This window comes from Durio zibethinus, chromosome 8, assembly GCF_047325235.1.
Source record: "Durio zibethinus cultivar Kanyao isolate XHJ-2024 chromosome 8, ASM4732523v1, whole genome shotgun sequence".
NCBI lineage: Eukaryota > Viridiplantae > Streptophyta > Magnoliopsida > Malvales > Malvaceae > Durio > Durio zibethinus.
This window is the reverse complement of record NC_143169.1, coordinates 2,447,156-2,519,244: the sequence shown is the minus strand read 5'-3', so window position 1 is coordinate 2,519,244 and position 72,089 is coordinate 2,447,156. Positions and strand designations below refer to the sequence as shown.

Sequence of the window (72,089 nt, the reverse complement as noted above, 5' to 3'; positions counted from 1 at the left end):
TATAGGTTTATTATATAAACCGTTGATTCATAATAATTTAATTATAAAATTGATTTAATTATAAAATTAGACTAATATTAATATTAATTCATCGATTTAATCAATCAAACTTAATTCATTTCTGATAACTATAATTCACAAACCCTTTGCGGCTCATGAATCGCACAAGCGGCCCCTTTCAATGGTTGAAATTCGGACCAAATCAAAGGTGGGGCCAGAATTTGGCAAACTAGGAGGTAACCAATGCTTTTTAATAGTTTTTTTATTGTTATTATTTCACCTATAATTTTTATTATAATTTTATAATTATTTAATTATAATAAAAAAATTACATAAAAATTCATCACTTATAAATATAAATTTCATACAAAATTTTGATGGACGCTATATAAATTTGAATTGTGATTGATTAATTAGAATATAATGATTAAAAATATATGCTTTTAGTATTTTTTTTATTTTTTTAATTTGTGGTTAATTACTTTTATATGAATTTGATTAAAATAATATTCAAAGTGAAATATATAATGTGATGATTGAATTTTAATAATTTTTAATATGATATTTGAATTATAATTTTATTAATCAATATAATATTTAAAAAATTATTTATACGCTACGTATTATTATTATTTGAAATTAATTATATTATAAACAAATATTATATTAATTAATAAATTTATAATTTAAATATTATATTAAATTTTTTTAAAATTTAATTACTATATTAAATATTTTATTATAATTCAAATGTATTTATGTCATATTTTATTTTACTTTAACTATATTTTAACAATAACTCAACCTGATGCTAAAAAATAATTACAGGCCGAATATTCAGACAGCTCCTAAATAAATCAAATGTTAAAAATAATTACCGCATGGCTTTTCGTTTCTTTTTTCACCATACATCAACCAACATTTCTTTTTTTTGAGTCATTAGCAACCTCAAAAGTATTTAGAGAAAAATAAATTTGATCCACATTTTATGAATTTGATATAAAATAATTGATGCTTGCCGGAATTTAGTTTTTACACTCTTAAAGTTATATGACTTGGTCGTATATATTAATTTTATCTTTCATTCGATGTTCAATTTCATCATAAAATTTGAAACTTCAAACTAAAATCTTAAATTATTCTTGATCTGATGTTGAATTGAATGATTTTGTATGGCATAAAAATAAAGGTATTTTAGAATACCTCATTTGAGTGAGATAATTTCCATTTCTTTCATTTCCTTACCAGCCCTCGAACCTTGTTCTTGAAGATTAAAGTCGAGCACTCGACCTCTGAAGACAAGAAGAGGACCGGTAATGGGAGGCGCCAACTTTATTAATTTAGTCATTAATAAAATGTCTATGTGAGTTTAAATTTCTTTTGTTGCTAATAAAGTAGTTTTTATATGTTAACTTGTATCTTATAATCTTATACCAATGCCATATTTGGAGTATCCAATAAAATATTGTGTCTTTTAAAAGCAAGAATACAATCTTGTAGCCATTACAACATCTCTTGAAAACTTTTAGACTTCTATCAATAAATCTACTATCAAAAGAATCTCACAAGAGTTCCTCGAATACCATATAGTAAGTTATTTATTCTTCATATGGTATATTTTAATTTATAATAAATATAAATAATAAAAATATAATACTCGATACCTATATCTAATATATATGTATATAAGAGATTCATTTATATTAATGTAACTTTTATATTTTTTATATATTTAGATTAAAATTAAATTTATGACTCATTTGAATGAAAATAATATTTTTAAATGTAGTAATTTTGATCCAAATTTAATAATAAATGTCGTAACATATTGGTTTGGAGACACGATTGTCAGATGTAAAAATTTAAATAAATCGTGAAAAACATGAAGAGTCATCACCAATTTTTTTAGGAGTGTGATTGGCCACTCAAAAATTTATTTTTTTAATAAAACTATAAAACGGGTTTAAAGATTTATTAAAAAGACGATTTTGGTTTACGAAAATAATATCAGGTTTGGGAGTTGGTTATATGTGGAAAATGATTAACACTCCCACAATGCCCATAAATTTAGTACTAATTAATTATGCTTTATTTTTTATGTTGGATAAAATGATTTCGATTTGAAATTTAATAATAATTCTCTTTATTTTTTTTATGAAACAAAGAAAGCAATTTTAGTAAAGTTCTTTTTTCAAGAATATCAAAGAAATCTTTAAATTAAAGAATTACTTTCAAATTCTTCAATATCTAAGCAGAATTTGAAATAACTATTTTCACTTAAGATTTATTACAATATTGCTTTTAAATTAATAAAATAATACTTTTTTGTAAATGTTAATCGTTGACGACTCTCCAACATCTGGTAGAGTATCAACAATCATATTTCTCCAAATGTTATTTTAATTTTATTTATTCAAAACTAAAAAAAAAATTTAAGAAACTTTTTATGCAGTAAAAAATGAAAAATAATATAATTAACATTAAACATCAACAAACATATATATATATATGCATTATAAATAAGTACATTAATTTCAAAAAAATGAAACATATGTAAATGATGATCAAATGTGAATTCAAAAATCAGGTCTTCAAATATAAAGACCACCTAAACTCTCCAACTTCTAGGCAGAGTTTTGAGTGTGATATCTTATATTTAAAATCTCGTCCTATTATATTTTATTGTTTTATTATTTTTATATTTGTTATTTTAACAAAATGAATTTATTTTGAGTTGTGGATATATATGAAAATTCTTAATGAAATAAAATTTTCTAAATACCCCAACATCTAGGTAGTATTCGGGAACATATTATTTTATGAAAGGTTTCATGCAAATTCTTAAAAATTAAAAACAAGCTTAGGGTTTTGGGTAAGTTTAAAAATTTATGAATTTCTCTAAAATTCTCTAATATCTAGGCAATCTTTCGAAGCAAATTCATTTTTATAGTTCTTTTAAAAAATGAATTTTTTTATATTCTTATATATTTCGTATATATTTTTTCTTTTTTTTTAAATCATCATCATCATCATCATGATTATTATTATTATTATTATTATTATTATTATTATTATTATTATTATTATTGTGCATGAAAATAAAATATATCAAATATAGATTGAAGTACGTAAGCTTAAGTTAAAAAGAGCATGAAAATCCAAACAATAAAGAAATTAAACTCGCAATTAAACTAAAACATCATGAATATATATATATATAATATATATATATATATATAGGCATCATTAAACTTATATATGCATAAAAGTCAAATTATACTTAAACAACATAAGAAAAATGTGCATGATCATAAATGGTATAACAAATGTATGAAAATGAATCTTAAAAATTGAATAAACTTTCAAAAACACATTTTAAGTCTTTGTTTATAGAAAATTTTTATTCCTTAAAAGCCTAAATAGCACATCAAAATATAGATTTTTAAAATTTAATCCTTAAGTTACCTTTGGTAAACTTTTTACCAAGATGAACCAATCAAGACTGGGTTTCTCCAAAGAAGAAAGGAACAAAGCTTGATCTTGAAAGTTCTTCCCTATCATTTTCATACAAGTATGTAGCAAAGAAAGAAAAGAAAAATAGCATAACCAGCAAAATAAACAAGATATGAAGATGACAAATAAGAATACAAGTAGAAAAGGATGGGAAAAAATGCAGAGTAATAAACCTTAAGCTTTCAAGGGGAAAAAGACAACCATTTTACCTTTCTTGTTGCTTTTATGTTTCCCTTTTTGCTACCTTCGTTTTCTATTATCTTTTTTTTTTTTTTTGCATTTTTTGGTCCCTATTTCTTTTCCTTTTTTTAGTGTTTTTTTTTTTTACTTTCTATGTTTATTTTTTTTCTCTTTTTGTTTTCTTTCTTTTCCACGTTTTGCTTTTTTTTTGTTATATTGTTTTACCTTTTCTTTCACATTTTTTGCTTTATTTTTCTTAGTGACCACTCAGTTTTGCATGCCTCTTTTTCCACTACATGACCAGTTTTTTTTGTTCCACTTGCTTTCTTTTTCTTTTCCTCTTTTCTTGTTCTATTCAGCATCTTTTGTTCTAGTTTTCTTTCACTTTCAGTTGCTGCCATCTCATTCCTTGGCTATTTTGCTTTTTTTGTTGTTGCCTTCTTCTTTCCTTACTTACAATTTCCTCTCTTTTTTTGCTTTTTTTTATTCTTTTTCTTTCACCTTCTGCCTTTTTTCTTTGATTTTTAGTTTTTCCTCCCACCAATACCCATGTCCCATGCATGTTCACCCTAATCATCTTTCTCCTTTTTTCTTTTTCTATTTGGTATTTCTCTTTCCCTTTTTTTTTCTATTACAAGCTTTCTCTCTCTCTTTTTTTTCTAGCCTCTCATTCTTTTCCTCTTTTTTTCAACAGCCTCTCTTGAACTCTAGAAAAAACTCCCTTCTTTTTTTCAAGAGCACTTTTTTTATCCTCTTAAAATCCTTCCTTCCCAAGTTTCTTGTTGTCTTTATTCTCCTACCCATTGCCAGGCACTATTTTGTCCTCTTTTTTGCAGGTTGGTGGTACCTAAAAAATTTAGCTTGTCTCAAGCTGAAATTGTTTCCTTTGTTTTTCATGCCATTCTCAAGTGGGATTTTTGGAATTTTTTTTATTATTACTTTTTGGTTTTGCCATTTAAGCTTCCCTTTTTGTTCGACAAACTTTTTTTTTTGTTTTTAAAAAATAAACTTTGTTTCTTGGTGAATATAGGCCCTTGGATTAAATAACATCCAAAGGCTAAAGTTTTTTCTATTCTTTTTTTTTTTTTTCAAGAAACAAGCTTTAACCATTAGATCAAATTCAAAGGAGATCTAATAATCCATATTATTCACTGAAAAGTTTAGATTTTTATTGCCTCTAAACCCATGAAAAGAGTATTTTACCCCAAATACAAAATTTTTAGTATTTAGGCTATTTTCTTAAAAATCAATGTTTTCATGACCATTTTTGGGATTTTAAAGCACAAAAAATATGAAATATTATAAAATTGAGATCTAAAAAGTTTCATAAAAATTCAAGCTCGAAAAGATCAAATTATAAAAATACCCTTATAAAGGTATTTTGGTATTTTCACACTTCTCGGGGTGCTGCTGTGATTTCAAATGCACAAAAAATCATGAAATATTATGAAATTAAGATATGAAAAATTTTGGGAAAATCCAAGTTTAGGATGCTAAATTACGAAAATACCATTTCACATTTCTCAAGGTACTACTGCGATTTTAAATGCACAAAAATCATGAAATATTATGAAATTAAAATATGAAAAGTTTCATGAAAGTTTGAGCTCAAAAAGGTCAAATTACGAAAATACCTGGTAATTTTGCACTTCCCGATGTGTAATAAAAATTTTTAGTGTTTTAGAAAAAAATCTTGAAATTTAATTTTAAATCACATTAATTCTAATTAAGTTGTGAATTTTGAAAATTGACCCAGATTCTATCCATTTTGATCAAACTTTATGTGATTTTGACCTAGTTTGATCGGATTTGATTAGAGTTGACTTTGAATTTCTAAATGAACTAATTTGTAGGCTTTTTATGGGTTATAAATGGTTCTCTTGAATGGTGTTGGCCCATATTTTCAAATGAGCCATGGATTAATCATGATGAAAAATATTTCGGACAAAATTTGACGTTTATAGTAAATAGTTTTAAAATTTAAATAATAAATAATGATATTAAAAGTATTATTATTTTAATAGAAATAATATTACTTGCTCGAATTTATCAATTTTATCTTTCATTCGATGTTTAATTTCATCATAAAATTTGAAACTTCAAACTAAAATCTTAAATTGTTCTTGATCTGATATTGAATTGAATGATTTTGAATGGCACAAAAATAAAGGTATTTTAGAATACCTCATTTGAGTGAAATAGTTTTTTGTTGCTTTCTTTTCCTTACCAGTCCCCGAACCTTGTCCTTGAAGATCAAAGTCAAGCACTTTACCTTCGAAGATAAGTCGAGGGCGACAACTTGGGTCACCAACTTTATTATTTTAGTCATTAATAAAATTGTATATGTGAGTTTAAATTTCTTTTGTTGTTGATAAAGTAGTTCTTATATTTTAACTTGTATCTTATAATCTTATACCAATGTCATTTGTGAAGTATCCAATAAAATATTGTGTCATTTAAAAACAAGAGTACAATCTTGTAGCCAATACAGCATATCTTGAAAATTTTTAGACTTCTATCAATATATCCACCATAAAAAGAATCTCCACGAGGGTTCCTCGAATACCATATAGTAAGTTATTTATTCTTCATATGGTATATTTTAATTTATAATAAATATAAATAATAAAAATATAATACTCGATACCTATATCTAATATATATATATATATATAAAAGAGATTCATTTATATTAATGTAACTTTCATATTTTTTTAGATATTTAGATTAAAATTAAATTAATGACTCATTTGAATGAAAATAATATTTTTAAATTTAGTAATTTTGATCCAAATTTAATAGTAAATAGTTTTAAATTTTAAATAATAAATAATGATATTAAAAGTATTATTATATAAATAGAAATAATATTTCAAGCAAAGGAACTCTATTTTAAATATTTTAAATATTAATGTAAATAATATTAAACATTATTATAAATACATAATAATTTTAATAATAAATAAATTTAATATTTTAATAATAAATAGCTTTGAATATTTTAATAGTTATGGTTATTGTAATATTAAAATATTTGAATGGAACCACTTTTTGCGTAGGCTAATAATAGTTGTTGTAAGTTTATTATGTCTAAGAACAATATTAACTATTTTGTATACATAAAAACTATTTTTTTAGATAAAATCCTACAATTTATATTTTCATGCATATAGTTCTTAACTTTTGTAAGATTATTTTTTGTGTAAAAATAATATATAAATTATTTTATTATATTCTAAGTTTATAGAATTTTATTATAATGATTTTATTGTGTTGTATTTTTAATTTTAAATTGTTATTTTTATATTTATAATATTTATTATTACTATTATAGATAAATGTAAAAATATTATTTAAATGGTTAAGTTAAAAGCATTATTTTGATCGAAATATTGATTTTAAAAAAAATCTAAACAACACAAAATATTTTTCAACAATATTATCCAAACAACAAAAAACTTCAAATTTTTCAAAAAATTAAATTTAATTTTCAGAAAGCTATTTTTATTGAAACAAAGAGCGCATTAAATTCAAATCTCAACACTTATAATTTCTTCTTCTATTTTAGGCTATGATTTTTTTTGTAAAAAAAAATCCAACAAAATAGATTAATTATATAAAAAGAGAAATCAACTTACACAAATGTAAAATTAAAAAAATTTATACTTTTTTAATTATTAATTTCAATAAATTCAAAAGATAAGAGATGTAAATGAAAAAAAAAAATCTCATCCTTTAAATCTATTAAAATTAAAAGTTAAAAAAATAATTTCTTTTGTATAAATTAATCCATCTCAATTATTATATATTATATACTATATATTTTGTTGTGAAAGTAGATATGCAGTCATATTACTTGGTTTATTACAAAGTAAATTTATATGTTTTCCTGATACCGAGCATTGAGATGTCATTCAAAAAAAGAATGTAAATTGAGTTAAATAATTTTGCAAGGATGCATGTACCTACACGTGTACGAAAAAGGCCATATGTAGAGCTTATTAAGATTCCACGTACATTTTGATACATCTTATCTAGAAAGAAGATTAAGAAAAATAAAAGAATTTTGAAATACCTCATTTGAGTAATAATTGGTTTTCCATTCATTCTTTTGGATACCGACTCTCAAACCCTGCTCTTGAAGTTGAAGTGCCAAGCACCTAACCTTACAGAACAAGAGGAGAGTGGATGATATTCATCATCTACTTTATTATTCTAACAATTGATGATACATATAAAACGCCCTTAGGTGTCCCCTTGTCCCATAGACCCCGATAAAATGAAAAGAATAAATTACACATTTAGCACCTAATTTTTTTAAGTGATTTCTTATTTTGGTCACTTAATTATAAAAATTTACAATGTGATTATTAATGTTTATGAAATTATTTTATCATTCACTCGTTAGAGATTAATGGTATGCTGATATGGTAATTTATTAGATATCACCTGGTATTAACACATTATTTAACATACTATATGACTATAATTTTTGAAAAAAAAGTTTAAAATAAAAAAAAATCAAATTATAATTTTGGTCACTTTATTAATATTTTGATTTCAATTGCTGACATGGTTTTATAATGCTTTGATTATTGACGTTTATGAAATTTAATATAATAATTTATTTTATTATTTTATTATCTATTTTGAAATATTTTGAGATAATTATCAAATAAGTCATCAAATTTTATAAAACAAATATAAATAAGCAACCGATATTTTGATTACATGAAATTAAAATTATAAATTTTTATTTTAATAGATTTGTACCCTTTAAATTAAAAACAATGAATGAATAAATCCAATTTTCAAAATCATTAAAATGGGATGATTTCAAGTATCTACCATCCAGCTCATCCCAATAAACAAGCATTTTTTTTATATATATTACATCAGCAAGCCAAACAATAAATAAAATTTGAAATATTTCATCCTAATGAAAGTTCGTAGACTTGATTCCATGCAATAAAAAAATAAAAATGTATAAATAATAAAAATAATAAAATAATTTATTATATTATATTAAAAAAATATTGGTGATTAATTTGTTAAAAAACCACGTCGATGGTAAGATGTTAACAATGAAAACCAAAATATCAATAATTTCATAAATAGTGACGATCAAATTATGAAATTTTTAAAGTTGGATGACAAAAATAAAAAACTCTTGAAAAGTTAAGTGATCAAAATTATAATTTATCTTTTTTAATTTTTTAATTTTAGTTTTTTTTTTAATATTTACAATGCCTTGTCAATAATACTCACGATATGTTAAATAACATGACATTTTCTCATGGCCTCTAACAAATGATGTGACAATGTCACATCAGCGTGACTTTAATATGTAAAGATTGAGTGACAAAAAAACTCATAAAAATTAGTATCTAAATTATAAGTTTTCGTAATTGAATGATCAAAATAAAAAAAATACCTAAAATTAGGTGATTAAACATGTAATTTACCCAAATCAAAATGTATCCATTCCAACTACAACAAACAATATTATTTTTTTAAGCAGACAATAATATTAGGTTGGTGTATAAAAAAAATTTGAACTAAAATAATCATTCAATCTTTTATCATTTTATTGTAATTAATTGAACTCTCAAAAATTTATTTTCATCCAATTGAATCTTTATCAGACAAAAATTCGTTAATTGACGTCTTCAATTTTTATTTAATTGAGTGCTTAACTTGGTAAAAATAGATATTTAAGAGTATAATTGTATGAAAATGAATATTTGAGGGCTCAATTAATTACATCAAGAAGTTTGAAATTTTTTTTTTAATTTTTACTCAAGATTTTTTTATATTTAATCATAATATTACTACTTTTTAAGTGAATTAATATACATATTTATATAAATATTTGGTTCAAATACTAAGCATAATGTTTTTCCTTAACTAAAAAAATTAAGTTCGAAGCTTTTCCTCTCTCATGGAGTAATTTGTACAGATTTTTTTGCTCTTTGTGCATCAGGTTAGTGGTTCAAAGTGCAATATTAGTCTTACAAAACAAAATATAAGCGTGGTACGATTTTTGGCATAACTATAAGATGTCTTTAGCGACTATACATATAACTTGTAAGCTAGTGTTTTTTTGTTACGTTGCTAACTAAAGTAGTTGTTACCGGTATCTTAATAATACCATGACATTTTTACATTGTCCAATAAATGTTGTCTTTCAAAAACAATAATGTCGCAATTTTAGTTAGATTTGATAATTTTAGACATTATGTGATAATATAATGTGAAAATGATATAAAAAAATAAAAAAATGATACAGTTTAAAATTTTGATAAAAATCATCTATGAGTTTGGTAAAAAAATATATTTTATGTTTGGTATATCGATACAAATTATGATATAACAATTTTCATATTTTATATGTCATAATGATTTTTCGTTCATGGGAGACTCGATTGTTAGACTTGGTAAAAATTTACAGAGTCATCACCAATATTTTTTGTAGAGGTATAATTAACCACCCAAAAACATCATCTTTTAATAAAAATCTTAAAATTAATTAAGATTTACTAAAAGATACTTAGGTATGCAAAATCAAGGTTGAGTCCAAGAGTACGATTACGAGTGAAGAAGTTATCAGCACTCTCATGTAGCCCGTTTGAAGAACGGTACTAATTAAACATATATTATCTTTTAATTTCGACGATATGGTCTTCTTTTTATTTAAAATTAATTTTCTAAAATTTATTTATGAAAAAAATAGTTTTTTGTTGTGAAATTATTATTATTTTTGAATTTTGTAAATCCTCCAACACTTTAGCAGAATTCATAAAAATTTTCAAATTTTCGTCATAACATATTTTGTTCATTTGTTAAAATTAATTTTAAGATTATCCCAATTTTTTGACAAAATCCTAAAATTTTATTAAACTGATTTTAGAATTATTCCAACTCTTTGACGAAATCTTAAAAATTTTAAATAGATTTTAGAATTATCCCAACTTTTTGACGAGAGCTTAAAAAATTATTTTTTTATGATAATTAAAAAAATTGACATTTTCCCATTTTTTTTAAAAAAATTCTTACTTAAGATATTTAATTAAACATTTAATTAATTTTTATTGTGGTTGTTTTTTTTTTCTTGTTTTTTGTTGTTATTTACTATTTATTATTTTCATCTTTTTTTCTTATCATTTAAATAAATTTTTATTTAGTAAAAATAATGTATTTTTTTTATTATCCCAACTCTTTGATAAAATTCAAAAATATATTTTGGCAATAATTAATAGATTAATTTAAAGAAACACTTTTATTATTTTTATTTTTTATTGTTTTTTTATTGTTTAAATAAATCTTTATTCTAATAAAAATAATTTTTAGATTATCTGAACTTTACGGTAAAATTCAAAAAATATTTTTACTTGCAATAATTAAATAAAACTAAACTTTTTCATTTTTCTTTAAAAATTACATTTAAAAGATAAACTTAAACAATTCATTTTTTTATTTTATATTTTTTAGGCGAAAATTGTTTTTTAAATTATCCTAGCACTTTGGTGAAATTTAAGTAACATTTTGCTTGCAACAAAATTTCAATTTTCCTTAAATAATTATTTTTTAAAGATTTATGCATTTTTTTTAATTTTAACAAACCTACATTTTATTTTAATTCTATTTTTATTTTACTTATTTCTAAAAGGATGAATAATAATAATAATAATATAATAATAATAATAATAATAATAATAATAATTATTATTATTATTATTATAACAATAATATCATAAAAAATTAACACAAAATAAATAAAATCAAAAATCAAAACAAAAAATAAAAAAAAAAGAAAAGGCAAAACTTACCAAATGGGTCGGATCTCCAAGTAGGTCACGTACGGATACTGGCGCAGGATGGGCATGGGTCAAACACCAAAACAACATCATTTTAAAGGGCTTATAAAAGGCCAAAATCAGTTTTTTTTTTTAATTTTTCCTTTCACCTCTCTTTCTCTACTCTAGAGCCTTTTTTTCTAAAAAACCCAATCCCATGATTGACTGCCTCTGTTTTTCAATCTTCAACTGATCACTGCCTTGCCATCGTCGAAAACTTCAAATGGCCCTAGTAAATTCAAATTGTTCCCAAATTTCGACCCAATTCCAAGATTCTGGTGATCGAAAAATTCAACCGATCGCTAGAAAATTCAAGTTTTTCTATATTCTAATGACCTAAAAAAATTTTTAAAAAAATCCCAAAAAACCCTAAGTTAATCGTTTTTGTCTCCTAAACACTTTTCCTAAACTAGTTTTTTCAAAAAAAAACAAAAAATCCCAAACACTTAGATCGAAAACAAAAAAAAATGTTCTAGTTTTTTTTTTTTGGGAATTTTTTTAATGCTGATGGTTCCTCTTTTGGGAGGACTATGGTTTTCATTTTTTTGTTTTGTGTGCCTTTTTTTTTGTAGAAACCCCCTAGCTCTCTAAAAATATTGCATTTTCTTCCTTGTCTTTGTGTATTGGCTTAATATATAAAACTCTTTTCAGTCTTCAAATCCTATGTTTTAAGGGATTGTGAAAGATTTTTAAGATTGACATCGACGACTGGTTGTCGAATTTGGTGCTGCAAAATTAGGTATGTGGTAGACAAAATAAATGTTTACAACTACCCCTCTTTGCACAATATGAGAATCAAGAATATGGCAAAGATGAAAAGATAACAATTTTTGTCTAAGTGAACATGATGTTAGAAACATGAACATTTTGTTCTTTTTTTTTGTTTTTGTTCTTTTTTGTGAAAGAAAGAAAACACAAAAGCATGCCACATTGTTTTTCTATTAACATAAAACAATTTAACTAATTATTTTTTTGAAAACTCCTCTAACCTGAGGTTATGAAACTTTGAAAAGAAAGCTTCTCTAACCAAAAGCTATAAGATTTTAAAAAAGACTCTTCTAACCAAAGGCTATAAGACTTTAAAGAAAGCTCTTCTAACCAAAGGTTATGAAACTTGATATTTAAAATTTTATAGGTCTTATAGATTATGCCTATAGGCACAAATTTTGTCTAATTCTATTTTAACTTAAATATAAATTTATTATTATTATTATTATTATTATTATTGCTACTTCTATTAATTAATTAATTAATTAATTAATTCTAAAAAAAGAAAAAGTCAAAAAACTTTTTTTGTTTCAACTCTGGTAGCTGAAATCAAGCTACCAAGTGATTCATTTTTCTCCCCTGATACTGCTTAAATTGACAGCATGAAATCCAATGACTAAAAGTCACTAGATAGGTCTTCAAAATTTTTGCACAAGGATCCCAGGAGATATGGGATTTAAATCCCTGAAGCTTTATAAATAGAGCTAATTTTTACAAAACATGAAGAGGAAGAAAAATAAGGGAAATACTGTTAAAAAAAAAAGAGAGCCAAAAAAAAGAGGAACACAAAAGGAAGCCTAGGGGTTCTAAAAAAAAAAAGAGACAAGAAACACACATAAACAAAACAAAACCAATAATCATAGTCCTTTATCACAAAGGAACTAGTAGCAAACACAAAAAAATTTCAGAAAAAAAAACCCCTAAGACTGAAATTCTAAATCTAGAAAGTTTGAGATTTTTTTTGAAAAATCTAGTTTTGAAAGAGTGTCTAGATAACATAAAAGATTAATTTGGGATTTTTTGAGAATTTTTGAAATTTTTTTTGGGTCACCAGACTTTGGAAAACTTTGAATTTTTTAACGACATTTGAAGTTTTTGACGATTGAAATATGAGCATATCACCATAATCTGTAAAACTTTAAAATTTTCAATGTTGTTGAAGATTCTAGCCATCGGTGCACGGTGACAACCGATCGAAATCTAGGTTGCCATAGTGGTCGACGGGAGGGGCTAGGTTTTTAGAGAGAGAGAGGTTCTGGGGGTAGGGAAGGGAAAGAAAAAATAAAAAAAAATAGAAATAGGCCTTTTATAGGCACTTCAAAACGATGCTATTTTGGGTGTCTGATCCGTATCCAACCCACTTGTCAACTCGTGTGCCAACTTGACCCATTTGATAGGTTTTTCTTTTTCTTTTTCTTTTTATTTTCTATTTTGATTTGATTTGATTTATTTTATGTTGATTTTTATGTTATTTTTTATTTTTATGATATTATTGTTATTATTATTATTGTTATTTTATATTATTACTAATAATAATTCTTTTAAAAATAAATAAATAAAATGAAAAATAAAACTAAAATAAAATATGGACTTAAAAAAATATAATATGCAAAAAATTAATAATAATAAAAATAACTATTTAAGGAAAATAAAATTTTATTGCAAGTAAAAAGGTTATTTAAATTTCACCAATGTGATAGGATAATTTAAAATATAATTTTTGCTCAAAAATGATATTTAAAAAAAGATAAATAAAATAAAAAAGAAATAATAAATTGTTTAAATGAATCTTTGAAATAAAATTTTAGAGAAAACTGAAAGAATTTAATTTTCTTTAATTATCGCAAGTAAAAATAATTTTTCAGATTTTACCATGGAGTTAAAATAATCCAAAATTATTTTTACTAGAATAAAAGTTTATTTAAACAATATAATAAATAATAATAAATAACAATAATTGATATTTTGAATAAATAATTTAAGGAAAATAAAATTTTATTGCAAGCAAAAAGGTTATTTAAATTTCACCAAAGTGTTGGAATAATTTAAAATATAATTTTTGCTAAAAAAATAAAATTTTAAAAAAAGATAAATAAAATAAAAAATGATAAATTGTTTAAATGAATATTTTAAATATAATTTTAGAAAAAATTTGAAAGAATTTGGTTTTCTTTAATTATTGCAAATAAAAATAATTTTTTGGATTTCACCATAGAATTAGAATAATCTAAAATTATTTTTTCTAGAATAAAGATTTATTTAAACAATATAAAAATAATAAAATAATAAAAATTGATATTTTGAATAAATATTTTTTAAAAATGTAAATTTTTTTAAAAAAATTGAAAGAGTTCGATTTTTTTAATATAAGTAAAAGATTAATATTTTTAGATTTCACCAGTGAATAAGAATAATTTAAATGTTTTAAATAATATAATAAAAAAGATAAAAACAATAAACAGTAAATAATAACAAAAAAATCACAATAAAAATTAATTAATTAAATTTCTTAAATATCATAAAAAAATTTTATTTAATATCTCATTAAAAAGTTGAAATGATCCTAAAACTTGTTTAAAATTTTGAAGATTTCGTTGAAGTATCAAGATAATCTTAAAATTTATTTAATAAATTTTAAGATCTCGCCAAAGAGTTAGGATGTTCTTAAAATCATTTTATTAAATAAATAAAATATCTTATGACGAGATTTTGAGAATTTTGTGAATGGTCAATGTAGACACCCTATTTGGTCCAGGCCCAAACCCATTGGGCCTAGCCTGATAGTTAAATTTTTAGGCCTAATTACTCTTTATTTTATATTTTATTTATTTATTTATTTAGGGTTTTATCTTTCTATTGATTATCCAATTATTTGTTTTCATTTATCTTTGATTTTTTTATTGATTTATTTTTGGTTTTTAGGAGAAAATAGATTTAATAATAAAAAAGGTAAAAAAAAGCCAAAAAATGAAAATTCTACGATGAATAGTTGTTGGCGAAGTTGAAGTGGTTTCAATTTCAATAGGATAAATTTGACATTTTTGTGATAATACAAAAATTTTGTCAAGGTTGGATTCATAGTCCATTAGGAACTCTTCTACCTATTCCCTATAAATTCACACACTGATCAGAGGCAAAGGACAAGGAGAAATACAAAAACACAGTTAGAAAAGCATAAAAAAATCACGTAAGGGAAGCCAAAAGACAATCAAAAAATTGTGGAAGATTTTTTAAGTGAAAAAGTAGATTTTTTTTCTAGAAGTTTTTTGGAAAATTTTTAGATTTCAGTGGAATTTTCTAGTGTCGTTTGAATTTTTTGGTAACTTTTCGATGAGATCCCTAGTTTTTGGTGAGGTTCCCAATTTTTGGCATCTATTTTTCAGAATCTTGTGAACTTCTAACCAAATTTTGGCAAACGAACTCAAATTTCGACAAAAAATCTCATAATCTAATGAAGATTCAACAGGTGTTCTTAGGGATTTTAGAGAGAGAAAGAGAAAGGAAAGAGGGAGAAAAGAAAGAAAGCAAAGGAAATCTAAGGAAAAATGTTGAATTTGGTCTTTTATACCCTCTGAAAATGATATTGTTTTCACCTTAATAAACACTTAGGATCTATGTGTTTTTATTTAGGTGGCCCGACCTGAATGCAATCCACTTTTGTTGACCAGCATTCCAGCCAATTTCTTTAGCCAAGTTGAGCCAAGTCACACATTCGAGCCACATCTTTGAGCTGATATCTGTGCCTTCAGCTGAGTTGTTTCAGCCACCAAGTCGAGCCAATTTTAGTTTTTTTTTTAATTTTAGTTTTTGTTTATTTATTTATTTATTTTATAAATTTTTTTGCATGATTAAATTTTAGAACAAATAAAAAATAAAATATTTTTTGAGAATAAATAATAATTATCCAATGATGGAATTTGTAGAAATTTCAAATGGTAAATTTCTATAAATTTCCTAGGTGAGAAATTTCTCTAAATTTGTCCCAAATGATGGCATAATTGAGAAAAAGTTTCAATAACAATAATTAATATTTATTTTCAATTCAAAAATAAAAAAAAATTAATATAGATTTTGGAATTAAATACTAATTACCCAAACATGAGACTCTTAAAAATTTCAAATGGTAAATTTTTAAGAAATCTCTAAGTGAGAAATTTCTCTAAATTTTTCTCAAATAGTGGAATAATATAGATGGAATTTTCATAAAGGTAATTATATTTTCAAACAAAAAATTTTTGGTTGAAAATATTTGACAATTATCCAATGATGAGATTCTTAAAAATTTCAAACTGTAAATTCCTAAGAAATCTTTAGGTGAGAAATTTCTTTAAATTTGTTCCAAATGGTGGAAGAATTTAAATGAAATTTCAATGAAAATAATTGTCATATTATTTTCTTTCCGAAGATAAAAAACATTAAAAAATTTTAAATAGACCCAAATTATGAAAAATTTAGAAATTTAAAAAAGAAGATATTTCTAATTTGGCATAAAATGGTAGAATAATTAGATATATTTTCAACAAAAATCAAAATAAAAAAATAATTAAATCTTTTTCCGACGATGCAGCTTTTTTAAGAAAACAAATGGAATTCTTTGATACTCTTGAGGTGAGGACATAATTTTTAAAAAATCTACCAGATTGATGGAGAATCTTAAAAGTTATTTTCAATATTCAACATTAAAATTTAAAACCATTAGAATCAAGATATTAGGATAATTTAAAATAAAATGGTACCATTCTTTGGATGGGCTTGTGAGGGTGCTATAAACTTGTTTATACATAACCGAACTTTTGAACCACTTAGTCAAGTTAAGAACTCCTTAAAAGGATAAATTCATTGGGTGATCAATCACACCTAGTAAAACATATTGGTGGTGACTCCATTTGTTAAGTCTAGCTATAGATTTACGGATCTATATGTTATGATAGTTTGGCGGATCCATTAGGGATGCTATAAAGAGTTAGGTCAAAACAGTTTAAATTTATCCTATCTTTGATCTAATGGTTTTAAACTATAATTATTTGTTTACTAACGTTTTCTTTTTTTGTTTCTTATTTAATTTATAGAGTTAACAATTATATGTTCTTTCATATACACTATCACATATATTTGCATTACATGAGCTTTATACCCGAGCTTTATCCCTCTTAAGAGGGAGTAAAATACCTACACTCTCGTGAGATGATAATTTTTGTAATGGCTAACAAAATACTCCCACTCAAATTGAATCCTTTTTATTGGAAGCCTGTGATGGATGAGGATTGGACTGCCTTACTAGTTTGTGATAGACAATGATGTAAAGAATAATTTGAGAACCTTTAGTAGTCAATGTCACCTAACCAAACATATAATCTACATTTAAGAGGCCAGCCTTAGGATAGAGCCATTCCTATTCGTTGATAGATGTAACTCGAAGATTAGGACACAAAGAGGAATAGTTTGTGATCTAACCATTTTGTTTGATTTTATGCACTTGCATCATTTCAATATCATTTAATGTATCATCTTTATGGTCATGTTTAACATTGTCATTTGCATCATTCTCATTTAGGGAATATTTGTTACATATCAATCATTGATAAGTCAAATCTCATACCTACATCCGTGGAAAGTCAAATGCAATCAAAGTTTACATCAGGTCGTTATGAATCTACATATCAATTGAAAATCAAGTCAGAAGAAGGACAAAGAAAATAAGGAAATTGTTTTCCTGAGGGTTTTATCTCATCATTACCTAAGAGAGTTCATCTTGATCTCCAACAAAATAACCTGGCTAACTTAAGCAATGTTTGGGGATACATGAGTAAAACAAGGCAGGAGGTGTTTAAGAATAAATATGGAGACATAACTTCACTGCTCTAAGTGGATGTGGATAATAATCTAATTAGAGGCATCTTTCAATTTTAGGATCCTTCTTATAGGTATTTTATCTTCAATGAAGTAGACATGGTGCCTACAATTGAAGAGTATATGGTTTTACTTTGCTTTAATTTGTCAAATCTGGATAAGATTTATTGGTCAAATAAGGTGGGTTATCATAAAAAGCTGGTGCAAATGCTTGGACTTAGCTTGCCTCAAGTTGAAGCATGTGTTAAAACGAAAAGTGAAAGTAAGACTATCCCATAGAGTTTCTTACGAGACTTCATCCAATGGCATTATGTATGGGTTGATTTAGTAGATGCTTACAATTACTTTATGTATGGATGAAGAGTTACATTGAGTGTGAAGAAATCCAATTTTGTAAACCATACCTGTATTCCAGCATTCCAATCAAGGAGTTTTGTTGCAGCATATGGCCTAAAGCAAGGTCAAAAGAAAAATAGGTTTCATACTTTTGGGCCCTTGATAGCCAAGGGATAATTTGGAGAGCACATTGGGTTTCATAGAAGTGAAGAGGAAACCTTAGCCTAATTAATTAAACAACCCTAGAGGTCTCCCCATCAAAGGCTAACTGAGCCAAAAACCTACACAACCACCAAACCACATTGACCTAATAAAATGTGTAAAACCCACACTTAGGTGATCACATCAATGTTGTTAATTTCTTTTTGTTACGGGTTGTACCAATCGAAACACTCCAATTATATCACAACATGATACATCTAAAGGTTATTTTTTATACTGAATCATATACCGAGTAATATCGGTTGTTTTCGTTAGTTTCAACTAATTTATGAGTATTAGCTTGTTTCAATCGAGACATGAATGTGACACATGTTTTACTATTTTTAAGCTGTCTTTTGTTATTTAACTATTTTTAACCTAATAAAAATAAAAATAATTAACAAAATAATTCTTGAAAGTTGAGTTTCTCTATTTTTTATTATAACTTGTTTTCTTTTATACTTTATTTTTTCAAATCAAACTTTATAAGTATTTCAATTTCTTTTAAAAAGGTAATCGTGCTCCCTCTCTAAAGTTTAATAATCATAAAATCAAAGTTATTTTTTTTATTTCTTTGTTTTTATTTTAATATTTAAATGAAAAAAGAAAAATACTCATTTAAATAATATATGGTTAGATTAAGTGTTTAAAATTTTTATGAAAATTTGATGATATTATTTTTTTATACTTTTAAACTTATTTATTTGGTTTTTGAAAATATTGCATATTTATTTTGTAGATTATTAGTAGTATTATTAGGTACAAGTTCATATATATATATATATTTATAAATATATTTATACTAAATCAAATAATTCAAAATAATATATTGAAACAACTAATATCGGCATATATCATTTTTTTAAAGAAAATTGAAATGTTGTCCAATATAGTATTGAAAGCCTTGGTTCACATTAAATTATTTGAACTCATATACTTATCTTATATTAGGATTAAATTTATCAGTAGATTTCATTAGATTATTAAAATCACCAATTAACAGTAACTTACTTACAAAAAATTCTAATAATAAAATAAAAAATATGTATAAACTTTTGATAGACAAAAATGATATTTTTGTTCATTATATTTTAAAATTATTTTTTATTGATTATAATTTTGAAGTATAATTATAATTAATTGTAAAAAAAATTATCTCATCTATAGATAACAATTCCAATTCCCTTTGAATCAGTTTTATTAATTAGAAAAACTTAGCTTAGAATTTTTTTTAATTCATTATATTTCCAAACTTGTAACCATATTATGTTAAAAAAATAAAAAAAAATTATAATGAAAATGAAATTAATTACAATCATAAAAATCATTTGTTTATAGCTATTATTAACTTATTATCAAATGATATATATATATACACACACACACACACATATATATATTATATCCACCATCCAATAAAATTTATCAATCTAATAATCAAATAAAAAAAATTAAAAATAACAAAAATGTTAAAAAAAACAATGTATGGCTTTTCGTTAAAAAAGAAGAAGAGAAAACTAGGGGTTTGATTGCACAAAACAATAGTATAATGACTTAAATGTGCATCTTAAAATAATTCAAAGGTTAATTTGTTTGTTATCCCACTTAAATTTGTGGGGGTCGTATCCTAATTAATATATTGAATTTACAATTAATGTCAGAAGAGTAACTTACCTAGTTAATTTATCTTGGATGGATAATTTACCAATTTGATTTGAGACTAGAAATTTTAAGAAAATAACTATATATAACAGATATATTGTACAATACATTCATACAGTGACTTCAGTGTTTGCGCGTAATCGATGATGTTTTCCAGGTCCAACAGGAGATTTTTTGTGAACAATTTTTCTTCCAATCTCTTTTAGCAACTCATGTATCGACAATTTGTCTCCAACATTCTGAAAATAGTCACAACTGACCAGAATTTTTGTTACCAAATCTTTGTCCTCCCCTTTGGAGGCCAAGCAGTATTTAAAAATATGTTCATCTCCATTTCTTCTAATCCATCAAAGCTTATTCGAAGTCTGTCTAGAATTTCTTTCTTAGAATCATTTTCAAGTCTTTCTATTGCACTTGTCCATTGAGAAACATCTCTCCCAGCAAGAAAGGAACCAAAAACTTCAAGAGCTAATGGAAGGCCATCTGCATATTCTACAACACATTTTGAAAGCTCGAGCAAATCATTTTCGGGTGTATCACTTTCCAAAGCTTTCAAACTGAAAAGGTGATGTGCTTCGTTGGCATTCAATGTCGTCGGCTTATACACATCATCCACTGCATAGGCTTGCAGCAAATGCTCATATCTTGTTGTTATAATGATTCTGCTTCCTAAACCAAACGAAGCACGCTTTCCAACCAAACATTTTAAGTGTTGGAAGTTATCCACATCATCAAGAACAATAAGAACCTTGTTATGAGATAACCTACAACTTATTATGTCATTTCCTTCATTAACATCAAAAAAATTAAAACCCTCCTCCAACAAAATCTGACAAAGAAGCTATTTTTGTAAACAAACAAGTCCATCTTTCTCCGCCACTTCCCGAACATCTGCAAAAAATGCATTTGCCTTCAAAATGACTTGAAATTGGGGTATAAACAAATCTTGCAAGAGTTGTTTTACCAATTCCGCACAAACCACAAATCCCTATAATGCGATCACAATCATCTTCATCATCCCTTATGTCTATTTTGCAATGCAGTTTTCCCTAAAGTGATTCAATTCCAATCATGTCAGAATTAAGAGCACTTTAATATGTTTGACATAATTTTGTTGTTATTTTTTTAACGATGTCTCCAATAAATTCTGATTCATGCCTACAATACAAAAAGCGAAGAAATTTAGTTACTTAGAGATAGCTTAATGAAAATGATTGCAGCATCACATAAGAGAAGAAAGGAGTCTAATGCTGAATGCTGATCCTTCTTTAAGTGAAAGAATAAGACGGTTACCTGTTATTTGAGTCCCATCCCTTGATGTTAGCCACTTTAGTTAAAATAGTTCGCCACCTTACTGTCTGCTCTTTAAATCTTTTTTCTTGCTTAGCAAAAGCTTCTTCAACTTTCCCTGTCTGTTCTCCTAGCTCAGATTAATACACATCATAGAAAATTGGGAAAACTGTATGTCCCCTTTCGTTTTTTTGTTTAATAATTTCATAAAGTTCTTCCAGACATCATCTGGAAGAAGCATATCTTTCCGAGAAAACGATTATTGAGCACCATGATTCTTGAATTGCTTTAAAGAGCGCGATGGCTTCACCTATCTCAAGCTTTTCATGATCTCTGAAAGTAACGATTACTTTGCTTTATAAAGCAGCATACAGATGGTCTGTGAACTTCTTGCGTGTATAGATGGTCTTGCATATAGGTGGTCGTGTATTATGATTGTTGATGAAGTAAATAATGTAATAATTAAAAGCCTAAACATTGTAAGAAATTCAGTATTGAACTAAATAGTATTTTTTGCATGTTAAGATGCAATAACTTTGTGAAAGGTAAAAAATATTGCATATTTTGCTTTGTTATTCTGGTTATGTATTGTGATTGTTGATAAAATACATAGTATAGTAATGAAACGTCTATGCATTGTAGGAAATTTAGCATTGAAATACATAATGTTTTATGCATATTAAAATGCAATAACTTTGTGAAAAATGAAAACTCTTGCGTATTTAATAATCAAATCTTGACATTTTGAATTGTTTGAAGTTGTCTCATTTTATTGGATTACACATGTAAAATGGAATAATAATTGTTTTAAACTTTTTGTACGAAAGCTAAGTTGTTGCATTATCTTAGAAATATAGTGAAGACTTTTCCAATTATCTAGATTTCGATCTGCAGATATTGACTAAAGCTATTGAAAGGGTTGAAGCTATGCGTACTCATGTATATGGCTTTGAATCTCCTGATGTTTACAGCTGCAGTAGCAACCTCTCAGTCAGTTTGTGGTTCGTCATCTGTGCCTTCTCAATTTCCTCAGCCTTAGATATAAAAAAAAATTGATGAGTTGAGAATCGAGTTGAGGGTTGAGCTTAAATTTTTCATGAATCAGATGATGCGGTTGATGAAGTCTAAACAATTTCTACCACCACAATTTTGGAGACCTAATGACAACAACATAGATTTTGGAGTAGGAGATGCAACAGCACAGTTACATGTTTTTGAGGACTTGTGTAATAGATTTTATGGATGTTTTTCAATATTATATTTCATGGATGTTAGGGATATTCTGGATGTTTACTTTATAATTGGGATTGTTTTAGAATTTATGATGGGGATTTGATATTTTAATTAATAATAATAGATAAATAATAAACTTTTTAAATAATTACACATTTTAATTTTAATTTATAAGTTCCTTCAATAATTATGGATCAAATTAATCTAATTATCGATAAAATTATAATTTTATCGATAGATTTTACCAGCAAAATTTAAGCTATTACCAATGAATTATTAATGAATTTATTGATAGATTTATTGACGGAAAACACCACTTAATAACCGATTATCAATCAATTACCAAGGAACAATGAGTTTTGCCAATAAAATATTGATACATTACTGACAGATTTTACCAATGAATTTACTGACAAATTTATATTATCAATTTGCACCAACAAAATTTTCCATCGATAAATTTCACCGATAAAAATATTACCGCTAGAATTGAAGCTATTAAAAACGTTTTTTTTTTGGTAGTGTACACTAAAAAACACTTACCTAATGCTGAGTAGTATTGAAGGAAAGTCTCATAATGTTGATGAAAAAGCAAAACCAATGTAGAAGAGATTCTGGGGGATGAATGTTCCTAACAAAATCAAAGTTCTAATTTGGAGACTCTATCACAGTGCATAACCAATGATGGTTAATCTGGAAAAGAAGAGGGAGGTTAATAAAATTAGTTTCAGGTGCGAGGACAAGGAAGAAACGAAAGACCATGCAATCCGAAACTGTATTCATGTTAGGGGAATATGGCAACAAAGCGGTTTTCAATGGAACCATGTCAGTAATGAAACCATACCAATGACACAGACTGATGCTGAATAACAGGAATTTGGATAAATAGCATTTGCAAATATTAATGGTAGCTATATAGAGTCTATGGAATGGAAGGAATGGCAAGCTTCATGGAGAGGATAGGAGAACGATTCAAAATGCTGCAAGTTTCCTTAAGTATCAGGCAGAATACATTCAAGCTCATATAAGAAAAGAACAAGAAGCCAGTCAAAACGCCCAAAAGTGGACACCTGCTACGAATGATGTCTACAAAATCAACTTTGATGGGGCTGTGGACCGCAATAATAGTGTAGAAGGTGGAGGCATAGTGATTAGGGACCATGAGGGAGCAATCATTGAAGCTGGAGCCTTCATGTTGACAATAAGAATATGATATATTTGAGATGGAAGCGAGAGCAACTTGTAAAGCACTGGAGCTGAATCAAATTTCCTCTTGCCTAATATGAAGTAGCTGAATTTTGTTTATCTCATTTATAGCCTACATGGAGTCACTCTCTACTACTCGATCAAGTCCTTGTTCCTTCGTGATTGGTGACAAATGCATACTAAAATCCATATATATATAAAGACAAACAAAATCTGTAAAAGCCTCATCCACAGGTTTAAACATAAGAAATTTGCTCAAATTAAACATATAAGACTAAAAATATTTCATACAAAAGATACAGAAAATTGAAAGATCTAATTAATATTAAATTAGAAAAATAAATAACCCAAGATAGCAAAACCACCTCAAAATAGTTAAGAATTTTAAAAAGTTCAAAAAAGAATTAATATCGTGAATGACAGCAAAACTATAGTAAAATGTTAAATATAATACTTAAATTTTAAAAATTTTTAATATGATATTTGAATTATAAATCTATTAACTAATATGATATTTCAAATATTATTTATTCGTCACATGTCATCATTTAAAACTAATCATGTTAAAAATATCACATTAGTTAAAAAAATTCATAATTTATGTACAACATTAGAAACTTTTAAAATTCAAATATCACAATGTACATTTTACTATAATTTAAAAACCAATCATGACATTAACCCTTTTAAAAAATAGCCAACCATTTATCCATAGTTAAATAAGCATCATTGGAAGCAAACGAATCATCCAAAGTAACCAAATCAAACAATACCAAAATAGTACAGAACAGAATGCCATAACCAACAAAGAAATAATCAACAATTTATCTATCATTCATGTCAACACCGTTGGAAGTAAGAGAATCGTCCAAAGTAGCCATATCAAGAGAATCATCCGAAGTAGCCATATCAACAACCCCTTTTTTTTTCTGAAAAGCAAAAAACGAGTAGGCAAACGCAAAAGATTAAAGAAAATAAATTATATGAACCAAAGAGAAGTACATTAACCTCTTCTTCGCGACCCTTTGCTCAACCACGTCTACATCAAGTAACTGAGGATCAGCCATTTCCTTAGACGTATACTTTATTTCAAAACCTTCCCCTTTGCCAGCATGCTTAATAGTTGAACCATCAATCAATGAATTAGAAACACTTGCTTCCTATAAAGCAAATGTTTCCAAGGTCAAACACCTACACAGCTATCATCTATAAAGTTGTATATAAATAAATATATATATATATATATATATATATATATATATACACGCTTACAATCTTTACACTTACAATCTTTTTCAAGTTAGTAGATGCAATTGTAATCCCACTCATTTCACTAACAACAAATACTCAAGATCACCGTAATTTTTTTTGACAACCAGTTCTTAATTCAAAAACAAAGCTTGATCCAATGAGGTTGCTTAACGCAGGGGGTAAGACAAAATCATCAGTGTTTTCCTTCAAAAAAATTAACATCAACAATGATTGAGTAAATGAAGTAACAAAAAAGTACATGAAATTTAAGAGATAAAAAAATGAAACATGTTTTACATTTGATTGAGAAGAAACCAATTCATCAACGGTGACTTTCAAAAAGTTAGAAACAACATCATCAAATAAGAGAAAGGTTGTAGACCCATTCAAATCTTCCACATCAATGTAAACACGAAATCTAGAAACCATGTCAAGAACAACCAATAAAGACAATAGCAAAAATTATTTATCTTTTGTAATGTACACTACAAAGAGTACATATAGACACCCAATTTGGTCTAGCCCTGGATCAATTGGGCTTGGTCCAATAGGGTTGGTGAAACCTAAGGTTGGGTTAATTAATTAATTTATTATGTTATTTATTTATTTATTTTATTTTATTATTATTATTATTATTATTATTATTATTATTATTATTATTATTTTGACTTTATCTTTTTTTGATTAATTCTCGGTTAGGAGATAATAATCAGATTAATTAAAAATAATAAAAAAATAATGATGAAAATGAATCTTGCCGTGAATGGGGCTAGATAGAATCATAGTTGGGCTTAATCCTTATAGAATAAGTCTAAAGGTTAATCTAATAACCCAGAAACCCAATCAAAAAGGGAATCTGGATTAGTCAGGGACTCTACGATTGATTCCTTATAAATACCCACATTGATCAAAGGCAAAACACAGAAAGGATACGGAGAGAAAAAAAAAAGCAAAAAAGGTGTTTAGAAGGCTTAGAAGTGATCTTAAGATTTTTTAGGAATTTTTGGTGATTTTTTCTTTTTGAAATTTTTTTGGAAAATCTAGATCCTGATGAATTTTTTTGACAAAATTCAAGTTTTTCGGTGACCTTTTCAATGAAGAACCTAGTTTTTGACAATAAAACCCAGAAACCGACAGGAATTTGTCAGAGTTCTTGGTGACTTAGAGAGAGAAGCAGAGGAAAAAGAAGGAAGAGAGAGAGAGCAGAGAAGTAATATGAGAAAAAGAGAAATATTTTTTATCTTTTATACCCAGGTGGAACGACATCGTTTTGAGATGTCGAAAGTGGGCATGATCCATGCATCACCCAAAATTCGACCCGACTCGTAGCGCAATGACCCGCCAACCCATTTCATTTAGACCCTATTGAGTTGCTGAGCCAAGCCGCACGTCGAGCCATTTCAGCCACGTTTGTCTTTGGAGCTGCATCCCTATTTAGCTGTTGAGCTGAGCCGCGCCAAAGGTTTTTTTGTGTTTTTTTTATTCATTAGTTTATTTATTTATTTATTTATTAAATTGAAATAATTTATTCACTCAATTAAAATTTTTTAATTTTCAATGATCTCTTCAAAAACAAAAACTTTAAAATATATATATTTTTAAAGGAAAGTTGAAAGTATCAATTTCTTTTAAAAATAAAAATTTCAAAAAAATTATTTTTTGAAGGAAAGTTGAAAGTATCAATTTCCCTTGAAGATAAAAATTTCTAAAAAATATTTTTGAGGAAAAGTTGAAAGTATCAATTTTCTTTGAAAATAAAATTTCTAAAATAAAAATTTCCAAAAGTATTTTGAGGAAAAGTTGAAAGTATCAATTTTCCTTGAAATTAAAATTTCAGAAAAAAAGCATTTTTGAGGAAAAGTTGGAAATGCCAATTTTCCTTAAAAATAAAATTATCAAGAAAAACATTTTTAAGGAAAAGTTGAAAGTATTAATTTTCCTTGAAAATAAAAACCTTCAAATGCTTTAGGGGAAAGTTGAAAGTATCAATTTTTCTTGTATGAAAGCATGAGTTTTTCTTATAAAAAGATCTATATCAAAAGTCGAATCAGTATTCTTTTTTTTTTCTTCCTTTTCTATCTTTGAAAATTTTTAAATGTTAAATAATCCAATGATGGAGCTTCTGCAAGAGAAACAGTAGTTTTCTTGCATACTCTTGAGGTGAGAAAATTTTTCTTAATTTTTTGCCAAAAGCATTAGAGTTAATTAAGAATAATTTCCAATAATTAATTACTTGATAAAATTTTTAAGGCTTATCAGATAACATGAAAATGAGCTGGTACCATCTTTTTATGAGCGTTGTGAGGGTGCTATAACCTTCTTCACTCGTAATCAAACTCCCAAACCTTGTTTTGGTTAATAGACTTGAACCTATTCTTTTAGGGATCCTTAGTCAAGCTTAGGTGTTCCTTGAAAGGATAGATTCCTTAGGTGGCCAATCACACCTAAATACAAAAAAAAAGATTGGTGGTGACTCTCTAAGTTAATGTCTAGCGATAGATCCCTGGATTTAGATGTTATGACAGTTTGGCGACTCCACTGGGGACATGCTGAGAGTCCAGCTAGCAAATAAATTTGTGTTATCCAAAAGCCTAATAAAATTGAACTTTTTTGTATAAATTTTTTATTAATTCATTCTATTTATTTACTTCATTAACTTTGTCATTCATATGCATATGCATAACATGAGCTCTGTACTCGAGCTTCGTCCCTCTAGGAGAGAGTAAAGTACCTATGCTTTCATGAGATTTTAATGCCTCTACAATGGCTAGCAAAATACTCTCACTCAAATTGAACCTTTTTCTCTTGTAGCTTGTAATGGATGAGGATTGGGGTGCCTTACTAGTTTGTGATTGACAATGATGTAAGGAACAATTTGGGAACCTTTAGACTTAGTTCTTAAACCACATATAGTGGACCTTAGAAGTGCCTAACCTATAGATAGAGCCATCTCCTTCCTTTTAGAATTGACCAAAAACATATGATTCATTCCTCTTATTGTATGTGACATTTTAATTTATTTAATTAATTAATTATTTATTTCTCTTTATTTGATGTACTAACCTATTCTCTTATTCATGTTTGCGTGATCCATACTCATATCATAAAGTTACATAAAGAACATTTACCTGATAGATGGTATTCAACAATAAGCTTTTCATGGACTCCACAAATGACTAGTTTGCTCTTCGTCTGTATTAGCTCATTGTGAGTCACCCAATGAAGTAAAGGTCCAGTCAGAAAGGATTCAACTAAAGAAAGGGGATTGTTTACCGATTGGCTATGCTTTTACCTTGTCTCAAGAGACATTTATCCTCCTCAAACAAAATAATCTAAAAGATTTAGGTGATATATGGAAAAAGATGAGTCCATCAAAACAAGAGTTTTGCCAGAGACATGGGCATATAGCACACCTTTGTGCAGTAAATGTCGAGAATTAGCTAATTAGAGCTACAGTGCAATTCTAGGATCCTGCATACAAGTGTTTCATCTTCAATGAAGTTGATATGATGCCAACCATTGAAGAATAATCGACATTATTGGGTTTGCACCTCAAGGCTCCTAACAAGATATATGTCAAAAAACATAAATCAAGATTTCGTAAGAATTTAGCCCATCTTATGGGGATAGACAAAGAGATTGTGAATTCTCATACAAAGAAAAAACAAAAACATGTTTGCTTACCTTGGAGGTTCTTTTATGATTTTTTAGTACAACATACCGATAAAGAATGGGAGTTAGACGTGTTTACCTTAGCCATATATGGAATGGTGATTTTTTTGAAGGTTTTGGGTTATATTGAAATAGCAGTGATTGACTTCTTCAAAAGTGTGATCAATGGCTACAACTCTTCAATGGTAATATTAGCAGAGACTGTCAAATCCTTGAGTTACTATCGTTGGAATAAAAAGCGTTTTACAGGTTACATACAGTTATTGTACTTATGGATGAAAAATCACTTTGAGTGGAAAAGAGGTGCTTTCTCAAAGCTTTATATCCACAATCGAGCTTCGATTAAGGAATTCTGTGAAAGTGTGACCAGAATAAAAGTCTAAAAAAAAGTGGACAGCTTTTTTACAAAAATTGACAAGTATCAAAGTAAGATGGTTGGTCCCGTGGATGAATCGTAAACCTATGCTATATCATGTGGAGATAATACTGTGATCCCACTTCTAGGTTTATGGGGAGTAACAAGTTATGCACCACTTCTAGTGAGAAGGTAGTTTGGGGTAGAACGGTTCATTCCCATTATGCATAAGCTTCATCAATAAGATTTTTCTTACAATGAGCCAAAAGCATTTTAGAGGATGAATGAGGTGATTAAAGCATGGAAAAACCCCCATAGAGTGAGTTCAAGACCGATCACTGATAAGGTCACTCATGGGTACTTAGTTTAGAGAGCAAAATGAAGACAAAAAATGTTATTCACTTATGAAAGCTTTCCACCACCAATAAGAGGAAAGCTTGAAGAGATACCATTAGAATTGGAGCTTGCGACAAAAGAATTTAAGATCGAAAAGGATAAGTTAAAGCAAAAAATCCATAAGCTTCAAGAGGAAAAGGATCAACAAAAAAATAGAGCTAAAAAGCATGAAGTCAAAGTTTGCAAGATTGCTAGAAAACGTGACACAGCTGTCAAAGACTTAGCAGAGCTACACCATGAACATAAGAGGTTGTGTGTGAAGGTAAAAGCCAAAGAGATAACAATCATTGAGTTGAATGATGAAAATAAGTGATTAAAGTAAGAGTATGTTGAATTAGAAGAAAAAAGTACCCAGATATAGATAGAGAATAACATGTTGAATAGCTACCTAAGTAGGTTGAGACAAAAGTTGAATGAACAAGAAGACTACATAGCTGTATTGGTTAGAGAGCACAAAGAGTTATCATACCAAGTATGGTGTGGTAAAAGAGAAAACATAGGAAGACAGAAGTATATTAAGTACTTAACAACCCAAATTTGCAAAGGGGTATATAAGGCAAAAGAGATGGTAGAAGAGGCAGAGGTATTGAAACAAGTGGTGGCCTCAGTAGGAGAACATAGGTAGCGTCTCTTGAACTTCATCGAAAAAGCCAGAGACTAGTATGAGCAGATCAAATGATTTTATGGTTATAACTATAGGATGATAAATTCTATGTAAATGAAAGTTCTTTGGAATAAATAAAATATTTTGTTTGAACATTATCTTAAGGTAAATGTTCTTTGAATGCATGCACCTTTATTCATTGTATTTTTATTCATTACAATCAATAAAATAACCATGAGATAGTTGTATAAACTTGCTAATTCTAAAATATGGTATTCAAGGTTCAAGGATAGCTCAATTCGATAAGAACCCTGCCCATTGATATAATACAAGAGCCATAGTTAGACAAATGGAGTAGGAAAACTCTCATCAACTTGAAAAAAAATAAAAAAAGCATAGGAAAAGCTTAAGAATGAGTTGAGTAAGATTTCGGATGCTCTTAACAAGTTAAACAAAAGAAAAGGGATAGAAAAGAACACAAACTAATAGGGCCTTCCATCACAAGAAGTGGTCAATCTTTTATATCCTCTCGATTTTGGTCCACAACTAGCCTAGTCCATGCAGGATATACTGCCATAGCAGTTCACATATCCTACATATCCTGGAATGCCATCAGCTTCAAACCCAAAGCATTACCATAGCTACATGAATTTCATCTTTGCTGAAAAAGTAGTAAAATCTATCCAAGAGAAAGAAAAGGCAAAAATGGCGAAATCTCAAGAAGATTCAAAGATTAGTATGCTTCAACAAAGGTTACGGGCTATAGAAGGAATTGAGTTTTATGGTTCTGTCGATATTGCTGGGCTTTGCTTAGTCCAGATGTAGTCATTCTTCCAAAGTTCAAAGTATCAAAATTTGATAAATATGATGGTATGAAGTACCCAAAGACTCATATTACCATACACTATTGGAAGATGACAGCCCGTGCTCATAATGAAAAACTACTAATGCATGTTTTTTAAGATAGCCTTACAAACTTCGCAACTAGATGGTATGTCCAGTTGGATAGAACTCGCATCTATTCTTGAAGCTATAAGCCCATGACTTTATCAATCAATATCGACATATTATGGATTTGGCTTCTGATCGTTTGTCTTTACAGAACCTGAAAAAAAAGATAAATGAGTCTTTTAAGGAATACATCCAAAGGTGAAGGGATGTAGCTATTCAAGTGCAACCTCTTCTAACTGAAAAAAAACTATAATGCTATTCGTTAGCACTTTAAAGCCTCCCTATTATAAAAAGATGATAGGGAATTCAACCAAGAATTTTGCCTACAAGGTGATTTCGAGAGAAATTATTGAGAGTGCCATCAAGAATGGCAAGTTAGAAGGAGGAAATACATTAAGTAAAAGAGCCCCAAAGAAGAAAGAGACTGAAGCTTAAGCTGTGAGCTTTGATAGACAATAATTTAAAGGTTATTAACCCTACCTACCATAAAGATATCCTCCATATTATCCTGTTGTGAATAACACTTCCCCTTACCCATACCAACCATTCCCACAATCATCTTATCCCTAAACATATCAACCCTCTTTTAGGCCTCAAAATACCATATATAGTCCTAACACTTAACCTACCTCAAGACCTCAAACTCGTCCAGCTAGCCCAATTGGTGGATCATGGAAGCAACGAAGTACTCACGAAAAGCCTATATTCGATCCAATTCTCATGACTTATACAGAGTTATATCATGAGCTTTACAACAATCATTTGATTACTCCTAGCAAATTAGAGCCACTCAAGCCATCTTACCCTAAGTAGTATGATCCTACAGTCTATTGTGATTATCACTATGACATTGTTGGTCATTCCATTAAAAATTACACTACCTTGAAACACAAAGTGCAATAGCTAATCAAGGATGGAATGATTAGCTTTGGTACAGAAGGGGTAATTGTACCAAATGTCAGTGGCAATCTTTTGCCTAATCATAACGTAAATGCTTTAAATAAGGGACATGAGCATCATTTGAAGAAAAAAGTGATAGATATTAAGACACTTTTTAGTCAGCTATTTGATGATTTATGGAAAGCTAATATGATACAGCCAGTAAGTTTGCATGGTTATTATGGAGCATATGTAGCAGGCACTAGCTATAAATATAATAGTGGGGTAATTGGTCACTCTATCAAAATTTGTGAGCGGTTTCACTAAAAGGTATAAAAACTCATTGATTCGTATCAAATGGAACTCTATGAAGAAGGAAAGGTTTCAAAGAGTGCTGAGGTGTTTATGACTGACAGGCCAATAAAACTATTTCCAAAGTTGGTAACAATTCACTGTGGGAACAAGCCAAAGTCAATTATAAATAAACTCATTCCTAAGCTAGTAATTTTTAAAGTCCCAGCTCTATTCCCGTATAAGGATGACAAAGCTGTACCTTAGAAATATGGCTGTGATATGGTAGTTCAAGTGCAAAAGAAAAGTGCTTCTAAGTCCAGTGCCTACTAACATAACAGGTCTAGGGGGTATCACCCAAAGTGGAAGATGCTATACTTCAAAAATGTTGAAAAAGGCTAGAAAAAAAAAAGACCAAGGTAGGTGAAGAGCGAAATAACCCTGAAGTGGAACTTAAAAAGGATCATCGAAAGCCAGTGTCAGAAAAAAAAGCTTGTAAATTCATAAAATTGATAAAACACAGTGAATATTCTATGGTTGAACAGTTAAATAAAATGCCAGTATGAATTTTATTATTATCACTGCTATTGAATTCAAAACCACACCGAAATACCCTGTTAAAAGTGTTAAACTAGGCATATGTGGCACATAATGTATCTGTTGAATATGTGAACCACTTAGCTGAAAACCTAGTCATGCCAAACTATATTTTATTCAGTGATGATGAGATTCTCCTAGAAGGAAGGGAAAGTGCGAAGGCTCTACATATCACGGTCAAGTGCAAGAGCCATATTATGGCCAAAGTCCTTGTTGATAATGGTTCTGCTATCAATGTCATGCCTATGTCGACTTTGGCAAGGCTACCTATCGATTACTCTCATATGAAGGACAGTCAAATGGTCATGTGAGCTTTTGATGGGACTAGATGAAAAGTTTTAAGAGATATTGAGATGTCGTTGTAAATTAAGTTATGTATTTTTAATATGAAGTTTTAAGTGATAGATATCTTTACATTTTACAGCTGTTTATTAGAAAGGCCATAGATTCACATGGTAGGTGTTGTGCCCTCTACCCTACACCAAAAGATCAAGTTTAATGTAGAAGGTCGATTGGTAGTGGTATTTGAAGAAAAAGACATGTTGGTAACTTAGCCATTGAATGCTCCATATGTGGAAGCTATTGAGGAAATGATGGAATGCTCTTATTAGTCTTTCAAGTTAGTCAACTCTATGGGTGAAGGACCTAAAATCAACCTTTTTCAAAGATAGTGATATGCCAAGTCATCAATAAGGGTTGGTATCCTGGAGTAGGGCTGGGCAAGAACTTACAGTGAATAAGAGAGCCCCCAACAATGGTAGACAACAGTGAAAGGCTAGGCCTAGGCTATGAAGCAGAAGAATGAGAGATCAAGAAAAGATCAGCAAGTAAAATAGTAAGACTAATGATCATTCCACACTTGTACGAGACTTTCAGGCTTGGAGGATTCATGTACCCAAACGTAAAAAAAAATTATGAACAAAGTATAGAAAAGGCATTTATCCAATTGACCATCCATACTATTAAAGATGAAATGGGGCTTGAACAAGAAAGGTGGGTCTACCCTTGTCTATTAGATTATGAGCTGAACAATTGGAATACCATTGAAATACCTTTTACTCTTGAGACTAATTCAATGTAATTGTACATCCCAATAGTTATTGCCTAAGGTATTAGGATAATCTTTCTTATTTAGGCCATTTATCTTTTATTATTTTAATAAAGATTAGGAAGGATGCATTTTCATTCATTTCTTCTTATGCCTTCATTATTGCCATTTTTTCATTTTTCCAAACATATCCCATTTCATTCAATTTCAGGTCTTTAAATGAATAAGAAAATAATTATGATAATGATTAAGAGGTTAATTTTGAGAATTCAATTAACATTGATGAACTTGACAATGAAAATGATTTTGAAGAGTACATTATACCTCCGGATCAAATGAGATTGATTGAATAAGCCAATGAGCCTTATCAGGAGATAATTGACTTGGTGAATGTAGAAGATGGGGAGAATAAGAAAGAGATCAGAATTGACACTTCACTTTCATCGAAAGATAGGTAATGTTTGAAAGATCTACTTAAGAGTTCATATATGTGTTTGCTTGATCTTACCAGAATATGCTAGGGTTGAGTACAAAGATAGTAGAGCATAAATTACCTTTGAAGCTAGTATGTAAGCTAGTCTAGCAAAAACTGAGGCGAATGAAGCCTAAAATGTTGCTAAAAATCAAAGAAAATGTGAAGACGTAGTTTGACATAGGTTTCTTACAAGTGGCTAAGTATCCATAGTGGGTAGCCAAATAGTACCAATTTTTAAGAAAAATAAAAAGGTACAAATGTATGTAAACTACCATGATTTGAATAAGGCTAGCCCAAAAGATAACTTTTTTTTGCCTCATATTGACACACTAGTAGATAACATAGCTAAGCATTCAATGTTCTCCTTTATGGATGGGTTCTCAAGGTATAATCAGATAAGAATGGCTACAGATGATATGAAAAAGACCACTTTCATGACCATGTGAAGGATTTTTTGCTACAAAGTCATACTTTTTGGGTTAAAGAATATTGGGGCAACATACCAAAAAACCATGGTGACACTCTTCCATGATATGATGCATAAAAAGATTGAGGTGTATGTGGAGGATATGATTGCAAAATCTCATGAAAATGAAGATCATGTCACCAACTTTAAAAAGTTATTTGAAAGGTTGAAAAAATTTTAACTCAAGTTGAACCCAACCAAGTGCACCTTTGGGGTAAAGTCAAGGAAGTTACTAGGCTTTGTGATTAGTGAAAGAGGGATTGAAGTTGATCCAAAAAAAATATGAGCCATTCAAAATTTGTCACCTCCGAGTACACTAAAAAAAGTTCAAGGTTTTCTGGAAAGATTGAACTACATTTCATGCTTCATATCTCAACTTACTTATAAATGTGATCCCATTTTTAAGCTTCTTCACAAGAATAACCCTGAAGAATGGAACGAGGAATGCCAATTGGCTTTTGATAAAATTAAGCAATACTTGTCAAATCATTCAGTGTTGGTGCTACATGTTCTAAGGAAACCCTTAATTTTATACCTAACAGTGTACGAGAATTCAATGGGATGTGTGCTGGGATAGCAAGATGAATATGATAAAAAAGAGAATATGAGTAAACAATTTACAGAATATGAGTCCAAGTATTCTTCTTTGGAAAAAATGTGTTGTGTATTAGCTTGGACTGCCAAAAGATTCAGACAATACATGCTCTATCACACCACTTGGCTTATAGTAAAACTGGATCCAATTAAATACATCTTCGAGAAACTTTCTTTGTCTGAGAGAATTGCTAGGTGGCAAGTAATGCTCTCAAAATATGATATCATATATGTAAGATAAAAGGCAATAAAAAGGAATGTTATAGCTGAGTTTCTTACAGATCATATTACAAAAGAATATGAACTAATGAGATTGGACTTTCTTGATGAAGATCTGATGACTATTTCTCAATTAGAGAAGGGGGAAGTATGAAGAAAGGTGTTGGAAGATGTATTTTGATAGAGTTGCTATTGCCTTGGGACATGGAATTGGGGTAATTCTAATTTCTCTAAAAGAACAATACTACCCTATAACAAAGAGGTTAAATTTCAATTGCACAAATAACATCGCTAAATATAAGGCATGTGTCATGGGTTTACAAGCTGCTATAGATAGAAAAGTTAAAGCATTAAAAGTGCTTGGAGATTCAGCTCTAGTTATATATCAATTAAAAGGAGAATGGGAGACAAGAGATTGAAAACTTGTTCCATACCATAAGTATATTTTAGAGTTGATAAAGTAATTTGAAGATATCTAGTTTGATCATTTACCTCGAGAGAAGAATCTGATTGCCGATGTCTTGGCTACTTTAGCTGTAATGATTTGAATTAGTGATAATACTGACATTCAGCCTATCAGGTTAGATGTCAAGGATATGTCGCCTCATTGCTCTAATATAAAAAAAAAAAGAGGAGAATGAAAAGCCCTAATTTTATGATATAATACAGTACATTAAGAACCAGCAATACCCAGTCCAAGCAATGAAGAACGATAAAATGGTCATCTGAAGATTAGCTATGGGTTTTTTCCTAGATAGGAATATTCTGTACAAAAGGAGACATGATTAAGTATTGCTGAGGTGTGTAAATAAGGTTGAGGCAAGAAAAATCATTAAAGAGGTGCATGATGGAATATGTGGGGCACATTGCAACGGACATATGATGGCAAGACAGATCATAAGAGTAGGGTACTATTGGTTAACAATAGAGAGTGATTGTATTGATTACACTTGAAATGTCATAAATGCCAGATATATTCTGATAAGATCCATGTCCCGCCATTTGCTTTATACGTTTTGGCACCACCTTAGCCATTCTCGATGTGAGGCATGGATGTCATTGGTCTTATTACCCCAAAAGCTTCTAATGGGCATAGGTTTATTTTTGTGAGGATAGATTATTTCATGAAATGGGTAGAGGCAGCATCATTTGCAAATGTAACACGATCTGTGGTTTGCAAGTTCATAAAAAAAGAGATCATTTATAGATATAGATTTTCAAAAAGAATCATTTCAGACAATGCAAAGAATCTGAATAGTAAGATGATGTAAGAAATATATGCCTAATATAAGATCAAGCATCATAATTCAATGCCATACCGTCCAAAAATAAATGGGGCAGTTGAGGTAGCTAACAAAAATATAAAAAGAATTCTTGAGAAAATGATCGAGACCTATAAAGATTGGCATGAGAAGTTACCATTTGCACTGCATGCATATTGAACGTCAGTGCGCACTTCTACTAGGGCAACTTCATTTTTTTTTATTTATGGGATGAAAGCTGTATTGCCAGTAGAAGTAGAGATCTCATCCTTGAAGATTCTAAAAAAAGTTAAACTAGAAGAGGCTGAATGGATTCGAGAATGCTATAAACAGTTAAATTTCATAAAAGAAAAGAGATTGACAATGTTGTGCCATGGTCAGCTATATCAAAAAAGAATAATGAGGGCTCATGACAAAAAAGTTTGACCTCGTTGTTTCCAAGAGAGGGAGTTGGTCTTAAAAAGAATTTTCCCAAATCAGTATGATATAGAGAAAAATGAACTCTAAATTGAGAAAGGCTATATGTGGTGAAACGAGCTTTTTCGAGTAGAGTATTGATACTAGTTGAGATGGATGGAAATGATTTGCCCCATCCTATAAATTCTGATGCTATGAAGAAGTACTATGCTTGAAAAAGGAAAAAAAATGAAAAATGAAAAATGAAAACAAAATGAAAAATGAAAAAATGAAAAAAATGAAAAAAGAAGACTCAAAGCGAAAACCCCAATAGGGTGTTTTGAGTCATAAGGGGTTTATCTAAGTTGAAAACCTGATAAGGCAACTTAGATAAGGAGAATATAGTATTAAATCTAAAAATTCATTGGCATGGAGGCTAGCATATTCTGAGGAACTCTAAGTTGTTAAGTGCATCGGGTGGTTAAGTTTTTTGAAAAAAACTTTGAGATGTGTTATCATGATTATCCGATTGTTCATTGCCTCTTCATACCTATCTTTGTAATTCTTTCTTGGCTAAAGTTTGCTAGCATTTTTGCTAATAAAAGACATTTTACTTCATTCTTTGTGTGTCTTTTCTGTTGATTATTTCCTAACCATTCTTATTCTTTTCTCCTTAATACCTTGCAATAGAAGAAATGTGTGAATGCACTCTTACTTTTTGAAGTTGAAATAATGATTGATAAATGAATAATAGCATGAAAGATTTCTACATTACATTGGAGAGGTCGAAAGTGATAAGGGCAAGTTTGAAATGTTCAGTTCCTGATAAGGACATTGAATTTAAAAAGAGATTTCTTGTAGAAAGAATATGAGAATTAAATGAAAGAGATGATTGAGAGTTACATTGACTTGGTCTTTGAAGAATAAAGGGTTCGAGGCCCAAAAAAAGAGCTTGAAAAACTTGAGTACCACAACTGAATGGAAATTAATTAGCCAGCATTTGCATAACATGCATTGAATTTTGTATGCATTGCATTTCGCATAGCATATATTGCATTTAAGAAAGTATAGTGCATAAATTCAAAAAGTAGGGGTATTTTAGGATCCCACAAGAAGAAAACAGATTTGAAGACTTTTTGATGTAAAAGTTTCAAATTCTCGTTTGAGAAAAAGCTTGTGAGGTAAGATTCTAATCCTTGGAAAAAGGATATCTCTCGATATTAGGATCAATTTGTAAGACCCTTAAGCATAATCTCCTAAAATTCTTTCAAACATGATCTTTAATTTCTCTAGACATGATTGTCATGAAGCCTTGTTTATTTTTCAAAAATTGTTGAGCCTTTATTTAGAGGAGCTTTATTTATTTTTCAAAGTTGTTGAGCCTCTAATTAGAGGAGCTTTGTTTTTTTTTTCAAAAGTTTTTGAGCCTTTATTTAAAGGAGCTTTGTTTATTTTTTCATAAGTCGTTAAGCCTCTAATTAGAGGAGGTTTGTTTATTTTTTCAAAAGTCGTTGAGCTTTTGATTAGAAGAGCTTTGTTTATTTTTTAAAAAGTCGTTAAGCCGCTGACTAGAAGAGTTTTGTTTATTTTTCAAAAAGTCGTTGAGCCTCTGTTTAGAGGAGTTTTGTTTATTCTCTAAAAAGTTGTGAACTTCTGCTTAGGGGTGTTTCGAGTATCCTTTTTTTTTCTTAAAAAAAGAAAGTGAATGTGTCGGCATAAGTGGGGTGTCTACGTCTTTGCACAATTCTTGTTGCACAAGAAATACACAAAGAGAGGCAGTTGTAGACACCCAATTTGGTCTAAACTTGGATCAATTAGGCCCGGTCCAATAAGGTTAGTGAAGCCCAAGGTTGGGTTAATTAATTAATTTATTATGTTGTTTATTTATTTATTATTTATTTATTTTTACTTTATCTTTCTTAATTAATTCTTGGTTAGGAGATAATAATTAAATTAATTAAAAACAGTCAAGAAATAATGATGGAAATGAATCTTACCGTGAATGGGGCTAGATAGAATCATAGTTGGACTTAATCTTTATAGAATAAGTCTAAGGGTTAATCTGATAACCCAGAAACTCAATCAAAAAGGGAATCTAGATTAGTCAGGGACTCTGAGATTAATTCCTTATAAATACCTACATTAATCAAAGACAAAACACATAAAGGATATAGAGAGAAAAAAAAAGCAAAAAAGGTATTTAGAAGGTTCAGAAGTGATCTTAAGATTTTTTAAGAATTTTTGGTGATTTTTTCTTTCTGAAATTTTTTTGGAAAATCTAGATTTCGATGAATTTTTTGACGAAATTCAAGTTTTATGGCGACCTTCTGATGAAGAACCCAGTTTCTGGCGATAAAACCCAAAAATCGATAGAAATTTTGTCGGAATTCTTGGTGATTTAGAGAGAGAAGCCGAGGAAAATCAAGAAAGAGAAAAAGAGCAAAGAAGTAATCTGAGAAAAAGAGAATTTTTTTTTATCTTTTATACCCAGGCAGAACGATGTCGTTTTGAGACGTTGAAAGTGGGCAGGATTCGCGCATCACCTAAATTCCAACCCAACTCATAGCGTAGTGACCCACTAACCTATTTCATTCAGACCCTGTTAAGCCGCTGAGCTGAGTCGCACACCAAGCCACTCCAGCCGCGTTTGTCTCTGGAGTCATGTCTCTGTTTAGTCGCTGAGCCGAGCCGCGCCAAAGGTTTTTTGAGTTTTTTTATTCATTGGTTTATTTATTTATTTATTTTTATTTATTTATTGATTAAATTGAAATAATTTATTCACTCAATTAAATTTTTTTTAATTTTCAATGATCTCTTCAAAAATAAAAACTTAAAAAAATTTATATTTTTTTAAAGGAAAGTTGAAAGTATCAATTTCCTTTAAAAATAAAAATTTCAAAAAAATTATTTTTTGAGGGAAAGTTGAAAGTATCAATTTCCCTTGAAGATAAAATTTTCTAAAAAATATTTTTGAGAAAAAGTTGAAAGTATCAATTTTTTTTGAAAATAAAATTTCTAAAAGATATTTTTGAGGAAAAGTTGAAATATCAATTTTCCTTGAAAATAAATTTTCTAAAATAAAATTTTCCAAAAAGTATTTTGAGAAAAAGTTGAAAGTATCAATTTTATTTGAAATTAAAATTTCAGAAAAAAAGCATTTTTGAGGAAAAGTTGGAAGTACTAATTTTTCTTAAAAATAAAATTATCAAGAAAAACATTTATAAGGAAAAGTTGAAAGTATTAAGTTTTGTTGAAAATAAAAACCTTTAAATGCTTTAAGAAAAAGTTGAAAGTATCAATTTTTCTTGTATGAAAGCATGAGTTTTTCTTATATGAAAGCATGAGTTTTTCTTATAAAAAGATCTATATCGAAAGTCGAATCATTATTGTTATAACATATAGATCTGGGGATCTATCGCTAGACATTGACTTAAGGAGTCGCCACCGATCTTTTTTATTTGTTTAGGTGCGATTGGCCACCTAAGGAATCTATCTTTTCAAGGAACACCTATGCTTAAGGGTCTTTAAAAAATAGGTTTGGGTCTATTAACCAGAACAGGATTTGAGAGTACGATTACATGTGAATAATGTTATAGCACCCTAATAATGCCCATCGAAAGATGGTACCAGCTTGATATCGTGTTGACCATTAAGCTTAAAAAATTTATCAAATAATTAATTATTAGAAATTATTCCTAATTGACTCCAATACTTTTGGTAAAAAATTAAGAAAATCCCCTCACTTCAAGAGTATACAAGAAAACTACTGTTTCTTTTACAAAGGCTCTGTCGTCAGATTATTTAACAAGAAAAGAAAAAAAAAATAAAAAAAGGAATAATGATTCAACTTTTGATACAAATCCTTTTCTTTTTTTTTTTTTTAAACCCATTGCTTTTGTATAAGAAAAATTGATACTTTTAACTTTTTCCTAAAAATATTTTTTTAAAACCTTTTTATTTTCAAGGAAAATTGATACTTTCAACTTTCTCCCAAAATACTTTTAGAAACTTTTATTTTAGAAATTTTATTTTTAAAGAAAATTGATACTTTCAACTTTTCCTCAAATTTAGAAATAATAATAACAATAATAATAATAATAAATAAATAAATAAACTTTGGAACATCTCAGCGCGGCTTGGATTCAGTTGGCTTGAGAGACAAAAGCAGCTGGACAACTTGATATGCAATTCAGCTTTGTTGAACCAAAGACGGGGGTATGGGTCAGCGAACTCGGGTTGGTGCTCGAGTCAAGTCTGATCTTGGCAAAACACGCAGATCTTGGGTTTATTAACGCCCAAAATGACATCGTTTTGTGAAGGCTATAAAAGCCTGAGTTTCAACCTATTTCATCATAATTCTTCTGTTCCCTTTCTCTCTACTTCTTCTTTTCTCTTTCTCTCTCTGTCCATCCAAGAACACCGATTGAATTTAACTACATTCTAAAAATTTTTATCAGAATCTGAGTTGTTTGTCAGAAGTTCATCGAAAAGCTTGTCAATTTTTGGAAAGTAGCTGCCGAAAATTGGAAAACTAACCAAAATCTAGAAAGTCTACCAGAAAGTTTAATTGGTGCCAGAAAACTCGTTGCAAAATTCAGCTAGCACTAAAAAATTTTGTCGAAATCTGGGAATTTTCCAAAAAATTTCCAAAAATTTTTTTTTTCTTTAACAAAACTTTAAAAATTTTTTCCTTTTGCTTGCTGTGCTTCTGATCTATCTATTCTCTTTTCTACTTTCTGATTTTCTCTTTGTGTTTTTGCCTTTCTCTTTTTTCTGTTATGTGTCATGTCTGTCTTCCTTGTGTGTTTTAGCATTTATTTATAAGAATTGATTAGGGGAGTTTTTGATCAATCTCAATTCCTTCTTGTTATTGGGATTCAATCTTTGAATCCAATCTAAACTCTATCAACCCAGTTTTATGCAAACTCAAACACCTTTTTTTCGTTTTTTCATTTTTATTATTTTTTAATTTTTTTAATTTTAGAGTTGATCTTGTAGACCCTCAGACAGATTGGGGTATCTACAACTGTCCCTCTTTGCGTATTTTTTGTTAAACATGAATTGTGCAAAAACGTAGACAGCCCAATCAATTTGACACTTTTTTGTTAAAAAAAATAAAACTCTTCTAAACGGAGGCTTAACAACTTTTGAAAATAAACAAAGCTCCTTGACATTCATGTTCAGAGGTGTCATAGATCAGACCTGATGAAATTTGTCATGGAAACTCAAATTTCAAAGGTTTCGATTCGTAAGAACATTTTAGCTTCACAAGAATTCGTTAAAATTTGATTATCAAAACTTCAGTTTCACAAGAATTCAAACTTGCAAGATTTCAGGTATGCAACAATTCAGATCTGTAAGATTTACATTTGTAAATTGCAAGACTCGCATCTAACATTTCTCATTCAAATTTTGAAGATTCACATCCCAAAAGTTCAAAGTTTTTCGTTTGAATTTTGAAAGTTCACATTCAAGAAATCGTAGAGTTTCACATCCAAGTTCAAAGGTTCTCACTCAAAAATTTAGAGATTCACATCCAAAAGTTGAGTTCAAAGCTTTTTGATTGAATTTTGGAAATACACATCCAAGAAATCTTAGAGTTTCACATCTAAGTTCAAAGGTTCTCACTCAAAAATTTAGAGATTCGCATCCAAAAGTTGATTTCAAAGCTTTTCATTTGAATTTTGGAGATTCACATCCAAAAGTTCAAAACTTTTCATTAGTTCAAAGATTCACACCCAACAAACTTTAAGGTTTCACATCTCAAAGATTCTCATTTGAAATCCAAAGATTCTCATTTGAAATTCAAAGATTCTCATTTGAATTTGAAGATTCATATCCGACAAATTTTGGGTTTCACACCTCAAAGATTCTCATTTGAAAATGTCTTAAAAATTTTCATTTGGGAAACGTCTTAAAGATTCTCATTTAAGACTCAAAGATTCTCCTGTGAAAATATCATAAAGATTCTTATTTAAGACTCAATGATTCTTATTTGGAAACATCTTAAAGATTCTTATTTAAAACTCAAAGATTCTCATTTGAAAACGTCTTAAAGATTCTCATTTAAGACTCAAAGATTCTTATTTGGAAACGTCTTAAAGATTCTCATTTAAGACTCAAAGATTCTTATTTGGAAATGTCTTAAATATTTTCATTTAAGACTCAAAGATTCTCATTTGAAAAGTCTTAAAGATTCTCATTTAAGACTTAAAGATTTTCATTTGAAAATTTATAAAAAAATTCTCATTTAAGACTCAAAGATTCTCATTTGAAAATGTCTTAAAGATTTTCATTTGGAAACATTTTAAAGATTCTCATTTAAGACTCAAAGAATTTCATTTGAAAATGTCTTAAAGATTCTCATTTAAGACTCAAAACTTCTTATTTGAAAACATCTTGAAGATTTTTATCTAAGACTCAAAGATTCTCATTTGAAAACATCTTAAAGATTCTCATTTAAGAAGATTCTCATTTAAGACTCAAATATTCTCATTTGAAAATATTTTAAAGATTCTCATTTAAGACTCAAAGATTCTTATTTGAAAATGTCTTAAAGATTCTCCTTTAAGACTCAAAACTTCATCAAAATACTCAAAATCGTTTTTCCAGATGAGCTTTAAACTTTTACCAAAGTCAAAATTTTGTATGTACTGAATGTCATTATCGATAATGCAAATGCAACAATCTAGATTCTCATAATGTCATATTCTCAACCATGATTCAAATATTTGCTGCATAATGCAAATGTATTGCCAAACCAAAGCTTCAAATATTCTCCAAACAATAAGGCAAATGCAATGCATGTAATGTGGATATACGTGTCATGAAATCCTAATCAAAATGTGGTACCACAATTCTCAAGACCCCACCATTTTGTAATTTTCCATTTTAGCTTCTCAGCACCTTAGAACGAGTTTCATCAACTAATCCTCATTCACAGGTTTTTCAGCATTAGCAATTTCAAAACAAGTTTTTGCCTTTCATCATTGGGTCACCACTCATAGGCTTCTCAATACTAAAAATTCTAAAATGAGTTTTGTCCATTGCCTCATACCACCTAATCACAATTTATAGGCTTTTCAGCACTAAAAATTCCATATTATGTTTGTCACTCATTCACCATTCACAAGTTTCTCAACACTAACCATTCCAGAATGAATTTTGCACATTGATCCTCATTAGGTATCACCATATTCATCTCTTAATCACACATCTTTTTAGATTTTTTCCCTCTATTCATTTTGTTGAGTAATTCATTCCCATGTTCATCATTTGGCCATCGCATGTGTCATTTTCTCAAGTTTTCACCATCTCTTCATCATTTTTGCCTTATCATCTTTGATTTCTTTTAAAGAAATGCATGAATCTTTTATGCACATTATCATTCATTCATCACCATCTCAATTCATGACAAAGATAATGCAATCATACATTTTCTTGATTCATTCTAGAGATGCAAAAATAAAAAAAATACTAGGTGAATTGGGAGAAAAGTAATCAGTGAAGATGAGTTTGGTACAAAAACAAATGGAGAAAGAAATAAGTTGGATGCATGTCATTGGGATGAGTGGTATATCCAAACAATTTTAAACATTAATCCAGAATTTTTTTTCAAAAACTCATTCCATTGACTGTTAAAATTATTTTAAACTCATCAAACTTTGCCCTAGCTTTAGAGGATCTTTAGATGCCTTGATCTTCTATATATTTGAATTGTTCATCTAATTTTTAGCTTAGAGATTTGTCTACTCAAATCACGCTTTCGGGTTTTTAATTTTCATCTTTTTTTTCATTTTTTTTTCTCTTATTTTTTATTTTTCATTTTTTCATTTTTTCCTCCATTTTCCATTTTTTTCCTTTTTCATCTTTTTTCATCCATTGTTGATATCTTTCACACATTAATCTCTAGAGCAATATAGCATGATTCCATTATTCTATCATGAGCATGCCTTTGCCCAACATATGATCATTCAATTCGAGCATCCACACTTGATCCAAATGGACTTTTCAAAGTTTTAATGTAGGTCATGGTGAGAGGTCAAAAAAAATGGATAAAATAGGCTCAAAACATGTGTTTAAAGGTTTCAGAACCAAAGGATCATTTATTGTTTGATGCAACTTGGTATTTTACCCCATTCCACATTATTTGACTACTTTTTCTTTTTTCATCGATCTCATTCTTTACAAAAGGATTCCCCTTATTTTGCCCCAAATTGTGTATGGCATTTATTTTTTTTTTTATCTTTTTTCTTTGTTTTTTTTTTTTTCTTTCTATCTTTAAGACCTTTTACGATTTTTTTTACTTTTTTTTTTTAAAATACCCCTCAATGTAGAAGGTGATCTTTGGTTAGGGTTCTTTAGAAAAAGAAATCATAATAGGCTTAAAGGGGTAACAATGAATGGTTTTTCAAATGGTAAAAAAAAATGGTCATTTTTCAATCTCAAATGTGAATGCTTTCTTTGAAGATCATCTATTGAACAAAAACAAGCTTATGGATCTTTATAAGAAACTGCACATCTTCAAGTTATATTAATTTCACATCTACTAGTCGCTGGCTTCTTTTGCTCAAATAATCTCTTTAAATCAATGTGAATGAGTTCTCAAAATTAATCCCAACATTATTACTATCATCATCTAAACATTCATCATTTGGAATTCAAGAATGAGAACGCAAAGTTATGAAAGGTGACAAAGCATGGAACAGTAGTTGAATGAAAAAGAAAATGTAATGAACTGTATTAACTTACCTTTTATTGAAATGATAACAAGTGAAGTCATATTACAAAAAAGAATTCCTAACATTGCTATGAAAGAAATCTTAAAATGACAAGCAGCTTTCAATAGCCTTAACAACCTTTTCAAAATTATGCCCCTGTGCAATTAGGCGAAAGATTTTATTAACATCTTGCCCCCTTGATTCGTCGAAGCTCACTAAGCCTTCCTGGATCAAACTTTACACTTTGTGTTTGAAAGTAAGGCAAGTTTCAATAGAATGACCTACATTCCCATTGTGATAATCACACGTTGCACTAGCATCATACCACTTTGGATAAGATAGCTTTAATGGTTCTAGAATAACTGAAGAAACTAAGTTGTTTTTGACAAGTTTTGGGAATAACTCAGCATAGGTCATAGGGATAGGGTCATTTTATACTCTTTCTTAGTTATCCTAAGATCTCCTTAAACTACTTGCTTAGTTGTTAGGCTTTAAAGTTGATGCTATGATATGACTAAAATCATATGCAGGTACTTGAAAGGCTGATTGGTAAGTTGGTAAGTAAGCTGGTTGTGGATATGATTGGTAAGGATAAGGTGAGATACTATTCATGATAGGATAGTATGAGATAGTATGGGGTGTAACCTTATGGTGGATAAGGTTGATATCCCCTGAACTGTCTATCAAGGCTTGCGACTTGAGCTTCAATCTCTTTCTTCTCTGGTACTTTTTTGGTTTCTCTTTCTTTCAACTTACCATTTTTAATGGCATTCTCAATGATTTCACCTGAGATTACCATGTCGACAAAATTTTTTGTCGCATTCTTTATCATCTTTTCATAATAAAGAGCTTTCAAAGTGCTGACAAACAATACAATAGTCTCTTTTTCAGTTAATGAAGGTTGCACTTTAGAGGCTATGTCCCTCTATCTCTAGGCATATTCTTTGAATGATTCAGTTGCTTTCTTCTCCTTATTCTATAAAGAAAGACGATCAGGGGCCAAGTCTATAATATGCCAATACTGATTAATGAAGGCATGGGCCATATAGCTCAAAGAACGAATGCGGGTCCTGTCTAACTGGACATACCACCTAGTAGTAGAGCCCGTGAGGCTGTCTTAGAACACATACATTAATAGCTTTTCATTATTAGCATGGGTAGCCATTTTTTAACAGTACATGGTAAAGTGGGTCTTTAAACATTTTGTACCATCATACTTTTCAAACTTTGACACTTTAAATTTCAGAGGAATAACAACATCCGGGACTAAATAGAGCCTAACTGCATCCACTGAACAATAAAATCCAACTCCTTCCACTGTTCGAAGCCTTTCCTCTAACAAGTTCATCTTCTGTTCAACTTTTGAGGCTTCTAAAGTCTCTTTTTCTTTAGGCCTCAGCTTCTCTTTTTCTTCTGAATCATCCAAATTAGGGACTGATAGTAGTTCCACTACCTTTTCAGTAAAGATAGGATTTACGTAACTCTGATACTGTCTCAAATTTGAAGTTGATAGTATTCTAGGATATATGTACCTTACAAAATAGGTAAAGTACTGTGGTGGTGGATTTTGTATGGGTTGGGCTTGATGTGGCCCAAAACTAGAAAGGTATAGTGGGTCATCCTCTTCTTGTGAGGGATGGTCTTATTGGCTGGTATTCTTCTCTACATTATTTCCCTCATTGAACTTGTTCAAAGCCTCCAAAATCCTATTCAACTCCCCTTCTAGCTTCTCTTAAGCTTTCTCTATCCTCTTGAGATGATTAAAATTTTCTTGTTCCATTTGTTTGGCTCGAGCTCTTGTATTGTATTGATGAGTGAGGTTGCTTGGTGGAGCTACCCTTGAACCTTTAGCACCAAAATTATGATTAGAAATGTCATGCTATGCTTTATGCATGATATACTGATGCACGAATGAAATGTACATTTTCATGGATGAAATGAGAATGATGCAAATGATAATGTTAAAACACGATCATAAAAATGATGCATAGAATGAAATGATACAGATGCATAAAATCAGACAAATAATATGGTTAGTTTCACGGATGAAATGAAAGTGATGCAGATGTATAATGTTACATATGATAATGAAATTGATGCACAAAGTCAAACAATCAAAATGGTTAGATAAACACCCTTCTTATGTCCTAATTTCAAGGTATATCTATCATTGGGTAGGAAAGGCTCTATCTTAGGGTTAGGTACTTCTAAGGTTTACTATATGTGGTTCAAGGCTAAAGTCTAAAGGTTTCCATATTGTTTCTTACATCATTGTCCATCATAGACTAATAAGGCACCCCAATCCTCACCCATTATAGATTGCAAGCGAAAAATGTTCAATTTGAGTAGGAGTATTTTGCTAGCCACTGCAGAGGCATTAAAACCTTATGAAAGCATAGGTACTTTACTCTCTCATAGAGGGACGGAGTTTGAGTATAGAACTCATGTCATGCACATGCATATGAATGACAAAATTATCAAACAAATAAACAAAATGAATGAATAAAAATCTTTACAAAAAAAAATTTAATTTTATTAGGCTTTTAGATAACACAAATTTATTTGCTGGCCTAACTCTTGGCTTGTCCCTAATGGAGTCGCCAAACTGTCATAACATATAGATCTAGGGATCTATCGCTAGACATTAACTTAAGGAGTAGCCACCAATCTTTTTTATTTGTTTAGGTGCGATTGGTCACCTAAAGAATTTATCCTTTCAAAGAACACATAAGCTTAAGGGTCCCTAAAAGAATAGGTTCGGGTCTATTAACCAGAACAAGGTTCAGGAGTACGATTACGTGTGAGGAAGTTTATAGCACCTTCACAACGCCAATTGAATGATGGTACTAGCTTGATTTCGTGTTATCCATTAAGCCTAAAAAATTTACCAAATAATTAATTATTGGAAATTATTCTTAATTGACTCCAATACTTTTGGCAAAAAATTAAAAAAATTCCCTCACCTCAAGAGTATACAAGAAAATTATTGTTTCTCTTGCAGAAGCTCCATCGTTGGATTATTTAACATTAAACATTTTGAAAAAAAGAAAAAAATAAAATAAAAAAGAGGAATAATGATTCAACTTTTGATACAAATCCTTTTCTTTTTATTTTTTTTTAAAAACTCATTGCTTTTGTACAAAAAAAAATTGATACTTTCAACTTTTTTCCTTAAAAATATATTTTTTTAAAACTTTTTTATTTTTAAGAAAAATTGATACTTTCAACTTTCCCCTAAAATACTTTTAGAAATTTTTATTTTAAAAATTTTATTTTTAAAAAAAATTGATACTTTCAACTTTTCCTCAAAAATATTTTTTTTGAAAATTTTATTTTAAATAAATCATTAAAAAGAAAATTTAAATTAAATTAAGTTAAAATTAAAATTAAAATTAAAAAAATTAAGGAATACCAAATAATTCTAATTTAGAAATAATAATAACAATAATAATAATAATAATAAATAAATAAATAAATAAAAACCTTGAAACGGCTCGGTTCGACTTGGATTCGGTTGGCTTGAGAGACAGAAGCGATTGGACAGCTTGATATGCTGCTCAACTCAACGACTCTGCTCGACTGAACCAAAGGTAGGGTTGCGGGTTAGTGAACTCGGGTTGGTGCTTGGGTCAAGTCGGATCTTAGCAACATGCGTTGATCTTGGGTTTATTAATGCCCAAAACAACGTCATTTTGCCAAGGCTATAAAAGCCTGAGTTTCAGCCTATTTTGTCAGAATTCTTCTGCTCCCTCTCTCTCTACTTCTTTTTTTCTCTCTCTCTCTTTATCCACCCAAGAACACCGATTGAATTTAATCAGATTTTGGAAATTCTTGTCGAAATCTGGGTTGTTCACTAAAAATTCACCAAAAAGCTCGTCGGTTTCTGAAAAGTAATTGCCAGAAACTAAAAAGCTAATCGAAATCTGGGAAGTCTACCGAAAAGTTTAACTGACACCATAAAACTCGTCAAAAAATTTCGTCAAAATTTAGAAATTTTCCAAAAATTTTCCAAAAAATTTTCTTTTCTCTTTAACAAAACTTCAAAACTTTTTTCCTTCTGCTTGCTGTGTTTCTAATCTATCTATTCTTTTTTCTGCTTTTGATTTTCTCTTTGTGTTTTTGCGTTTCTCTTTTTTTGTTTTATGTCATGTCTGTCCTCCCTGTGTGTTCCAGCATTTATTTATAGGGATTGGTCAGAGGAGTTTCTAATGAATCCCAATTTCTTCTTGTGATTGAGATTCAATCTTTGAATCCAATCCAAACTCTATCAGCCCAATTTTATGCAAACTCAAACACTTTTTTTTTTATTTTTTTATTTTTTTTATTTTTTAATATTTTAATTGTCATAGTTGATCTTGTAAACCCCTAGACAAATTAGGGTGTCTACAATTATTCTTTTTTTTTCTTCCTTTTTTATCTTTGAAAATTTTTAAATGTTAAATAATCTGACGATGAAGCCTCTGCATGAGAAACAATAGTTTTCTTGCATACTCTTGAGGTGAGAAAATTTTCTTAATTTTCTGCCAAAAGTATTGAAGTTAATTAAGAATAATTTTTAATAATTAATTACTTGGTAAAATTTTTAAAGCTTATCGAATAACATGAAATTGAACTGGTAACATCTTTCAATAGGCATTGTGAAGGTGCTATAACCTTCTTCACTTGTAACCAAACTCCCGAACCTTGTTCTGATTAATAGACTTGAACTTATTTTTTTAAGGACCCTTAGTCAAGCTTAGGTGTTCCTTGAAAGAATAGATTCTTTAGATGGTCAATCGTACCTAAATACAAAAAAAAGATTGGCAATGACTCCCTAAGTCAATGTCTAGCAATAGATCTCTAGATCTAAACGTTATGACAATACACATAAATATATAAAATATTACCCTTTTTAAGGATACTGAACAAGTTTGTTGCAATTAAGACATAACATAGAGCTTTCTGTAAGAACAACCCTCTTCCTACATATACCACCATAAGATGCATACCACCATCCATAACTAGTTTGTATGTCAACTACTGTAGTTGTAACCAAATAAGACTCACCCTAAAAAGAAACATAAAACAATAACAATAACTAAAAATAAAAAGACCTATATTCGCACTAGAAATTAAACCTAAATAATAAAAAATAAGATATAGTACAAATAAACAACATTGTTGATAGCTGATTGATAAAGCTGTTTCATCTCGACAATCATTTTTTTAAACTTGGAAGAATTAGATCGACTCGACAACCTATGCCTGTTATAAAAATCTTTAATTATTGCAATCTTGCTAAAAAATCATTTTAAAAAGTAAATGATTAAACACTACAACTACTTTGAGAAAAAAGAATAATAAATCAAAATCAAATACAAAACTCACACTAAACTTGACTTGAATTGAATTATTTCTGAAATTCTCTTGTCTATGTAAATTTTAGTTGATTTTGAGGTAGAAAATGAGATCTCACCTACAATAGAAAAAAAAAACACACCATACAATAAGATGCAAATTGATTACACATTGATTAACCTCGAGAATGACTAATGATCAAAGAAATAATTATAACAACTTAAGATTAGTTTTTGAATGTTTTACACATTCACTAACCTTGAAAACTCTTCACTTTTAAAGAAGTAAGTATAACAATTTGAGGTTCGTTTCCCAAAGTTAAGCACTTCTTTTCAAATTCAAAAACAAACTTGTCCCACAAACTAACGATTATAAACCTATCACTTAAGAGAAAAAGAAAAAAATATGCTTGAATGATATTTAATTCCAATATTTATAAAAAGGTTCATTTCTTTGCCAAATCATCCTTTGTATAATAGTGTCAATCTAGAAAGTAAAAAGACAATACCTTAAATCTTGAAGGTATAACTTCATATAATTTAAGGATTTGTCACCAACAACTGAATGTCGATAGCCAACAATAACACCAATAATATCTAACTAAAAAAATATAGCATAAAAAATTTTTAGTTTAAATAAAAGCACAAAAACACAAAATCCATACTAAATTATCAAAAAGAAAAATCAACATAATAGCCTATTAAGCACTTTGTTGAACGTCCGTCAAATTGATCATAAGCTACAAACTCAAAAATATGTCATAGAATATTTACTCATTCATCAAATATCTCTTTGATGATGGTACTAGCTCGAAAATAAATAATATAATCATTCGTACAAATTACTCGATAAGTATTTTTATTTTTTACAATAAATTTTTTTTAATGTAATATAAACCTCCTTCATGAATCATATCCTTCAATTGATATGCATTACGACTCCAAATAATAGCATGAATACAAAATTACTATGAAAATACAAAAAAAAAATGAATAAAAAGCAAAATAGCAACAAAAATAGAACAAAATAATTAAAAAATAAACATATTACGTACCTTTTCATCAACCATTATCATTTTTATGCTTAAAGTTGTTTAGTTTTAGAAAAAATATCCTACAATCGACAAACGTGAACCTTGATCCTCCAATTATCTCTTTCAATAGACAATTTATCAATCATAACATACTCCAATTGACTAATAGACAAATTTAAAATAAAAAAATCATAAATAGTGGTAAAAGTAAGGAAAATATAAAAATAAAAATACTAAAAAAAAACATATCTCATGATTAGGAATATGACAAACAAAAAATAAGAAAAAAATAAAAACATTAAATGCACTTATATAACCTTTTTGCCACCCAAAAAAAGATAAATAATCATAAATCATAAGAAAATCAAAAGTTAATAATATAAGTGTTAAACAATGAAAGGTTTATAAAAAATTTTACAAATAATAGTTTAAATGATTATAAATAAAAAAATAAAAAATAAAAAATCTATATAAATGTTAGTCAACCAAAAGTATATTGTATTTTTAGTAATAAAACTAAATGCCTTAGGTTTAGAATTTATGTAAAACAAACTTGATATTTATTACAAAATATTTAAGTTATATATATATATATATATATATGCTTTTCCTACCACAAGTGACCTTATTTTCTTATTAATTAAACTTTAACTTTGATTAATCATTATTAAGTGATTATACACAACTCTTATCACTTTAATTTTGATAATAGCCTCATTCAAATCATAGAAATGGGAGGATAAAGGATATATGGGAAGTAGAGAGTTACCCTTTTTTTTTTTTTTTTTTAGTTTGTAAGGATAAAAAGCTAAAAAAAAAAAAGGAGCAAAAGGGTGTAACCTAGGGCAAAATAACCAAACGTTCCATCTAATAATTAACCATAATTCAATAATAATAATACAACAACAACAAACCAAGCTTTATATCCTATACTCTGGAGTTAACTATATGAAAAATCAAAAAAAGAAATCCTGTTAAGTAATAATTTTGAATTTTCTTACACCATTCATCTCTATCAACAATAACTTTTTCATTTACTTCCTTGACCATTATGTTATTTTTTGTTACTTGCATCTATGCATTTCATAGTCTACTTTTAGAATTCAATAATAATAATAATAATAGCAACAACAACAATAACAACAACAATAACAACAATAACAACAACAATAATAATAATATATACACACATACATGCACACATGTATATATGTGTTTATACATATGTTTTTTTTACCTTTTATTATTGATAATCATGCCTACAAGCACTTGCATAGCCTTAAAATCAAATGCAAAACATAAGAAAACATAAGTGGATGATGTAAATTGTAATTAGATGAATGAAGATGTAATACTAAAGACTTTCTTGTGTTAGAATTAAGTGGTCACACTAATTCTAAATAAAGCATAAAGCTTAATTTACACTAAATGTGAACTTAAGTTCTCTTACTTTTATTTAGCGCAATCATCCACCAACAATTATTTTGCTTTGTTTAAGGAAAAACCATTACATAATATTCCATATTTTAGAAAATTTTGTAATTGTTCTATCTAATCCGTTTATATTTATAATCTATACCTATTATATATATATATATATCTATATAAAAGCATGGATGTTGATAATTTTTTATTGACGAAAATGAACAGATTTGTTCATTATATTTTAAAATTATCATTTTAAATATTTTATTATAAATATTTATAAAATTTATTCAAATGGTAAATAAGAATTCTAATTACATCAAATGCATTTTATTAAAAATATTGTTATTAAAATTATAATATCATCAAATGACCTTTATGGAAAAGCGTTTTTCTTAATTCTAATAGTATTAAATAAATTTAAATCAATACTACAAAATTTTAGTTATTTATACTTCAAAATTTATATTTTAAACATTTTTATTTGCATATAATTATTATTACTTAAAAATAAATAAAAAATAAATATTCATATGTAATAGGCATGATGAGAAATACTATAGTATCTATAAAGTCATTAATGTGTATAAAATTTTTTATTGACGAAAATGATATTTTTATTCATTATATTGTTAAATTGTTTTTTATTGATTATAATTTTAAGTATAATTATATATTAACTGTAAAAAGATTTACCTCATCTATAGATAACAAGTCCAATTCCCTTTTAATCACTTTTATTGATTAGAAAATTATTTACTTGGCTTAGAATTTTTTGTTCATTATATTTCCAAAATTGTCACCATATTAAGTTAAAAAATAAAAATAATTTTATAATGAAAATGAAATTTAATTACAATCATAAAAATCATTTGTTTATAGTTATTATTAACTTATTATCAAATGCAAATATATATATATATATAATATCCACCATCCAATAAAATCTATCAATCTAATAATAAAAATTTTAAAAAAATTTAAAAAATAATGAACATGTTAAAAAATAATAAATAATAATATATGGGTTTTCGAAAAAAAAACAAAGAGAAAAATAAGTGGTTGATTGCACAAAACAATAGTATAATGACTTAAATGTGCATCTTAAAATAATTCAATGGTTAATTTGTATGTTATCCTACTTAAATTTATTGGGCTCGTATCCTAGTTAATATATTGAATTTACAATTAGTGTTTTCAAACGTGATTCAATTCCAGTCATGTCAGGTTTAGGAGCACTTGAAAATGTTTGACGTAATTTTGTTGATATCTTTTTAACGATATCTCCAATAAATTTTGATTCATGCCTACTGTCATAACGTCTAGATCCGTGGATCTATCGCTAGACATTGACTTGAAAAGTCACCACCAATCTTTTTTGTTTAGGTGCGATTGATCACCTAATTAATTATGTTCCTTTTAAAAGAGGAATTCTAAATTTGACTTAGGTATCCCTAAAAGGTAAGTTCAATATCTGCGAAACTAAAACTAGGTCCGAAAGTATGATTACGTGTGAGGAAGGTTATAGCACCCTCAGAACGCCTATCGAAAGATAGTACCAGCTTAATTTCATGTTATCCAATATGCCTTAAAAATTACTAAGTAATTAATTATTGAAAATTATCCTTAATTGACTCCAATACTCTTGGCAGAAAAATTAAGAAAATTCCCTCACCTCAAGAGTATATAAGAAAACTGCTGTTTCTATTGCAGAAACTCCGTCGTCCGATTATTTAATATTAAAAGTTTCCAAGAAAAGAAAAGAAAAAAAAATAATGCTCCAATTTCTTGATAAAGATCTCTTTTATTATGTTGTTTTAGAAAAAAAAAAAAAAAACTCATGCTTTTATATAAGAAAAATTGATACTTTCAACTTTTCCTTAAAAATGTTTTTTTTTTTTTAAATTATTTTCAAGAAAAATTGATACTTCCAACTTTTCCTAAAAAATGTTTTTTTTTAAGTTTTATTTCAAGAAAAATTGATACTTTCAACTTTTCCTTAAAAATATTTTTTTTTAATTTTTATTTTCAAGAAAAATTGATACTTTCAACTGTTCCTCAAAAAAAAAATTTTGAAAATTTTAATTTTTATTAAAAGAATCATTGAAAATTTAAGGATGTTTAATTAAATGAATTATTTCAATTTATTCAATAAATGAAAAAGGAAAAAATAATAATAATATTAATAAATAAGTAATAAAACTAAATGAAAAAAAAAACCTTTGGGATGGCTCTGCTTGGCATGGCAGAAGCGCAGCTCCAGAGACAAAAGCGATTGGAATGGCTTAGTTTGCGGTTCGGCTCAGTGGCTCAACAGAGGCTGAATGAAGTGACTAAGCGGGTCGATGCACTGTTGGTCGAGTCAGATTTCAGGCGACGCGCAGATCCTATCCACTTTATAACTCTTCAAAATGACGTCGTTTTGCTTTAGTATAAAAGCTAAGAATCAGTTCTTTTCTTTAGACCACTCTTTTTTTTCCTCTCTCTACTCTTATGCCTCTCTCTAGGCGATTTTTATCATTGTTTTTCATCAGACGTTGCCGAAATGATCGTCAGTAAATTCAATCGATGTCGAAATGTCCCATCAGATTCTGGAAATCCTGTTGGAAAATTCAACTGGCATTAAAAAACTCATAGGAAACTGGAATTTTTTCAAAAATTTTCCAAAATCTGGGATTTTTTTAGATTTTTCAAAAAAAAAAAAACCCTTTCATTTTCTAAACCCAAAAATCTTTGAAAATTGTTTTAACTTTCTGCTTGCTGTGTTTCCTAACTTCTATTTCTGTGTTTTTTATTTTTCCCCCTTTTTGTGTTTCTTTTTTTTGTTCTTTTCCCTTTTCTATGTTTTTCTTTTCTATTCTGTATGATCTCTCTGCCTCATGTCCCCTATGATTTGCTTCTAGGTTGTATTTATAGAGATCACTCAACATTGTTCTTGATCAATTAGGAATTCCTCTTCAATTGAATTTCCACATTATCAGAAACTCCAAGAACTATTTTGGAGAGATTGAAACCAATTACAATTCTATCAGTGCCTATGCACGGCAGAATTTGTAATTTTTCCTTTTTTTTTTATTAATATCCTATCACCTTAGAATAATAAAAGAAATCAAAATAAAATTAAAATTAAAATTAAAATTAAATAAAATAAAAATAAACAGTTAGGCTTATCACTTGGATCCTATTGAATTGGGCCCAATGGGCTTAGGCTCAGACCCCATTAAATTGACCCAATGGGCTTGGACCTGGACCAATTAGGATGTCTACAGCTATCCCTCTTTGCACATTTCATGTGCAATAAGAATTGTGCAAAGACATAGACACCCTTCACATGATCATCCCAACTTATTAATTTTTTTTTTGAAAAAGTAAGCAATGCTCTTCTAAACAGATGCTCAACGATTTTGAGAAAGATAAATACTCCTCTAAATAGAGGCTCAACGACTTTGAGAAAGATAAATACTCCTCTAAACAGAGGCACCACAACTTTGGAAATAAAATACTCCTTGACAATCCTGTCCACAAGAATCATAGATCAGATCCGATAAAATTTGTAATGGAGACTCAAAGATTCACAATTTGAGTTCGAAAATCAAATGCTCAAATTCACAAAAACCTCTTAGCTTCATAAGAGCTCATTGAAATTTGATTCTCAAAATTTAGTTTCATAAGGATTCAAAATTGCAAGATCTCAAGATTCGCATTTGCAAATTGCAAGACTCGCATCCAACGTTTAAAGATTCTCATTTGAATTTTGGATATTCACATCCACAAGTTCAAAGCTTCTTATTCAAGTTCAAAAGTTCACATTCAAGAAATCTTAGAGTTTCACGTCTAAGTTCAAAGGTTCTCACTCAAAAATGTAGAAATTCATATCCAAAAGTTGAGTTCAAAGCTTTTCGTTTAAATTTTAGAGATTCATATCGAAAAGTTCAAAGCTTTTCATTCTAGTTCAAAGATTCACATCCCATGAACTTTAGGGGTTCACATCTCAAATATTCTCATTTAAGTTCGAAGATTCACATTCGACAAATTTTGGGTTTCCCACCTCAAAGATTCTTATTTGAAATTCAAAACTCAAAGATACTCATTAATTCTCATTTGAAATTTAAATATTCTCATTTAAAACTCAAAGATTTTTATTTGAAATTCAAAGATTCTCATTTGAAAACTTCTTAAAAACTCTCATTTAAGACTCAAAGTTTCTCATTTGAGGATTTCTTAAAGATTCTCATTTAAGACTCAAAGATTCTCATTTGAAAAAGTCTTAAAGATTCTCATTTAAGACCTAAAGATTCACATTTAAAAATATCTTAAAGATTGAGACTCAAAAATTCTCAAACGTCTCAAAGATTTTCATTTAAAACTCAAAGATTCTCATTTGGATTCGAATATTCACATTTGAAAAATTTTGCGGTTCACACCTAAAAAATTCTCATTTGAAATTCAAATATTCTCATTTGAGTTTCACAATTAAAATTATGCATGCAATGAATGTCATGATCAATGATGTAAATGTTTTCTCAATGATGCAAATGCAACAATCCAGATTCTCACAATGCCATATTCTTAACCATAATTCAAATGTTTATTGCATAATACAAATGCATATCCAAACCAAAGTTTTAAACATTCTCCAAAAATAACACCAATGTAATGCATGTAATATGGATGTCCATGTCATAAAATTTTAATTAATTGTGGAAATATGGTTTTCAAGACTCCACCATTTTGTATTTTCCCATTTTAGCTTCTCAGTACTTTAGAACAAGTTTTATCAACTAATCCTCATTATTTTCATCACTTGATCATCATTCACAAACTTCTCAGCATTAGCAATTTCATAACAAGTTTTTATCTTTCATCGTTGGGTCACCACTCATAGCACTAGTCATTTCATCAATTGATCCTCATCATTTTCATCACTTAACTCATAAGCTCATCAGCACTAGCCACTCAAGAATGAATTCCATCCACCGATCCTCATCATTGATCATAATACACAAGTTACATTGACCAATCTATCACCATATTCATTTCTTGATCACACCATGTGTCCTTTTAATCATTTTTTTAAGTTTATTTTATCCTTTATCATCCTAGATTTCTTTTCAAAGAAATGCAAGAATCTTCTAAGTGCATATTCATTCATTCATGATCATTTCAAATCGTGATAAATACAATGCAATCATACATTTTCTCAATCTACTCTGGGGATGTAAGGATAAAAGAGCAAAAGATGAATTGGAAGAAAGGCAATCAATGAGGAGTGAGTCTAGTACAAGAGCAAATGAACAAAAGAGCAAATTTGAAGCATATCAATTAGGATGGTATTGAATAGTGTGATGACATCCAAACAATGAACGTTCAGACAATTCTTAGCTTTAATCCAAGATTCTTTAGAAATTCATTCCATTGACTTTCTAAAATCATATTGAGCTTATTGAGCTTTGCCCCAACTTTGATGAATCTTCAGATGTCTTTAACCTTATTTCATATGATCTGTTTATCCAACTTTCAGCTTAGAGATTTTTTTACCCAAATCGCCCTTTTGGGTTTTCAACTTGAGTATTCATTTTCTCTTTTTATCATTTTTTTCCATTATTTCATCTTTCCTTTTTTTTCTCTTTTCTTATTTTTTTCTTTCTCTTTTTCTTTTTTTTTTCTCATATTTTTTCATCTTTTTTTCTTTTTTTTCATCTTTTTCATCTTCTTTTTTTTTTTTCATCTTTCACCTATTTTTGATATCTCTCACACATTAATCTCTAGAGTAATATAGCATGATTCCATTGTTCCATCATGAGCATGCCTTTGCCTAACATATGATCATTCAATTCAAGCATTAACGCTTGATCTAAATGGACTTTTCAAGGTTGTAATATAGGCCATGGTGAGGGGTCATGAAAGAAATAGATAAAATAGGCTCGATATATGTGTTTAAATGGTTCAAAACCAAATGATCATTTATTATTTGATGCAACTTGACATTTTGCCCTATTCCTTATTTCACTACTTTTTTTTTTTATTAATCTCATTATTCACAAAAAGACTCCCCTTACTTTGCCCCAAATCATGTGTGGCATTTTTTTTTTCATTTTTCTTTTGTTTTTCTTTCTCTTTCCATCTTTGAGACCTTTTTGTGATCTTTTACCTCTTTTTTTTCAAATATTACCCCATAGTATGAAGGGCGATCCTTGGTTGGAGTTCTTTAACAAGAATCATAATAGGCTCAAAGGGATAGCAATGAATGGCTATTCGAATGGTAAAAGAAATATGGCCATTTTTCATCTCAAATATGAATGTTTTCTTTAAAGATCTTTTATTAAACAAAACAAGCTCATGGATCTTTATAAAAGATTGTATCTTCAAAATATATCCATCTCATATCTGTTAGCAACTTATTTATTTTTTACTTAAATAATCTTCTGAAATCAATATGAATGAGTTCTCCAAATTAAATCTCAGAATTATTATTAGCATCATTGTCTAAATATTCATCATTGAGAGTTGGAATGCAAATGAAAAGTTATGAAAGGTGATAAAGCACGGCACAATAGTTAAATGAAAGAGAAAATGTAATGAAATGCATTATCCTTGCCTTTTATTAAAATGATAACAAATGAAATCCTATTGCATAAAAGAAAATCCTAATATTACTTTAAAAAAAATCTTAGAATGACAAGTAGCTTCTAACCAGCCTTGCCATCCTTCTTTAAAATCATGCCCTTATGCAATTGGGCGAAAAATTTTTATTGACATCTTGCCCCATTGATTTGTTGAAACTCACTAAGCCTTTTCGGATCAAACTTTACACTTTATGTTTAAAAGTAGGGTAAGTTTCGATAGAATGACCTACATTCCCATTATGATAATCACACATCGCATTAGCATTGTACCATTTTAGATAAGGTGGCTTTAATGGTTCTAGCATAATTGAAGATACCAAATTGTTTTTGATCAGTTCTAGGAATAACTCAGTGTAAGTCATAGGGATAGGGTCAATATATGCCTTTTCTTGATTATCCTAAAATCTCCTGGAACTACTCGCTTGGTTGTTAGGCTTTGAAACTGTTGTAGTGATATGACTAAAATCATATGCAGGTACTTGAAAGGATGATTGGTAAGTTGGTAGGTCAGTTGGTTGTGGATACGGTTGGTAAGGGTGAAATATTGTTCACAGCAGGATAGTATGGGGCATAACCTTGTGGTGGATAGGGTTGATATCTCCTAAACTGTCAATCAAGGCTCACGGCTTGAGCTTCAGTCTCTTTCTTCTCTGGCACTTTTTTAGTTTCTCCTCCTTTCAACTTGCCATTTTTAATGACATTTTTAATGATTTCGCCTGAGATTATCATGTAGACGAAATTCTTTGTGGCATTCCCCATCTTATTTTTATAATAAGGAGATTTCAAAGTGTTGACGAACAATGCTGTGGTCTCTTTCTCAATTAACGGAAGCTGCACTTGAGAGGCTATGTCCCTCCATCTCTAAGTATATTTCTTAAATGATTAAGTCGCTTTCTTTTCCATATTCTATAGAAAAAGATGATTAGGGGTCAAGTCTATAATATGCTGGTACTGATTAATAAAGGCATGGGCCATATCACTCCAAGAACAAATGTAGATCTTGTCCAACTGGACATACCGCCTAGCAGCAGAGCCTGTGAGGCTATTTTGGAACACATACATTAATAGCTTCTCATTATTAGCATAGACAGTCATTTTTTGATAGTACATGGTAATGTGGGTCATTGGATGTTTTGTACCATCATATTTCTCAAACTCTGACACTTTGAACTTTGAAGGAATACCAACATCTGAGATTAAACAGAGCCCAACTGTATCTATTGAACCATAAAAACTAACTCCTTCCACTGCTCGTAACCTCTCTTTTAGCATACTAATCTTCGGGTCAACTTTCAAGTCCCTCAATGACTCACCCCCTCTTGATTTTAATTTTTCATTCTTTTTTGGATCCTCTAAATTAAGGACCTGCACTAGTTTTACTATCTTTTTTGTAAAGATAGAATTTACATAACTTTGATACTTTTCAAGATTTGAAGCTGATGACATTTCAGGGTATGTATACTTTACAAGATAAGTGAACTGCTATGGTAGTGGACCTTGTGCGGGTTGGGCTTGATGTGGCCCAAAACCAAGAGGGTACAGTGAGTCATTCTCTTATTGTGAGGGATGGTTTTGTTGGCTAGCATTCTCCTCTATTGCCTTTCCCTTGTTTAACTTGTTCAAAGCTTCTAAAATCCTATTCAACTCACATTCTAGCTTCTCTTGGGCTTTCTCTATCCTCTCAAGACAATTGGAATTTTCTTGTTCCATCTGTTTGGCTTGAGCCCTTGTATTGTATTGATGAGTGCAATTGTTTGGTGGAGCTATCCTTGAACCTTTTGCACCATAATTATGATTAAAAATACTATGCTATGTTTTATGTTTGGTATGTTGATGCATAGATGAAATATGAAACTGATGCAGATGCACAATGTTAAATATGATAATGATGTATGCAAATGGATAAAGTCAAACAAACAAAATAGTTAGATCATAGATGAAATGAAAGTGATGCAGATACACAATGTTACTTATGACAATGATGTATGCAAATGCATAAAGTCAAACAAACAAAATAGTTAGGTCACAAACTGTTCTTTTCTATGTCCTATCTTTAGGTTACATCTATCACTGGGTAGAAAGGGCTCTATCCTAAGGTTGGCCTCTTAAGCGTACACTATATGTAGAGTTAGGTGATTTTAACCACTAAAGGTTCTCAAATTATTCTTTACATCATCATCCATCACAGACTTGTAAGACCAACCAATCTTCACCTATCACATACTACCAACGAAAAAGATTTAATTTGAGTCAGAGTATTTCGCTAGCCACTACGGAGGCATTAAAACCTCATGAAAGCATAGGTATTTTACTCCCTCCTAGAAGGACAGAGCTCAAGTATAGAGCTTATGTTATGCACATGTATATGAATGACATAGTTAGTAACATAAATAAATAAAATGAATGAAAGAGAAAGAAAAAAAAATCCTTACAAAGAATTCAATTTTATTAAGCTTTTTGGATAACACGAATTTATTTGCTGGCCTGACTCTCATCTTATTCTCTAATGGAGTTGCCAAATTGTCATAACATCTAGATTCGTGGACCTATCACTAGACATTGACTTGAGGATTCGTCACCAATCTTTTTTGTTTAGGTGCGATTGGCCACCTAATTGAATCTATTCCTTTTAAAAGAGGAATTCTAAGTTTAACTTAGGTATCTCTAAAAGGTAAATTCAATATCTACGAAATCAGAACTAGGTCTGGGAGTATGATTACGTGTGAGAAAGGTTATAGCACCCTTATAATGCCCATCGAAAGATGGTACCAGCTCAATTTCGCGTTATCCAATAAACCTTAAAAATTACCAAGTAATTAATTATTGAAAATTATCCTTAATTGACTCCAATACTTTTGGCAAAAAATTAAAAAAATTCCCCCACCTCAAAAGTATATAAGAAAATTATTGTTTCTCTTGCAGAGGTTCCGTCATCGGGTTATTTAATATTAAAAATTTCCAAGAAAGGAAAAGAAAAAAAAATAATGCTCAAATTTTTTGATAATGATCTCTTTTATGATGTTGTTTTAGAAAAAAAAATCATGCTTTAAAATAAGAAAAATTGATACTTTCAATTTTTTTTCAAAATGCTTTTTTGAAAATTTTATTTTTAAGGAAAATTGATACTTCCAACTTTTCCTAAAAAATCTTTTTTTTTTAAGTTTTATTTCAAGAAAAATTGATATTTTTAACTTTTCCTTACAAATTTTTTTTTTTTGAAATTTTTATTTTCAAGGAAAATTAATAGTTTCAACTTTTCCTTAAAAATATATTTTTTTAATTTTTATTTTTAAGGAAAATTGATACTTTCAACTTTTTCTCAAAAATGTTTTTTTTTAAATATTTAATTTTTATTCAAAGAATCATTGAAAATTTAAGGATGTTTAATTAAATGAATTATTTCAATTTATTCAATAAATGAATAAGGAAATAAAATTAATAATATTAATAAATAAGTAATAAAACTAAATGAAAAGAAAAAAGCCTTTGGGACGGTTCAGCTTGGCGTGGCAAAGGTGCAACTCTAGAGACAAAAACGGCTGGAACGGCTCAGTTTGTGACTCGGCTCAACGGCTCAACAGAGGTTGAATGAAGCGGGTAAATAGGTTGATGTGTTGCAGGTCGAGTTGGATTTCTGGCGACGCGCGGATCCTACCCACTTTATAACTCTTCAAAATGACGTTTCGCTTTAGTATAAAAGCTAAGAATCAATTCTTTTCTTCATACCACTCCTTTTCCTCCTCTCTCTACTCTTCTGCCTCTCTCTCTAGGTGATTTTTTATCGTCGTTTTCCATCAAACGTTGCCGGAATGATCGTCAGTTTCTAGGTTGGGTCACCGGACGGTTGCCAAAAAATTCAACCGACACCAGAAAATTCATCAGAAACTGGAATTTTTCAAGAAATTTTGCAAAAATTTGAGATTTTCCAGATTTTTCAAAAAAAAAAAACCCCTTCGTTTTCTAAACCCAAAAATTCTTTAATTTTTTTTTAACTTTCTACTTGCTGTGTTTCCTAACTTCCATTTCTGTGTTTCTGATTTCCCCCCTTTTCTGTGTTTCTTTTTTTTGTTCTCTCCCCTTTTCTGTGTTTTTCTTTTATGTTCTTTGTGATCTCTCTACTTCGTGTCCCTTATGATTTGCTTCTAAGTTGTCTTTATAAAGATCCCTCAACAGAGTTCTTGATCAATTAGGAATTTCTCTTCAATTCGATTTCCACATTATCAGAAACTCCAAGAATTATCCTGAAGAGATTAAAATCAATTACAATTATACCAGTGCTTATGCACGGTAGAATTTGCAATTTTTCCTTCTTTTTTATTTTGACTAATATCCTATCACCCTAAAATAATAATAGAAATCAAAATAAAAACCAAAATAAAAATAAAATAAAATAAAATAAAAACAAATTTTTGGGCCTATCACTTAGATCCCATTGAATCGGACTCAATGAGCTTAGACCTGGATCTCATTGAATCAAGCCCAATGGGCTTAGACCCAGACCAATTAGAGTGTCTACACCTACAATACAAAAAGGCAATTTAATTACTAAGAGATAGCTTAATGAAAATAACTGCAGCTTCACATAAGAGAAGAAAGGAGTCTAATGCTGAATGCTGATCATTCTTTAAGTGAAAGAATAAGATGTATGCCTGTTATTTAAGTGCCATTCCGTCATGTTAGCCACTTCAGTTAAAACGGTTCGCCACCTTACTGTTTCCTCTTTAAATTTTTCTTCATGCCTAGCAAAAGCTTCTTTAACTTTCCCTTTCTGTTCTCGTAGCTCATATGGATCGACATCATAGAAAATTGGGAATACTGTGTCCCCTCTCGTTTTTTTGTTTAATAACTTCGGAAAGCTCTTCCAGACACCATCTGGAAGAAGCATATCTTTCCGAGAAAACGATTATTGAGGACCATGATTCTTGAATTGCTTTAAAGAGCTCTGGTGCGATGGCTTCACCTACCTCAAGGTTTTCATCATCTCTGAAAGTGACGATTCCCTCCCTTTTTAAAGCAGAACATAGATGGTCTGTGAAGTTCTTTCGTGTATCCTCACCTCTAAAACTCAAGAAAACGTCATATTTCCTTCCAGAAATAGAAGAAGATGATGAGAAGGATGAGGAAGATATCTCATTGTCGAATCTAACCATTGGAGTTATGATTACGGCAGCTTTCTTCTACAGATCTCAAAGTAACAAGATTCAAATAGAGGATGGGTCGCGGTATAGACGCCGCTATTTCACGGTAACGGCACCCACCAAAACCGTTATTTACCGCAAATAAGATGCGAGAGGCGATTCACGCATATAGCGGAGCTTCAGGGCCGCAAATAGCAGCAACAACAGACCACTGCAGCAGTTATTGAGTTCAGTTGCCTGTGTTATATGTATTTTTTTTATCAAATTAAAAGGACAATCCATGCCGAAACAAAGACAAAAACCCATACAAAACCAAAAAAAAAATTTAACATGAACATCTTCATGCTTCTGTTTACAGGTAAAAGAAGGAATTAATTTAAGAATTCACAAAATATTTACTTAAAACTACCTTGTTTCATATTTTGGAAATTTTAAGTTGTAGTTGGTGTGGGCTGTGGAGACAGTGCTCTTTTATAGCTTTCCTGACCCTATCAATTGCGAGCAGTGGTGTTGGTTCTTGCTTCCGTATACCTTGAGAGAGATGAGACGAAACTTGAAGTAAAAAATTAATTAAGCAGAGGGTGGGGGTGTTGCGGGGGGGGGGGGGGTTCACTGGGCTGAGTTGTGGGTTGGTCTACGAGGAATGAGAAATTGAAAGGGCTTCTTGGAAGTTTGATGGGGAAGAAAAGGGCATTGAGCATTGAGGCATGGGAGACTGGAGGGAGTGATCAGAGAAGAAACAGAGGAGATTATATGAGAAAATATTTGTTTTTTCAAATTTTTGGTTAATGAAGGATGAACCTCTGGCGTAATGGCAGCGTGTCTTACCCTAGTTCAAAAATCAAAAGGTTGCCTATTCGATTATGTTGTGGTTACTTTTTCAAAAAGGAAAATGTAAGTGCATGAACATGAAACGATATGTTCATCCAATTCAAAAAAAAAAAAAAAATTGAGAGGGAAAGGTTTGGAGGGATATGAATTTGAGAAAATTTTAAATGATTTAGATTGAAATTGAGAGGGCATGGCAAATGATCAATGGTAAATTTATTTTTGCAAGTGTTTTTTCGTCTATCAGTATTATTTAAGGAATAATTGATTTTAAATTAAAAGTTTGTACATTTTTTATGTTTGATTAAAGTTAGGTTGATAATTATTAATTTAATTTGTTAATTAACAAAATAAAATTTTCATCCATTATTTTTTATAATTAAATTATTTTATGAGTTTCATATGCCTGAGAAAAGGAAAGCTTAATTTCATAATAGTCATGTTTTGAAAATTCATAGATATCTCGTTAGCTATTTTTTAATCAATTGGCATATCATTAAAATTGATATTTAGAGATTGCATGTTCTAAAGAGTTTAGGTGCATAATATTCTCTTTAGTCAAATATGTAATAGGATAAAGATTTAAAGGTAGATTAAAATTTTCAAAAAAAATTCATAAATATCTTATTAAACAACTTTAAAATATGCATATGAAATTTTGACAATAATATAAAAATATTAATAATTGGTTTTATCATATAAAAATGAATTTAAAATGTTTTAAACTCTTTTAAATAATATAAAATGCGAGATTTTATAGTTAAAATTATTATTTATTTCATTTGTGATTGGATGTGAAACAGAATAAATATGATTACTGTTACTTATCGAGTTTATTTACAGTAAGATCGCAATATATCAATCTTATTTTAAAGTCACGAGATATCATGATATCTTATGATATATCATAATAAATTGTAAAAATAATATAATTTTAAAAAAGGAAAAAAATGTCGAATAAGTTAATAGATAAACATTAAAAAAAGTATACATAATTTTATTTAATTTATTAATTTAACAAATAAAAACTGATATACTTTTTAATTTTATAATATCAATTTATTTTACGGAATCAACTTAATTAATTATGTTTAATAATATATTTTTATACATTTTTATCATTACATTTAAAATTATTAAAACGTTTTTTTGAGAATAAGACATTTTAAACTCATTTTACATATAATGATATGAATTCTATGATTTTTTTTTTATCTTTTTACATTAGCAATTTTTTTTATTTAGAATCTTTTAATTTAAAAATATATATTCTTTTATATTGTCAAGTTAATTATTTATTTTAATTTTTTACTATACTTATTCGTACTTTCTGTTTTGTTGAGATTTATCATAACTCTATTTTAAAGTATTACGACTTCAAATTATATCAATTTTATGATTATTTTCACTTTTTTTACTTTTTTACGCTAACACTTATTTTTTTATTTGAAATTACTTTTTATTTATAATAATAATTTTTACATTACTAATTTAATTATTTACGTTATAATAATAAATTTTTCCACATGTTCTTATCTTTTATTACATTTAAAATTATCACAACTTTTTTCTTAAGATCTTATGACACTTTTAATACACTTTATACCAAAAATTTTATGATTGTTCTTATATTTTTACATAAACAGTTATTTTTTGATTGAATTATTTTTTTTATAATAATAATTCTTTTATATTGTCAACTTAATTATTTATATTAATATAATTTATTTTTACGTTTATTCTTGTATTACATTACATTTAGAATTATCATAATTCTTTGTTAGGGTGTTACGATAGTTCTAACTTATTTTACATTAAACGATACTAATTTTACGATTATTCTCACATTTTAATGCTATGATACTTTTAACACATTTTACATTAAATTATATCAATTTTATGATTATTCTCATATTTTTTGTTAACACTTATTTTTAGGTTTAGAATTATTTTTTATTTATAATAATAATTTTTTATGTTATCAATTTAATTATTTATGTTACAATAAAATCTGTTATGTTTTTTCTTATATTTTATTATATTTAGAATTATCATAATTTTTTCTTAAGTATTATGATACTTTGAACATATTTTATGCCAAAATATACCAATTTTATAATTATTTTTAGCCTTTTACTTTAACACTTATTTTTTTATTTAGAATTACTTTTATTTATAATGCTAATTTTTTTACATTACAAATTTATTACATTTCAATAAGATCTTTTTGCATTTGTTATTAATTTTTATTACGTTTAAAATTATTAAAATATTTTTTTTGTTAGAGTAACGATACTTCTAACTATTTTACATAAAATAATATTAATTTTATAATTACTCTCATTATTTTTAATGTTAACTCTTTTTTGTTTAAAATTAATTGTTACTTGTAATAATAATTTTTTTACATACCAACTTAATTATTTACGTTATAATAATATATTTTTATACTTCTTGTTACTTTTCATTACTTTTAGGGTTATCATAACTTTTTCTTAAAGGCATTATGACAGTTTAACCATTTTACGTCAAATGATATTAATTTTATGATTACTTTCACTTTTTTTATATTAACACTTAATTTTTTGCATAGAATTATTACTTATTTGTAATAATAATTCTTTTATGTTGTCAAAAATATTATTTATGTTATTCCAAGGTAATTTCTCAAAAAATTTCCACCCAGCATATTGTTGGGGACATATATTGAGGAAAAAAGACGAGTAACTAATCAATTCCCGAAGAAGATGAAGAGTTTTTCTTCAACTTTGAAAGGTTGATTGAGATTAGTGTGGGTAAATACTAGAGATTAGTGGACAATAACACAATTAAAAATTGACAATAAACTTGATCATGACCTTCTTACTCTAATCTCTTTGAATTAAGGTCAGAAAAAAAAAAAAGGCATTCAAACCATAATTATCAAAATTGGATCGAACATTAAATTGTTTAAGGTTTTTGGTCACTAGATTAATGATTTAACCACTAGATCAATAGGGTCAATTTTCGGTTTAATAAAAAATATTATAAAAAATATAAAATATTATAAAAATTCAAAATTCAAACTTTTAGCTCAAGTTATAGTTTAATAATTCAATAATAAAACTATAAATTTTAAGATATATCATAAACTACAAATTTTAAAATATAAAATTCATAAAACAATTAATTACTAGTAAGAAATGAAATTACTTAACATTTTATTAAAATCATATTTTATATTTTAGTAGTTAGAAATAATAATTATATTTTAATAATAATAATAATAATAATAATTTGTATTTATTAAAATATAAATATTATTTATCAATATATAATAATTAATCTTTATGTAATAAAAAATATATATAAAATTAATAAAAATGAAATATTTATATTTAAATGAAAATTAGTAAAAAAGAAATTAAAATCATTTTTATATTTTTTATATGAATGTAGATTGTTTTTATTAATTTTACATATATACATATTCTTTTATTAATTATTTTAGATCATGGTCAAATAATTAATCATTTTTATTAACATGTCATTTTTTATTAATTTTATAATTATTTTTAATTAAGGTATCAATTAATAAAATTTTTTGTTAGATTATCTTTTTTTGAAAATTACTTATTTTTACACATGTGTAAATTTTTTTGCAATTTCATTATTCACATGTCTCAAAATATATCAACGTATCATTAATATAAAGATATAAGGGCTTTGATAATAAAAAATAAAAAGTTGAGGGGCTTATTCATGAAATATTAGTATAAGAGCTTAATTAAATTATTTTGAATACTTGAAAGATTTTTTTTTTTCAAAAAATCACTGATTTATAAGTTTATTATATAAATCATCTATTCACGATAATTTAAGATGATTTAATTATAAAATTAGATTTATCTCAATATTAATTCATCGATTCAACCAATTATACCTACGATCCAAATCAATTCCAATAACTATAATTCACATATATGAACCCATTACGGCTCATGAATAGCACAAACGGCCCCTTTCAATAATTGAAATTCAGACCAAATCAAAGGTGGGGCCAGAATTTGGCAAACTAGGTGGTAACTATTGCTTTTTATAATTTTTATTATAATTTTATAATTGTTTACTTATAATAAAAAAATTATGAAAAATTCATCACTTATAAATATAAATTTCATATAAAATTTGATGAACGTCATATAAATTTGAATTTTGATTTATTAATTAGAATATAATGATTAAAAATATATGCTTTTATTATTTTTTTAATTATGATTAATTACTTTTATTAATATTTGATTAAAATAATATTCAAAGTGAAATATATAACGTGATGTTTGAATTTTAATAATTTTTGTGATATTTGAATTATGATTTTATTAATTAATATAATATTTAAAAAATTATTTATACGTTATGTATTATTATTTAATATTAATTACATTATAAACAAATTTTATATTAATTAATAAATTTATAATTCAAATATTATATTAAAAAATTTTAAAATTTAATTATTATATTAAATATTTTATTATAATTCAAATGTATTTATGTCATATTTTATTTTACTGTAAACCATATTTTAACAATAACTCAATTTGATACTAAAATTTAATTACTGGCTGAATATTCAGACAGCTCGTAAATAAATCAAATGTTAAAAATAATTACAGTCAAAAGAAACAAAACAATACTCAAATTCCGCTCCGACCCTCAAAAGACAAAAATCCATTGTCAGAAGGGTCTAAGGTACAAACAAAAATAACGATGAAAGTTTTTTTTTTTTAAAAATAAAGATAAAGATAAAAGATGTATTTCATAAATTAATTTGTATGTCATATTTATTTAATATTATTTTTTAAAAATAATTATATAAAATAATTAAATTAACCTTTTAATTCATATCTTCTATGAAAATTGGGAATTCTTTAAGACTTGAGAGTCTTCAAATTCGATCATGTGAACTTGGATTTCTGTGCCAAAATAGGAATATTTTATTGATAGATCAAGAAATTTAGTTCCAACAATTTTATCATGGAAAAATGGCAGAGAAATAAAAGCTTATGTGGCACATATTCAAAGGGATACCCGGTTGATGGGGATGGATTTGATTATAAGAATATATCATTTTTGAGCTCCGCCTCTGCCAAACATGGTAAACTGCTGTTTACTTGTGAAATTAGTATTAGATATTTTCGTTTCATAACATTCAAAATTCTGTTTTTGAGAGATGACAATGAGAAATTTAAACAATAATGTTTCTTCTGGCAAAATAGCTCTTGCATGTGTTATAGTAATCTCTGTTTTAGAAGATTATTATAATTTTTATTTCCCATGGCTTTTCATTTTTTTTTCACCGTACATCAGCCAACATTTCATTTCTTAAGTCATTAGCAACCTCAAAAGTACTTAGAGAAAAATAAATTTGATCCACATTTTATGAATT

General features: G+C 28.3%; 1 pseudogene; it reads right to left on the bottom strand.

Annotated features, from left to right (window-relative positions):
- Window positions 1–20,476: 20,476 nt before the first annotated feature.
- LOC111278382 (disease resistance protein RUN1-like) lies at window positions 20,477–66,095 on the bottom strand (annotated as a pseudogene).
- Between the last annotated feature and the right edge of the window lie 5,994 nt (window positions 66,096–72,089).